General features: G+C 41.0%; 1 long non-coding RNA gene across 1 annotated transcript; it reads left to right on the forward strand.

Annotated features, from left to right (window-relative positions):
* The first annotated feature begins 5525 nt into the window (after positions 1-5525).
* Positions 5526-41663, forward strand: LOC134344934 (uncharacterized). Its single transcript, XR_010017568.1, has 3 exons — positions 5526-5629; positions 8152-8236; positions 41454-41663. It is a non-coding gene; the product is annotated as an uncharacterized LOC134344934 (long non-coding RNA).
* Positions 41664-72089: the final 30426 nt, after the last annotated feature.

Below are 72089 nucleotides of genomic sequence, written 5' to 3' on the forward strand. Positions count from 1 at the left end.
TATTGAAAGACTTTTATCATAGATAAGAGGGGTAAACTTGAATGAGTTTTGGTAGGTTGCCTTAAACAGGCCAACCAAGATTTGGAGGATTCCATTACCATGTCCCTGCCATCATGACGTGACCATGAGTGTGTCAACATATCTCTGGATGAGCCAGAGGCACCTATGTTAGTTCATCTGAACTCTGAACAGGCTCACAATGCTGGTTTTAGTGAATTCTGGGGGGAGGGGGAGACTGTGTAGGGTAATGTAATTGGTGGAAACGTACATAAAGTAATTCACAACCACCGACATTGAGTTTGGGTTCACTTTAAGAGCATTGTCTGATGATGTATTACGTGAAGTTCTGTTATCGTGATTTTTGTGTTCAGTGCTTACAGTACAATAAATGAGTTGTTACGGTTTTTCTAAACATTAAATGCTTCACGTCATTTTATTTGTGAAAAGTACAATCCCTCTTTCAAAACTTAGGTTTTAGAGATTTATCGGATTTAAGTATCATTCACTTCTCAATTTTTTCAAGCTGTTTGTAATTTCTTACTTTGATCTGTCACAATGTCAACCTCACTAAAGATACATACAAACTTTCCATTAAAAACATACTTTTTTCATTAATATTATTGCAATGTAATTAAAAAAACCTAATTATTTTCTCTCTTTTTAAGTCAGAAGCAGGAGCCTGTGTCCCCATATCTTGGTTGTAATAGCCAGCACTATAATATATAAGGGATCTATAATTTTCTGTAATTTATGCATAATTAAATCAACACTTGTTTATTGTTTCTGGTTCCTATGAATACATCTGTTCAACTATAGAATATTTTCTCTTCATCTTGAGTATAAGCATCTGCTTTCAATAAGTCTGCTCTAAATTCCTTGTACTCTGAGTAGACACTGTTTATTCCAAAGTTCCTTTCCACAAAGAGGTTGGATTAATTTGAATTAATGTGAAATGTACTTACTTGCTCTGTTCCAGATGTTCTCCCCCATACAGTGGAAAAGCAGCATCTGTGCAAGAGGATTTGAATATACAGAAGGATTGCACATCATGGCCATATGCATGTCCATAAACAACTGTTGCTCCCGTGGTCCCCATCACTTTCTTTATATTACTATTAATAATATATTGCGCACAGAATTAAATAGTTGAGCTTGCAGAGCGATAGATGAATTTTTTTTTAATAACTTCCAAATAATGAAAAATGTTCTCTCCAAATTAAGGTGCATACAAGTATACAATGTGTGGCATTTCTAACATAAACAAGGAAGTGTTCTGCTGGAGAGAGGAGGGGGAGGAATCAATTTCCCCTTGTGCTGTTTAGATAGTATAAATAAAATCAGGCAGCATATTGGTACAATATTATTTTCTAGGGTGTCCTTTTGGAAAGAAGCTGTGCCTGACTGCTGTGTGAGGACAGAAATGCACTTTCCTTTGCTAGCATAGTTTAATGATATTTACTTTTTTTGTAATTTATTTTTTATTGAATTTCATCATCAAACAAACATTTCCATAAGCTGTATTTCAGATACTGTACATATATATCATATAATCATATTTGCCAGAAATCTCCACATAATATTTATCTGAGGTATACACTTATAGAAAGCAGAGGAAAGAAAGAACAATTGAAAGAAGAAAACTATGTACAGAGTAGGGAGTGATTTTTTTTTACAACATATTCATTGACTTGTGAGAATAAAATCAGGCTTATAAGGTGTTATGTAGTTCAACCATTTTTTCCACTATGAATGAAATTGTTCCAACTTATGATTAACAGATGCTGTTATCTTCTCCATTTTGTAAATGTCCATTGTAATTTCCAACCATTCATTTAAATTTGGGATCTCCTGAGATAACCATTTCCTGGTAAGGGTCTTTTTACCAGCCACCAGCAGTATATTCATTAAATATTTATCTCTTTTCAACCATTCTTGAGGTATATACCCAAAATATATGATCTTACTCTCTAAGGGTATTTCACATTTAAAGATGTCTTGTAGGGCATTATGTATCCCTTTCCAATAGTCTTTGATAATGGGGCATTCCCAGAAAATATGACAATGGTTTGCGTTTTGATTTCCACAATTTCTCCAGCAAGCAGGGTGGTTACTATTATAATGGGATTTCTGAGAGGGTGTAATAAAATATCTTATCAAGTTTTTCCACCCGATCTCCCTCCATTTCTGTGAACTGGTACACTTCCATTGATACCTCCATATTATTGTCCAGTCTTCCTCAGATATTATTATCCCTCCTTCCTTCTCCCATTTTGTTTTAGTGTATGAAGTCGAAAGTGTTTTAAGATTTGACAAACCTTTATAAACACTTGAAATTATTCTACTACCGTTGTCTGAATTATGTGCTTTTCTAAATAGCTCTATCAGACATGTACTTGCCTTGGTTACATTTTTAACCGTGCTATTAATATACTGTCGCATCTGTAAATAATGATAAAAGTCTTGTTTTTCTAATGTGTTTTTCTTTGAGCATTTCAAAACTGAATAGTGTTCCTTCTTTCATTATATTGCAAATAGCTGTTATTCCTTTAGCTGTCCAGTCCTTAAATCTAGCATCTAGTTTATTGGGCGCAAATTCCGAGTCATATGCACACCATTTAAGAATTGCAATGTCTCTCTCTAGTTTATATTCTTTTATAATAGTTTTCCATATTTTAAGAGTCCATTTCACCCATGGGTTGTCAATAATATTTATGCAACTTTGTAGGATATCTACTTTTTTAAAAAAATGATCATAAGTAAGTGTAATGTGGACAAGGAACCAAATTCTTCTTTCCCCTGCTGAGCCATAATCTGATCTTCAGAGAAAGTAGAAAAGAGAGTCAAGAGCAAAGAATTATTCAGTGAAAGATGAGTTTGGCCTAGAGGGAGAGAGTCAGTGAGAAACCAGGAAAATGTTTCCGAGGCTAGATATCTTTCAATGGAACATGTTTGTTAAACGATGTAAGAATACTAAATTAATTCAAATTTTATAATGATAAATAATTTATTTTGCTGTTTTCCAGTTTGTTGGAATTGCTGCTAGGCTACTGAAATACCTTACATTTAATGGCACCAGATCAGCTCTGTGCTAATGCTAGGGAGATACAAGGTGAATTCTAAAATTTTATCATTTCTCCTTTGGCTAACCAGGCTATAAGATGGAGACAATAATAGGGAGTACAAAGAAGGTTCACCAGATCGATTCCTGGGATGGCAGGACTTTCATATGATGAAAGACTGGATCGACTAGGCTTATATTCATTGGAATTTAGAAGATTGAGGGAGGATCTTATTGAAATGTATAAAATCCTAAAGGGATTGAACAGGCTAGATGCAGGAAGATTGTTCCCGATGTTGGGGAATTCCAGAACGAGGAGTTGCAGTCTGAGGATAACAGGGAAGCCTTTTAGGACCGAGATTAGGAAAAACTTCTTCATACAGAGAGTGGTGAATCTGTGGAATTCTCTGCCACAGCAAACCGTTGAGGCCAGTTCATTGGCTATATTTAAGTGGGAGTTAGATATGGCCCTTGTGGCTAAAGGGATCAGGGGGTATGGAGGGAAGGCTGGTACAGGGTTCTGAGTTGGACGATCAGCCATGATCATACTGAATGGTGGTGCAGGCTCGAAGGGCCGAATGGCCTACTCCTGCACCTATTTTCTATGTTTCTATGTTTCTATGGGTTGAGGGCATTACCTTTAATGACAGGAGTAGCAGAAGAGAGTTAAACAAAACAGACCAATTTGTATTCATCTATAGAACATGTAAGGACTAAAAGCCCTTGAAGCAGAAGAAAACCTCAAGAAATACAGGGATGAATCATGCTGGACCTGGCACATTGCCCAGAGTTGCCACCTGCAGTCCTCTGGACCACACTTATCAGAGCTGGGGGCAGAGAGCTGATCTCACAGTTCTGAGTTGGGTGGAATGGACCAGGCACTGATTGAAGATACACCCCCTCAAAATGTGTCCCTCATTGGCTTTGACAGATGCCACAGTGGTTGGGAGGAGGGTTGATGTGGGAGAGAGGAGATGATTGAGAACAATGGTGGAAGGGACACCTACTCTCCCTGTCAAGGCTATAGTGCAGTTTAAAAGCTTTTAAACTAAAACTGACAAAGTAATTAAGAATGATTTACATTCCTTTTTTTCTTCTAATCTGTAAGTTTAGAATCCCAAATTAAATCAAATGGATTTCGAGTCCTGCTTCAGGACTGACCTGGTGTCATCTGTTATGAGTGGTATTTCCCCAACTGACCAGGGAATTGAAGCAGCATTTGTTACCGGATGTTGACAGGTCAAATCAGATCAGACACCCAATGGAACAGTAGTGTATACAGAGCAGTGTAACTCGTGAGAAGTGTGCCAACAACAGTGGAAGTAGGTAGTTCGAAAATGGTCCTGATATCAGAGGTAAAGTGATGAGCCAGATGCAACCAGACCTGGCCCACGGAAGTTTTTCTGCATCACTTATTTTTGTAGATCTTTTATTTTCATTCCCATCAATGACCATGGCCATGATTAACATACTGAGAAAAATATATAAATTTGCATTTGTAATGATCACACTTAATAGATGCTAATTAAATGCCATAATAATATGGATTGGAGAACCCTGGAATTAATTTCATTGTTTTAAGTTTTGATTTAAATAATCAAAAATTATACAGCTAATTCATTAGTAATTTATTGCCTTGCATTATACTTCTACTACTCATGTTTCTTAGCAAATAATGCACAAAAGACACCTGCTCAATATGTGCTTTGCCAATTTGACACATTTAAATGCTGTTAGACAAAACATTGATCTAATAATATTCAGAAACAGCAATGCCTACTAAAATTCAAATACCACCAACAACTTTACTTTGCAAATGCGGACATCAGTATTTGCGGCTTTATCTGAAAGTTTTAAATAACATCATTGTCATGACACTTCCATTTACAAAGATACCAAGGTAAAAATTTGTTTTCTCTGCCCTTCTTTGTATATCAATTTATGCAGGTGTGAGATAAGATCAAAGAGCAAGCAGAAGTCATTGTTGTGAGGAATTGGCAGAGCTCTAGGATGGATTATTTGTTTAAAAATTTGTTTCAACTAATAGGATTCAGAACTCATACAGCAGCTCTTGCCCTCAATCACCTTGATGCTGTCTACAGTGTAAGTGTCTTTACCTTGCATCACAAAGACTTTTGCTTTTCAAGTCTTTAACTTTAATTTTTTATCAGATGAAATTATCATGACTGATCATTGGCAATTATAGATGAAATATAAGACCTGCACCAATTCAGTCTAATTTACTTTATTGAGAGGAATTAAGAGAAATGATATGCTAATTGCAGGCAGAACTGAAAAGCGTGCAGTAAACCTACGATACCATCTAGCTGCTGTATGTTCAAACAATCTTGAATCAACAATCTGTTGTTTTGGCATGTGTGCTCTGCACTCATTGGTCACGCTTCATATTTTGCAATAGAACTCCTAAAATAAGTAGTTTACTTCAGTCTTTGGCCTGAGAAGAGCTGAACAGGTGAACAAAAGAAAAGGTTTAAGGATATACTCAAAGCCTTCTTGAAGAAATGCAATATTCAAAGGGATTCCAGTGAATTTCTCCCCATGGCTGCTCAAGTGAGTATAGTATGGAGAATTGAGCCCATTCGTAAGATGCACATCAAACCCCTGGTAAGCTGTCTCGTATATTACGCATCCACACTCCTTCACCATCTATGGAACAGCACACTCTCAGGTCCTGCTGAATACATCCCGCAACCTCCTGCAGCAATAATGCCATCTCAGATCTGTTTTTAGCATTCCAAGTTATTGTATTGTATTCAAAATGCAGATAGATGCCTGTTTTGAAAAACATCTCTATTCAATCTTCAGGGGTGACCCCAAGTTTCCAATTGCTTTTCATTTTAATTCTCTGCCCTGTCCCCTCTCTGACTTCTGTCTTTGGCCTCCTGCGCTTTTCTAACACAGATCAATGTAAGCTCCCCAATTTCAAAGAAAGGTAAAACATAGAAATGGACCCTTTCAGCCCATCTCTCCTATGCCGATCACAATGCCTAGTAAAGTTAAGCCCACTTGTCTGCATTAGGCATGTATCCTTCCAGGCTTTTTCTATCTAAATACCCATCCAATTCCTCTGCTACCAGTTCCTCTGGTGTTCATTCCAGATATACATAACCTTCTGCATCAAAAACTTACCCCGTAGATGTCCTTTAAATTTCTCCCCCTCACAGTAAATCTGTATCCTCTAGTTCGGGACACCCCTGAACTGGGAAAGATATTCCACCTGTTCTACCTTTGCACTCGATAAACCTCAATAAGGCCCTCTCTCATCTTCTTATGTTCCAGTGAGAATAAGCCCAACTATGCCACCTGTCCTTATAATTACTGCCCTCTATTCTATACAACATCCTGGTGAACATGTTCTGCACTCTCTCTACCGCTATCATACTCTTCATTTAGTGTGATGATCAGAACACAGTACATCAAGTGTAGTCTAACCAATGTTTTGTACAGCTGTAGCAAGACATCCTAAGTTTTATCCAGATCACCTTAGCCAATGAAGAGAAGCATACTATAAGTGCCTTTTTCATTACCCTATCCACCTCTGTTGTCTCTTTCGGGGAGCCATAGCTTGTACCCTAAAGAATCTTTATACGTCAATACTCTTGAGGTGCCTGCCATTTTCTCTACATGTCCTGCCATAATTTGACTTCCCTCTAACCAAGTTGAAACCCTCAGGACTCAGTACTGAATTCAATGTGTTTAGAAAAAGCAGCCCTTCCAGTTTGTACCAGAACTGGCCAGCTCTAATATGATGCCACCCATCTATTGTATTAATTCAGTTTTCTTCTCTCCACCGTTACTTTCTGATCTGCTGGCTATTTCCAGCATTCCATATTATTTCATAATTCCAGCAACAGCCCTGTCTGTATGTTATGGTTCCAGCACATTGTCGTTACTTTTTATCCTCTATTGATCTTGTTCATCTCCCTCTAATTAAGCTCCTCCAGATGGATCAGCAATGATTAATCAGGTGCCACTGAAAGCCATTGTATCATCTGGACAAATTTCATCTCCACCCTGTAACAGATATTCCCTCTGTTCTCTCCACCCTTCCCCTCTCTACAATGACAAACATGTTTGTTTTCTTGCTTTCTCAGTCTAGTGACAGATCATTCATTGTATCTGTATTGCTGTGGTTCTCTTCACATGTTTCCTAACCTGCTGAGTACTCCCTGAAAGTTCTGTTTTTACCTCTGATTGTATCCTCCTTCTTCCACCCCTCCCTCCAAACCTGGTCCCTGAAATTCTCCATTTTCTCTTATGCAATTCACAGAAGGCCAACTTGTAATAGCAGGTTAGTGGGACCTGGGGTTCATGTGGTTTGTAGCAGAAGCCTCCATGACAAACAAGATCATTGAACTCACAATGCAATAACCATGTAGCATACCTTAACCCAAGCTCTAATGTTTCTGGCCTAATACCAGTTCAACAGATCTTTCACAATGTAATTATTTCATTCCTGCCACAAATACAACAAATGTGCTCCAATATTGAGTTAGAAAGTTTGATTTATTGATCATAAAATGGGATCAATAAATTAGTCATCAGGACAGGCAGATCCTTAATCAGAACAGGGTTTTATGTTTAGTCTGGCCAGAAGAGAGCTAGAGTAGACAATAGTCCCATTGTCCCAACGCAATCTAGAAGTTTATACAAAAGTTCTTTATTTCACTGATTGCACAACCTTTGCCAGAAATAAATGCCTAACCAAATTTAAGTGGTTTAAAAATCACAGCCAACATGCTCCATTGTCACTTGGCAAAAGGCACCTAGAGAATCTTTGGCACCAGGTTATGAATCTGTGAAATGCAAAGTGCCACAGGGATGAGGGACCTTGGCATTGCTGGACCAGGGAATAAGGTTACCTTAGTTTGCAATTCAAAACTGTGATTTGCCACAGTTCTTTGTTCCATAGTGAAAATGTTCATGAAAGCAATTCTATCTGACCTCAGCCTGTCACTCTGTCTAGCTTAAGTAATTCAGATGGAATTGAAATTAGCTCCACTTGATTGATCCCAAACATTCCATGCTGTGGTTTTACCGATAAACCTTGTACAAACTCATTCTGCTTTCAGAAGTCCTCCTGAACATGTAAGATAATGTGGAACAAAAGGCCAATGCTGCTGGCAGAAAGCTATCATAGGAAAGAGGCATGACTGGGTATGTATGTGCCTTGTACCGTTCACAATGCATTTGAATTTAGAGGCAGAGCAATAGCTGATGAGGCATGTGCTGTTTAAAAACATAAAAACAAAGCCGATAAATAACTTGAGCAGCCTTGCAGTAAGTGCATTGCAGACCTGTTCTTCACATTTGGTTTAGCAATAGGACTTTCTACAATATGAACCATTCATACTAATTCATTAATTCATTGTATTGGATATTTGAAAGTTAAAGCAGATTTCTTCATCTGGATTGTGAATTCTCCACTGGAAAGGGAAGCTGTATGAACTATTAACATTTTTATATATAACAGCTCACTTTTCCTTTTCAAATAAGAATGACCATTGCAAAGTTAACTTTTAATCATTAGTATAATCATATTTGATAAAGATATAATGATGGCCACTAAAGCTTGTAGGTTCCTCAGTGTTCTTGTTTCCAAATGAAAACAACAGAGATAAAACCATCATCAGAACATCCTTATTTTTAACTCACAACAAACATGTCAATTGGTCTACCTGGCGTTTGAACACACCCTGACATTTATGCACATCACATTACTTCCTCTTGAAACAAGTAATAAATCTATACAAACCATCAACTATTTTTATGCTTAAGATTATACAATGAGTTAACCACATACAACATTGAAAGAATATAATTAAGCAATTATTTACATGAACATATGTACAGATATAAATCTGACCAATTGTAAGTTCATTCAGTCTCTTGCCTTTTTCATCTACAAGATTCTTCACTGTAAGCCGTATCAAAAGTTATTGAAAAATCTATTCCAACGTTTTATAATTTTGATAGATCACATCTCCAGATGGGTATCTTACACATCTGGTTTTATATCCCGCTCTGGAACTGTTTCCACAGAATTGTCTCATATTATGAATAAATTATGGTACATATTCTTAAAACATCACATTTTAAATGTCCGGTAACCACCTAAATGTTCACATAAAGATAAAAGCAGAGACAATAACTCTTAAGAATACAACAGTGCTTACAATTAGTTATTCTATTTGACAGAGTATTAGGACAGACATAATTGTATTGCATGAATAGTCGGATTTCTGTACTCCTGATGAGTTTGAATTCCCCAGTGGCCAATGCAGAATTAAAATTCAAATGATTAAGTAATGGTCACTATGTGCTACCAGATTGTTGTAAAAACCCATTTAGTTCACTAATATTCTTCAAGGGAGAAAATCTGCCATCCTTAGCTGCTCTGGCCTACATGGAATTCTAGACCTACCAATTAATTAGCTTAGTTCAAGGTCATTAGGGATAGATATATCGTATTGCCAGTGACATCCACATTCTGAGCAAATAAAATAAGTCACGGTAAATTTTTATTTGGTTACCTCTTAAGATTCTTCATCCTTTCGCACTGTCCTGTATTCTGGTCCTCTATTGATTCTGTAGCTTATTTTAGTTTTACTTAGTTTAGTTTTAAGTCATAAATTCAAGCCATCACCCTCTGACTTTCTTCCTTTCTCAATAATATTCAAACTTTTTAATTTCTTGACAGTTTTCAGTCTCCCTAGCCTCCCCTTTTCAATGCAGTCGTCTGATAGTACATCCAATTCAGCCTGTGCTCCACTTAGTGAGAGTGCATGTAATAGAGCCACAAAGGTGACACATGAGGAAATATATCTGAATACGAGGCAGAGCTGACATAAAGTTCCGTCAGAGTGATAGACAAGAACCAAAAGCTTTAAATCCTCGCTCTTTTTGTTTTGTTGGGGTAAGAGGCTGATTAGTTGTACTTTCCTGAACATAATCTTTAACCAGTGGTATTTCATTCTGGTGACTAGTCAAAGCTTGAATGGGTGCAACCACTGGGTGGTTACTTATCATTCTTTGTCTATATTAATCATGCTGCTCATCATCATCACCATCATTAAATTCAGGCTTATTGTCATTGGCCATAAATGCCATGAAAATTAGAATTTTGCAGCAGCAAAACCATACATTATACATGTGCAAAATACATTGTTTAATAAAACAGGTGGCAATGTATATTTGAGTATGTGTTATTCAGTCCTGTTAGTGATGCAAATAAGCATATTTGTGTTAAATTAAATGCTTCTTTAATTTGTAAGGTTACTGCTAACTATAAGTAACTGTTCACAGAAAATATATACACATGTCAACAAGAACCTGATTGGTATTTTCTTTTCTTTTTTACATCTGAGATGGAACACACTTGTGTTATTATACAGTGGTACATGATGACGTTTCTCATGGTGAATTTTTAAAAAATATTTTATTGAGACAAAGCGTGGAATTGGCCCTTCTGGCCTTTGAGCCATGCCCCGGGGCAATTCCCTGAATTAATCCTAGCCTAATCACGGGACAATTTACAATGAATGCCAACCAATATATCTTTGGCCTGTAGGAGGAGACCACAGCACCCGGATAAAACAATGCAGTCATGGGAAGAAGGTACAAACTCTTTTCAGCCAGTGATGGGAATTGAACCCAGACCATTTGTAATGTAAAGCCTTGTGCTAACCACTGTGCTACATAGTTTACAATACCTTGGGCTGTTAACTGCCAGAGTGCAATAGAAACATTGTGATGGAGAATGGGGACTGAGATGAAAGTGCATTATACCTACAGCATGACTTTGATATGTGACAGAAAGAAATAAGGAACAAGCAAAAAGTTGTACGCAGAGCTTTTCACAACGTCAGGAGGCACTCCATACCTAATGGATTACAAAGAATTGCTTAGTATTTTATGGGAGAACAACAAGGCATTGTGTCCAGACTTTACACTCCACACAGGTCTTTCTTACAGTCATCAAAATAACAGAGAGATAAAGTAAAGAAACAGAGTCAGCACTAATCCATTATCCAACCCATTAAAAAAATTCTCCATGTTCTTGTCAACACCTCTACAATCTAGCATTCACCAACACACTAGGGATGATACACAATGGCCAAATAACCTACCAGCTTAAAATTCTTAGAGATATAGGAGGAAACTGGAGCACCTGGAGGCAATTCCATGCAGACAGCTCTCAAGGTCGGGATTAAAATTGCCTTTTTGATATAAAGAGATTGCAGCTTTATGAGCTGCATGACTTTGTAGTAATCAAACAACAGAAATCTATGCCAACTTTGTTTCCTACATATTTTTCTTTTCTTGATGTTATTCTAATACATCTTTAAAGTTGATAGAATTGAATATGCTTTAGTGAGTGAATTTACTTGACAACCAAAGCATTTCTTTCCCTAAAGATCCAAATTTATTGATAGGGCCTTATCAACTCAAGGCAATTTACGTACATTGCATTCTCATACATGTAGTAAAGTGCAGTCACAGTTAACCATCTAAAATGATCCTAACAGCAGTGATTAGAAGAATGACCGGTTATTTAGAGGGGAAGTTAAGTGCATAATTTCTGTCAGGATAACAGATTTACCAAAGCCACCAAGTCTTAGTTATATTATCTCATTAAAACTGTGACATTCTAAGAGTGCACCACTTCCTCTGTCAAGGTTATAAATCGGCAAGATTGCTAACAGATGATTCCGTGAAGAAAGAGACAGGAAATCGTAGATGGAGGATTCAAACATTTCCTTTGAGAGTGGTTTCATTTGGTGCCTTTTGTAGTCTGCTGCTGGGTTTAGCCATTATTTGACTTCGAAGTTCTGAGCCAGGCTTTGTTGATATGTCTCCTTTCTGGATCAGGATACTTTGATGAGGTTTCCAGAGAGTGAAGGTTGTCACCTTGGATGTACAGCTAAGAGGTGTGCTAATCAGGTATGAGCCCCGGTCCTGAGCGTAATAAACACAAGAAATTCAACAGATGCAGGAAATTTTGGGCAACACACTCAAAGGGCAGAAGGAACTAAATAAGTCAGGCAGCATCAATGGAGGAGAATAAATAGTCAATATTTCAGGTCAAGACCTTTCATTAGGACTGGAACCAAAAGTGGGAAGAGGCCAGAATAAGAAGGTGGGGGGTAGAAGGGGAAGGGGTACAAGCTGGCATGTGCTAGGTGAAACCAGGTGTATGAGGGAGGGGGGAAATGAATTAAGAAGCTGAAAGGTGAATGGTTGAAGAAGAAAGAATTGGATAGGAGAAGAGAGCGGACCATGGAATACAGGGCAGGAGAAGGAACACAACAGAGAAGTGATAGGAAGCTGAGAAGAGAAGGTGTGAGAGGGAAACCAAAATGGGGAATGGACAAAGAGCAAAGTGGGAGGGGAAGAGAAATTACCAGAAGCTTAAGAAAATGACGTTCAGGTTGGAGGCTACCCAGATGGAATATGAGATGTTGCTCCTCACTGAGTGTGGCCATATTGTGGCAGTACAGGAGGCTATGGAGCAACGTGTTGGAATGGGAATGTATAAGAATAAAGATTGTGTAATATGTAAGCATCTACTGAGGTAAAAGAATAGTTTTAACTTTAGAATATAAACAGAAAATTTAAAAAAAAACAGAATGTAAAGCCAGATCCATGCTAAGTGCCTATGCACTCTTTTCATTGTTTGTCAACCTGGATATTTAGCAAGAATATATCACTACATGGCAAACGGGTATTTCTAATAGTCAGTATGTGGAATATACCTTCTGAAATGGAGTCATGGGGTTAGGTTATAGATTTTATCTGTCACGTTTAATTTGTGATATATATACATATGAGCAGAATTAGGCCATTTGGCTCATCAAGTCTTCTCCACCCTTTTACTCATGGCTGATCCATTTTCCCTCTCAGCCCCAATCTCCTGCCTTCTCCCCATATTCTTTCACATACTGACAAATCAAGTATCTATCAACCTCTGCCTTAAATATACTCAATGACTTGGCATCCACGGCCACCTGTGGCAAAAAATTCCACAGATTCACTACCCTTTGGCTGAAGAAATTCTTCCTCATCTCCATTCCAAAAGGAAGCCTTTCTTTTCTGGGGCTGTGTCCTCTGGTTTTAGACTCCCCCACCATAGGAAACATCCTCTCCACATTCACTCTATCGAGGCCTTTTACCATTTCATAGGTTTCAATGAGGTCACCCCTCATTCTTCTGAATTCCAGCGAATAGAGCCCCAGAGCCATCAAACACTCATCAAATGACAAGCCTTTCAATCTTGGAATCATTTTTGTACACTTCATTTGAGCCTTCTCCAATGTCAGCAATTCTTTACGTAGATAAGGGGCTCAAAGCTGCTCACAATACTCTGAGTGAGGCTCCACCAGTGCTTTATATAGCCTCACTATTACATCCTTCTTTTTATATTCTAATCCTCTTGAAATTAATGCTAAGCTTGCATTTGTCTTCCTCATCATCAACTCAACCTGCAAATTAACCTTTATTGCATCCTGCATGAGGACTCACAAGTCCATTTGCACCTCAGATTTTTGAATTTTCTGTCCACAGAAAACATTCTGTCCTTTTATTCTTTTCTGTCAAAGAGTATGACGATACACTTCTGAACATCCTATCCCATTTGCTAAAATCTCCTAATCTATTGAAGTCTTTCTGTAGCCTCTCTATGTCCTCAAAACTACCTGCCCCTCCACCTATCTTTGTATTGTCTGCGAATTTTGCCACAGAGCTATCAATTCTGTCATCCAAGTCATTGATACATAACGTAAAAAGAACTCCCAACACAGACCCCTGTGGAACCCCAATGATCCCTGGCAGCCAACCAGAAAATGCTCCCTTTATTCCCACTCTTTGCTTCCTGCCAATCAGCAAATGCTTTATCCATGCTAATATCTTTCCTGTAATACCATGGGATCTTAATTAGACTCATGTGTGGCACTTGTCAAAGACCTTCTGAAAATCCAAGTACACAACATCCCCTAATTCTCCTTTGTCTATCCTACTTGTTATTTCTTCAAAGAATTCCAACATATTAGTCAGGCAAGATTTTCCCTTAAGGAACCATGCTGACTATGGTCTATTTTATTACGAGCCTCCAAGGCCCCCAGGACCCCATCCTTAACAATTGACTCCAACATTTTCCCAAACACTGAGGTCAGACTAACTAGCCTATAATTTTCTTTCCTCTGCCTCTCTCCTTTCTTGAAGAGTACAGGGATATTTGAAGTTTTCCATTCCTCCAGAGCCATGCCAGAATCAATTGATTCTTGAATGATCACTACTATTGTCTCCATAATCTCTTCAGCCACCTCTTTCAAAACCCTCGGGTGTATACCATCTGGTCCAGGTGACTTATTTACCTTCAGACCTTTCAGTTTCCTAACATCCTTCTCCCTAATAATGGCAACTTTACATTCTTCTGTCCCCTAACACACTGGAAATTTCAACATACTGCTAATATCTTCCACAGTGAAGACTGATGCAAAATACTTATTCGATTCATCTGGCATTTCCTTGTTCCCCATTACTATCTCTCAAGCATAATTTTCCAGTGGTCTGATATCACTCTCTCCTCTTTTTTGGTATAGTCATTAATATTATTGGCTAGCTTACCTTCATGTTCTAGCGCTTCCTTCTTTATGACATTTTTAGTTGCCTTCTGTTGTTTTTTAAAAGCTTCCCAGTCCTCTAACTTCCCACTAATTTTTGCTCTATTATATGCTCTCTCTTTGGCTTTGACTTTTCTTGTCAGCTGCATCATCCTAGCTTTAGAATACTTCTTCCTCACTACCTCACTTTTTTTAATATACAGAATTTCCATTTTTGCACATTTTAAAAAATCTATTCAATATATGTAATTGATTTACTTGTTTAATTATTATTATGTTTATTTTATATATTATTATTGTTTTCCTCTCTCTGCTAGATTATGTATTGCATTGAACTGCTGCTGCTAAGTTAACAAATTTCACGTCACATGCTGGTGATAATGAACCTGACTCTGGTTCTGATTCTTTGGGATGTATATATCCTGTGCCTTCCAAATTGCTCCCAGAAATTCTAGTCATCATTGCTTTGCTATCATCCCTGCCAGTGTTCTTTTCTAATCAATTTAGGCCAGCTTCTCTCTCATGCCTCTGTAATCCCTTTACTGCATTGTAATACTGATACATATGACTTCAGCTTCTCTTTCTCAAATTGCAGGGTGAATTCTATCATGTTATGATCACTTACCCCTTAGGGTTCTTTTACCTTAAGCTCTTTAATCAATTCTGGTTTATTGCACAACTCCCAATCCAGAATAGCTGATGCCCTAATTAACTGCGATCATATTTTATTTTTTAAACAATTTCTCTGTTTGCATTTTGTTTCTTCTTAAAAGCAGGGAGATAAATTAACTCACATAATCACTCAAGTATGTTTTCTGATTACCTGTCACTTTAATTCTTGTTCCATTTCTGCTTCAACCTCTCTGTCCTCCTTTATTATTCTAGAAAACCATAACTGATGCTTAAGGGTTTGGCTCAGCTCTCTGATTATAACGTATGAAATTCAACAATTAAATTAACAACGTCAGGTCATGTTAACCCTTTTAGGCAGTGACAGTAGCTGTCTAAGCCATTTACAACTCATCCAGAGCCATTTCATTTTTATTTTTCCTTCGACTTAGCATTAACACTGTTTGCCTTGTACTATTATCTCTGATTAGTTAATCTCTTCCTTCTGCTGCAGGGTCATAGATATTGTTTTTTTTTGACTTTGTCATTTGAGAATTAGTTTTTTATTATCATATGCGCTGAGATACACTGAAACACTTTTGTTTGCAGGTCGTCCAAGCAGATCATTCCATACATAAGTACATCAAGGTAGAACAATAGTAAAACAAAACAGAATGCAGGAAATAGTATAGTAGTTACAGAGAAAATGCAGTTCAGATAGACAGCTAAAGTGCAAAGGACCAAAACAAAGTAGATTGATGGATCCAGAGTTCATCTTTATTTTATGAGGGCTATTGAAGAGTCTTATATTAGTCAAGGTGAAGCTGTGCTGTAGACTAGGCCTTTTTAATTTCTGACCAGTGAAAAGGGGAAAGAGTATAAACGGGATAAGTGAGGTCCTTGACCGTGTTACTGTTTTCAGTGAAGGCAATGAGAAGTGTAGAACGAATCAATGGACAGGGAAGGCTAGATTTTGTGATGGAAGGACTGTATTCGCAATTCTGTAGCTTTGTGTTTGTCTTTGGAATAGCAGTTCTCTTTCTAAGATGTGCTGCATCTGGGCGGGATGCTTTGTATGGTGCACCTATGAAAACTAGTGAAAGTCACTGGGGACAATCTGAACTTATTTCTCAGTCCATAGTTTAGAATCCTGGAGTCAGCCCACAGTGAGACCAAGCTTTTAGCCCATCATGTCCATGCTGATCATCAAGTACCCATCTATTGTATGTTATTTCCATTCACCCCCATTTGGCCCATAGCCTTCTTTGGTTTGGCAATTCAAGTGATTATTTAGATGCCTCTTAAAGGCTTGAGGGTCACTTAGGCAGTGCATTCCATGTTAAATAATATTCTTTCTCAGATCCTATCTAAATCTCTTTCCATTCACCCTAAACACATGCCCTCTAATTTCTGACATCTCTGTTATGGGTAAAAGTTTTTCATTATTATGTGCCTCATGATTTTGTTCACCTCAGTCAAACCCCTTCAGTCTCCCTCACTCCGGTGAAAACAAATTCAGCTTACCCTGTCTCTCCTCATAACCCCATCCTGTGGAACATTTTGGTGATGTCCTTTATACAGTCTCCAGTTCATTCACATCCTTATAACTGTGTGGTGTCCAGATTTGTAAAAAGTACTCCAAATGTGGTCTGCTCAACGTTTTATAAAGCTGTAGCATAACCTTCCTGCTGGTGCCCGTACCATCTTCTTCATCACCTTATCTATCTACGTTACCTCCTTCAGGGACCCGTGGATGTTCTCCAAGGTCCTTCAGTTACATAGTTTCAGTTTTGGGAGAGATTATTGAAATTTACTGCCACATGGTGGCAATGACAATTTCCATCATTTTCTATTTTTATTTCAGATTTGCAATGTCTGCAGTATTTTTGTAAAGTATATAATTAATTAATTAAGTTGAATTAATTAATCATCACAGACCCATGTTTCCCACACTGAGTGACAGTTCAAAGGAATGCAAACAATGCAGCTCCATTTCTTTCTCGCTACTCTTGCAATAGTTACACCTTAATAGTACACAGAATGCGATTATATCCATTTAAATAAGTATTTTCATTCCTAAATTCCTGTAGAACTTCCTGAGAAGAATGTAAAATTTAATCGAGGGAAGTTTGGAATAGGTTTGATCTTCCATTGGCTGTATTTTTTAGTTGTTGATTTCTATTCATTATATTTTATATTTCTCAATTTCCCTGACTTCTAAACACAATCAATCTTCTTGGGCTTCAAGCATATATGAAGCAAAATATATTTTATCATTCTTCCACATCTGGATGTTTTTTTGTATCCTTCCCACAAGAGGTAAAAAAAAAGTGGCCCTTCCATTATTGCATTTCTGCTTGAAAGTGATATTTTGCTCCAGGTCCAGATGTTATTACATGACTTCCTAGGTTCAGCAGGGGCCAAGTCTCTTCATCTCAGGATGTCTGCTTAATGTCAGAACTGTGCGCTGAAGACACTGCAGGCATTTATCTCTGCGTTTCACTTGGTCTTTTTTTTCAGATGTGTGATCCTCGAAGGCATTTTGAGAGGCATAATTTAGAACAGACATTCATTTTGTCAGTATGGTTGATGATTATATGCATATTGGAGAGTGTGAAATATGAGTACTCAATTCCATGTAATATCTACTTTTGTAAGAATACTGACAGATTAAAAAGATATCCCAACTTCCCATCACTGATAAAAGCAATGGAATGTCATTTTTCAAGTTCATTTTGGGGGAGGCTTTGACTATTTCAGCCAACTGTGACTTTGTTATCTGCTTAACCCTCTTCTAAGCTTTTTGCTTTACTTATCCAGGATTAGAGCAAAGAGCAGTACTCCACAGCAGATCTTCTACTCCACCGGTAAACCTTAACTGCAAGGATCAGCATCAGTGCTAATGTTGCACTTTCTTATGCTTACAATAAAGCTCATATTTGTGCTAACACAGTGAGTTCCATCAAATTGTCCCAGATACAATGAGAATTTGCAAATGATGTTTCACTTAACTGCTAATCAAAGGAGGCGATCAGTGAAGCAGGCTTGTCTACACCTTGAGGCCACTTTTTTAGTTACCTCCTGTACATAATAAAGTGTATCTGCATGGGCTTCAGCTGCTTTAGCCCATCCACTTCAAGGTTCGATGTGCTGTGCATTCAGAGATGCTCTTCTGCACACATCCGTTGTATTACATAATTATTTCAGTTACTGTCACCTTCCTGTTGGCTTGAACCAGTCTGGCCATTCTCCTCTGAGCTCTCTCGTTAACAAGGCAGTTTCACCCACGGAACTAACACTCACTGGATGTTTTTTTGTTATCACACCATTTTCTGTGAACTCTAGGACTGTTGTGCATGAAAATCCAGGGAGATCAGCAGTTTCTGAGATAATCATACCACCCTGTCTGGCACCAACAATCATTCCTTGGCCAAAGTCATTTCGATCACATTTCTGCCCAATGTTGATGCTTGGTCTGAAAAACAACTGGACCCCTTGACCCTGTCTGAATGTTTTTATGCATTGAGTTGCTGCCATATGATTGGCTGATTAGACATTTTCCATTGACAAGCAGGTCTGCAGGTGTACCAAATAATGTGGTAGGTTTAGGCACAGAACTAGAATAGTGAATAGAAAACTAGTAACATGGTGGGTAATTTGCAAAGATTCCTGAAGAACTATGCTCTCTAAATTTCACAGAAATTCATGACTTTTGGCACATGTTACATTTTCAGTTTTCTCTGATTAACAGCTGAAATCAAAAAATCTCAAAAGCCAAATTGTAAAGCATTTTCTTCCCCTGCCAAGTTCTGGTGCTGACAGAATGCTCTGTGTAGTTTTCAAAGCACATCTATGAATTGCTGACCAATCCAAGTTGAAAAACTGCTTTTGGAAATAGTGAAAAAACAAAAGGTGCGTATAGTCGCATGAATGAAAATGATTGTGCTAAAAAAGTAACCAAGGAATTAGTCTGCAAGTACTGAAGAGTTATTTCTGAGATTGGTTACAAAATTGCAGGTCAAATTTTACAGGACTTACATAGCACATTGCACATATACTTACAATAATTCAGTCTCAATTTCCAGAGCAGTGCAAACTGCACAAATCAAAATCATAAGTGAAATGAGGGTTAAGCAGATAAGAAATTCACAGATGGCTGAAACTGTCAAAGCCTCCCCCAACCAATCCTTGAAAAATAACATAGCATTGCTTTAATCAGTAATGGGAAGTCGAGGAATCTTTTTAATCTGTCAGTGTTCTTACAACAGAAGGCATTGCACAGAGTTAATTACTCATAGTTAACACTCTCCAATATGTATAGCATAATGCTTTACAGTGCTAGTGATCAGAGTTCAATTCCCACTGCGATGTGTAAGGAGTTTGTACATTCACCATGTGACTGCATGGGTATCCTTGGAGTGCTCTGGTTTTCTTCCACATTCCAAAGATATACAGGTTAGTAAATGGTGGACATGCCGTGTTGGTGTGGAACCATAGTAATACTGGCGGCTGCCTCTAGAACATCATTAGTCTGTGTTGGTTATTGACACAAATGATACATTGCACGGGGTGTTTCAATATTTTGATGTAGAAGTGGCAAATAAAACCAAGTTTAAGTTGCTCCAGTTAAAGTACAATTAAGGACTACTTTAAATTATACATCCTGAAATGCTTTTTCTTTGCAACCATCCACGAAAACCGAGGAGTGCCCCAAAGAATGAACGACAGTGAAATGTTAGAACCCCAAAGTTCCCCCCCACGGCTACCCCCGACCCACACGAAGGTGGCAGCGAGCAACAATCCCCCCTCCCCCCACCGGCAACAAAAAGCATCAGCACTGCTACCGAGCACTCGTGAGCAAAGCAACAGCAAAGATACAGACTTGAGTTACCCCGAAGACTTCCCGTTTCACCCAGTATTCGACATACCACGGCCCCTCTCTGTCCCTAATAAGGAAGAAAGGGATGTCTCCATTTTCCCAGCGAGCGGGGAGACATAACAAACAGCTTGCTGGTTTACAATGCTAAAAGTCCATTATGTTGCTTTTTTCGAGCTCTGTGCCCGAAGATCGCAAAGATTCCGGATCTCCAGGCACACAGCAGATAACCCGACTCCCCCGATGACACACAGGTCTCTCGTTGTGACACCGACCCTCAATCCGCCCATCTCCAGATCCCTGAGATCCTAGGCTTCTGAACTTGAGCCGGACTCTTAAACTGAGCCTTTGGCGTGCCAAAAGGTGGCCAGTTAAGGAACCCCAAGAGCAGGTTTTATTCCTCCAGGTCAGGGTCTTCAAAAGAACCGTGAGAGGGAAAAATAGAGAAATTAAAGATGGAAATAGAGCTGTTTCCAGAGATGCAAGCAAAGGAGTTGCCATTAGGGACCATTAAGTTTCCTAAGTTATTTTGAAGGGAATTTTTATATTACCACCACTCCCCAGGAGCCACAATAAATATACCCGAACTCCCAGTTGCCATTGTAGATGTAAGATCAGACTACAGGGGTCAGAAGTGCATCCAGCTTCTAACAAACTGTGCTAAGGCTTTGGAGCTGGTACTGGATGAACTCTGGATCATTTGGGAGGCTGAAGAGGCAATAGACAGGACATATAGAGAGATAGTTACACCCAACATTCAGGACACTGGAAACTGGCTGACAGTCAAGAAGGGGAAAGGGTTTAAGGAGCCAGTGCAGTCTACCCCCGTGGACATCTCCTTCAACAACAGGTGTATCATGTTGGATAACGTTGGGCGGAGTTAACCTATCAGAGGGAAGCCACAGTTGTTAGGTCTCCAGCACTGAGTCGCGCTCTGCGACTCAGGAGGAAGGGAGCGGTGAGAAGAGCATTAGGGGATTCATTAGTTAGGCAAATGGAAGGGAAGATCTGTGGGCGAGAATAAGATTCCCAGATGGTCTGTTGCTTCCCGGGTGCCAGCATATCTCGGATCAAGAACTCAGCATTCTTAAGTGGAAGGGTGAACAGCCAGAAGTCATGGTCCATGTAGGTACTAATGATGTGGACAAGATGAGTGATGAGGTTCTGCATAGGGAGTTCAGGGAGTTGAGTGCTTAGTTGAAGGACAGGACCTCCAGGGTTTTGATCTTAGGTTAATACCCATTTCATGTGCTAGTAAGGCCAGAACTAGGAAGATTATACAGTTAAATACATGGCTAAGTGGTTGGTGTAGGAGGGAGAGCATTGAGCTCTACTCCAGGGAAGGTGGGACCTGTGCAAATGGGACAATTTGCACCTGGGCTGGAGGGAGACTAACATCATAGTGGGAAGGTTTGTTAATGCTGCACAGTGGGGTTTAAGCTAGAGTTGCAGGGAGATGGGAACCAGCACGCCAGAACAGTTGGTGGAGAAGTTGTGGAGGAAGATGGTGGTAAGACCTCAGACAAAGTTAGGAATCAAAAAGTTGAGCATTATGCGACTACTGTTCTGAGCTGCATTACTTCAATGCAAGAAGTATCATAGGAAAGGCAGATGACAGTGAGGTCGCTGGTTTACAAACAGAGGCAATGTGTAGTAGGAGAGGCTGTTGATAGGGCAAAATTGCAGTCAACAGGGTCAGTTGCAATACAAAAGGTGGACAAAGTCAAAAATGGTGAATACAGGACTGAAGGAATTGTATTTGAATATGCGCAGTATCTGGAATAAGGTAAATGAACAACCTTCACAGCTGTAGATTGACAAGTGTGATGTTGCAGACATCACAGAATCATGACTGAAAGAAGATTATAGCTTGGAGCTTAATGTCCAAGTTTACAAATTGTATTGAAAGGAGAGGCAGGGGCTGCTCTGCTGGTAAAAAATGAAATCAATCAAATCATTAGCGAGAAGTGACATAGGGTCGGAAGATGTTGAATCATTGTTGATAGTGCTAAGGAACTGGAAGGGTAAAAAGGCCCTGATGGGAGACCCCCAAACAGTAGTAAGGATGTGGTGTACATATTACAATGGGAGGCATTGTACAAGATAATGAGAGGCATTGATCGTGTGGATAGTCAGAGGCTTTTTCCCAGGGCTGAAATGGCTAGCATAAGAGGGCATATTTTTAAGGTGCTTCGAAGCAGGTACAGAGGAGATGTCAGGGGTAAGTCTTTTACGCAGAGAGTGGTGAGTGTGCGGAATGGGCTGCCGGTGGTGGTGGTGCAGGCGGAAGTGATAGGGTCTTTTAAGAGACTCCTGGATGGATACATGGAGCTTAGAAAAATAGAGGGCTATGGGTAAAGGCTAGGTAGTTCTAAGGTAAGGGCATGTTCGGCACAGCTTTGTGGACTGAAGGGTCTGTATTGTGTTGTAGGTTTTCTATGTTTCTATGTTTCTAGATAGAAAATCCCTGCCAAAAGGGCAGTGTTAAAATAGTCACAGGGGGCTTCAGTATGCATATGGATTGGGAAAATCAGGTTAGTGCTGGATCCCAGGAAAGGGAATTTCTAAAGTGCCTTCAGGATGGCTTTTTAGAGCAGCTCATGGTTGAGCCCACTAGGCTTTCAGCTATTCTGGATTGGGTGCTGACACAACCATGGCTAACAAGAGAAATCAAAGCAAACGTTAAAGCCAAAGAGCGGACATAGAATAGACCAAAGCTTAGTAGGAAGGTAGAGGATTGGGAAACTTTTATAAGCCAACAGAAGTTGATTAATAAAGTCTTTTAGAAGGCAAAGATGGAATATAAAAGAAAGCTAGCCAGTAATATTAAAGAGGATACCAAAAGTTTCTCCAGATACATGAAGTATAAAAGAGAGGTGACAGTGGATATCGGACGACTGGAAACACAATTCTGCAGAGGTAATAATGGGGGACAAAGAGATAGGAGACAAACTGTATAAATATTTTGCATCCATATTCACTGTGGAAGACACTAGCAGAGTGGTGGAAATTCCAGGTGTCAAGGGTCATGAAGTGTGTGAAGTTACCATTACTAGAGATAATACTCTTGGGAAACTGAAAGGTTAGAAGATAGGGAAGTCACTTACACCAGTGGTGGCTGAAGAGATTGTAAAGCCATTAGTAATGATCTTTCAAGAATCTGTAATAGTTCCAGATGACTGAAAAATTGCAAATGTCAAACCACTATTCAAGAAGGGAAAGATGCAGAAGAAAGGAAACTATAGATCAATTAGTCTGACCTCAGTGGTTGGGAAAATGTTGGAGTCGATTATTAAGAATGAGGTCTAAGGTTATTTAGAGGCACATGATAAAATAGGCCATAGTCAGCATGGTTTCCTCAAGGAAAAATCTTGCCTGACAAATCTATTGGAATTTTTTAAGAAATAACAAGCAGGATAGACAAAAAATTGGTTTATGTTATGTATTTGGATTTTCGGAAGGACTTTGACAAGACACCACATGTGAGTTTAACAAGCTATGATCCCATGGTATTACAAGAAGGATGATACCATGGATAAAGCAACAGCTGACAGGCAGGAGGCAAAGAGTTGGAATAAAGGGAACCTTTTCTGGTTAGCTGGCAGTGACAAGTAGAGTTCCACAGTGGTCTGTGTTGAGACAGGTTCTTTTTACATCAGATGTCAATGATTTCGATAATGAAATTAATGGCTTTGTTGCAAAGTTTTCAGACGACATGAAGATAGGTGGAGGGACAGATAGCTTCGAGGAAGTAGAAAGGCTACAGAAGAATTAGATAGATTAGGAGAAAGAAATGGCAGATGGAATACGGTGTCGGAAAGTGTGTGGTCATACATCTTGGTAGGAAAAAATGAAAAGGTTGACTATTTTCTAAATGGAGAGAAAATACAAATAACTGAGACACAAAGGGACTTGGGAGTCATTGTGCAGGATTCACTAAAGGTTAATTTGCAGATTGAGTCTGCAGTGAAGAAGGGAAATGTGATATTAGCATTCATTTCAAGAGGACTAGAATATGTAAGCAAGGATGTAATGTTGAGATGTTACAGAGCACTGGTGAGGCCTCATTTGGAGTAGTGTTTGCAGTTTTGGGTCTCTTATCTTAGAAACGATGTGCTGAAACTGGAGAGAGTTCAAAGGAGGTTCACAAAACTGATTCCAGGATTAAATGACTTGTTAAATAAAGAGTATTTGATGGATCTGGGCCGAAGTATGAGGTGTGACTTCATTTAAACCTATCGAATGGTGAAAGGCCTTGATAGAGTAGATGTTGAGAGGATTGTTCCTATGGTCTTATATTCTTACTGTCTTCGAGAGTGAACCCTCAACAAGTACCTGGCATGGATAGTGTCCTTGACTATGTCCTTAGATTCATTTAAGGGCAGTTCATTTGGTGGGGGTATTTCCAGACATTTTATCCTCTCCCTGCTTCGATCTGAGGTTCCCATCTGCTTCAAGAAGGCCACTTTCATCCTGGTACCTGAGGAAAACAATATGCCTTACTGACTACTGCCTGGTGATTCTGATATTTACCACCATGAAGTGTTTAAAGTGGTTGATCATGGCACACGTTAATTCCAGCCTCCCAGACAACCTCAACCCATTGCACTTCGCCATCCACCGAAATAGATCTATGCCGAGTTGACAGACATATCTGGGGCTTGTGGCCAGTAATGACACCATCGTTAAAGTATTGCTTATTAGATACAGCTCCACCTTCTGTATTATAATTCCAAGCTAACTAATCACCAAACTCTGGACTCTGAGAGTCAAAACTTTCTTCTGCAACTGGATCCTGGTCTTCCTGAACAACAGACACAATCGGTAAGAATAGGCAGGAACACCTCCTGCACGATTATTCTAAACATTGGCGCTCCACAAAGTTGTGTCTTTAGACTCCTGTTCTACTTCCTGTGCACTCATGAGTGTGTGGCTAGATCCCGTTTTAACTCCAGATTATGCCACTGCAATGGGCTGAATCTCAAATAATGATGAGATGCAGTACACAAAGGAGTTAGACAGCTTAAGTGGGATCATGACAATAATGTCAGCAAAACAAAAGAGCTGGTCATTGACTTCAGGAAGGAAGGCGGTATACATACTCTCGTCTACAGTAATGATGTTAAGGTTGTGAGGGTTGAGAGCTTCAAGTTTCTCAGAATGAATATCACTAATGGGCTGTCCTGGTCCAGCCATGTTGACGTTACGGCTAAGAAAGCTCACCAAATTGTCAGGAGGCTAAATAAATTCCTATGGCATGTCCTTGTTGACCCTCATCAATTTTTGTTGAAGCACCACAGAAAACATCCTATCTGGATGAATAATGTTTCTTTCACAGTTATTCAGAGATTGGAGGATTATTTTAAATAATGTGTGGAAACAGCAGAGAAAAACAAGATCCTGATGAAGGATCTCAGCTCGAAACATCGACTATTTATTCCTCACTACAGATGCTGCCTGACCTGCTGAGTTCCTCCAGCATTTTGTGTGTGTTACTGGAGAACTACAGTACAAGTCTGAGGCAAGGAATCAAAAAACAGGGGATATTGTGTAACTTTAAAAAAAATTCTTAAACTGCAAGCCACAGTATAGAGTTTCGTGTGATTTAAATAGCAAACAGTTCCAGTCCAAATTGCTTAAAAATACAATTTTATTTTCGACCTGCCTTGAAAGATTGCAATCTCAACTACAACAACAGTTAGAAATGCCAAGGAATTTATTTCATCACCAGGTACAATTATAGCAATAACTTGTGGTCAGTAGGCAGCGTTGGAAGCTCCATTGCTAAAGCAAAATCGGTACAACCTGAATGCAAAAGATATGATATCTTTCTGATGGTGCAATAGCCACACATTGGTTCGTTAAAGGTAAGGAAGAGTTGCCTGTGTCACATGACAGTTTGATGGTCCAGACCTAGAAAAACTAACCAGGGCAATGGTCCCTTGTAGAGGGAGGAAATTTGTCCAAAACAACAACACAGAAAGATTTTGCAAATGTCATAGAGTGATAGAACACTAAAACACAGAAACAAGCCTTTCAGTCCATCGAGTTCATGCCAAACTAATTATACTGCCAAGTCACATCAATCTGCACACGGACTATAGCCCGCCATAACCTCCCATTTATGTACCTCTCCAAGTTTCTCTTAAATGTCAAAATCAAACCAGCATCCACTGGCAGCTCATTCCACATTCTCACCACCCTCTGAGTGAAGAAGATCTCCTTATGCTCCTCTTAAACCTCCCCTTTATCTCATGCTCACCTTTCTCCGTTAACCCATGTCCAATAATTCTTGTCTTATCCAATTTTAGTGGAAAAAGCTGCTTTTGTTAATGCTTATCTATACACCTCATAATTTTCTATACCTTTATCAAATATCCCCTCATTCTCTAACACTCCAGGGAATAAAGTCCCAGCCTATTCAATCTTTCCCTATAACACAGGTCCTGTCCTCAAGTCCTGGCAACATTCATGAAACTTTCCTCTGTACTTTCCAATCATATTTTTACAGTATCTTTTCTGTTGCTAGGAGACCGGGGCTATGCACAATATATCAAATTTGGCCTCAACAAAGTCTTATACAACTTCAACATAGCATCAAATCTCCTGTACTCAGTATTTCGATTTATGAAGGCCAGTGTGGCAGAAGCTCTCCTTACAGCCCTACCTATCTGTGATGCTATTTTCTGTATTCCCAGATCCCTCTGTTCTATCATACTCCAAAGTGCTCTATCACTCACTGTGTTCGTTCTACCCTGGCTTGTCCTCACAAACTAGTCTTCAATAAATTCCATCTGCCTTTTCTCAGTCCATTTTCCCAGCAGGTCCAGATTCCCCTGCAAGTTTTGATAGCCTTCCTCATTGTCCACTACACCCTGAATCTTGCTGTCATCCACAAATCTGCTGATCCAATATACCACATTATCATCCAGATTGTTGACCCCCCGGTGCATGTGGCATGGCATACAGGTCATTACAGACTCAAACCACCTAGTACTGTGCCCCCTTCCAGCTCTGCTTCCCTCCCTGATGAGCTCAATTACTTCTATGCTCACTTTGACCGAAAGAACAAGGATGTCGCCTTCAAAGCGGATCTCCCACCTGGTGAACTGCCTCTCTCACTTTCCACCTCTGATGTTTGCCCCACCCTGAGCAGGGTGAATGTTTGGAAGGCAGCTGGTCCGGATGGAATACCTGGCCATGTGCTCAGAGTCTGTGCAGGGCAGTTGGCCGGGGCCTTCACGGACATTTTTAATCTGTCCCTGGCCCAGGCAGTTGTCCCCACAAGCTTCAAGGTCGCCACCATCATGCCAGTGCTGAAGCATTCCACTGCCACGGGCCTGAATGACTTCCGTCCAGTTGCACTCACCCCCATCACTGCAAAGTGCTTTGAGAGACTGGTTCTATCACATCTGAAATTCTGTCTGCCCTCTACCCTGGACCCCCATCAATTTGCCTATCGCACCAACAGGTCAACAGAGGACGCCATCTCCACGGCACTTCACTCTGCCCTGACCCACCTGGACAGGTCCAACTCTTACGTCAGAACGCTGTTCATTGACTTTAGTTCGGCATTCAATACTGTGACCCCCTCCAAGCTGATCACCAAACTTCACCAGCTTGGTATCAGCGTATCCCTCTGCAATTGGACCTTGGACTTCCTGACTAACAGATCCTATCAGATAAGTTAGACCACCTCTCCTCCTCCACTCTCATCCTGAACACTGGCGTGCCTCAAGGCTGTGTGCTGAGCCCTCTTCTGTACTCCCTTTTCACCTATGACTGCATTCCTGTACATGGTTCTAACTCAATCATCAAGTTCGCAGATGACACCACGGTGGTTGGTCTGATCAGAGGGAATGACGAGACGGCCTACCGGGACGAGGTCCAGCACCTGGCTGCATGGTGTGCGTCAACAATCTGGCCCTTAACACCCAGAAGACCAAGGAGATCATTGTGGACTTCAGGCATGCCAGGAGTCACACTCACATCCCCATCTACATCAACGGAGCTGTAGTGGAGCATGTATCAAGCTTCAAATTCCTTGGTGTCCACATTTTCAAGGATCTCACCTGGTCCCTGAACTCCTCCATCCTGATCAAAAAGGCGCAACAGTGCCTTTATTTCCTGCGGAGCATCAAGAAAGCTCACCTCTGTCCCAGGATACTGACGGACTTTTACCGGTGTACCATTGAGAGCATACTCACCAACTGCATCTCAGTGTGGTATGGCAATTGTCCTGTATCGGACCACAAAGCACTCCAGTGTGTGGTGAAAACTGCCCAGCGGATTATCGGCACCCAATTGCCCACCGTTGAGAACATCTACCATAAACGCTGCCTGAGGAAGGCAAAAAACATTATCAAGGATGTATCTCACCCTAACCATGGACTTTTTACTCTCCTCCCATCCGGTAGGTGCTACAGGAGCCTCCGCTCCTGCATCAGCAGGCACAGGAAGAGCTTCTTCTCTGAGGCTGTGACACTGCTGAACCTCTCATCACAGCGCTATGCAGTATTGCGTCCATATTGTACTGTCTCAGTACTTCTATATTTGTGTACTGTAGCACTTCTTTTATTTGCAGTTATTTTGTAAATAATACTATTCTTTGCATTTCTGGTCAGATGCTAAATGCATTTCATTGGCTTTGTATCTGCACTCGGCACAATGACAATAAAGTTGAATCTACTCTAATCTAATATAAATGACAAACGACAATGGACCCAGCACTGACCACTGCAGCACACCACTAGTCACAGGCCACCAGTCAGAGAGGTAATCATATACTACCACTCTCTGGCTTGGCCACAAAGCCAATATCTGATCCAATTTTCTACCTCTTCTCGAATGCTGAGTGACCTTTTGACCATCCTCCCATGTGGGACTTTGTTAAATGCTTTGCTTCAGTCCATGTAGACAACATCCGCTGCCTTTCCTGGTACCTTCCTTGAAAAACTCTATAACATCGTTAGACATGACTTATTGCACACAAAACCATCTTGACTCTCCATTGTCTATCCAAATGCTTGTGTATCCGGTCCCTTAGAATACCTTCCAATAACTTACCCACTCCTAATGTCAGGCTCAACAGCCTATAATTTCCTGACTTAGTCTTAAATAACATAATAACATTGCTCTCTCCAATCCTTCAGCACCTCACCTGTCACTAAAGATATTTAAAGTCTTCTGTTAGGGCTCCCGTAATTTCTGCATTAGCTTCCCACAAGCTCTGAGGGAACACCTTGTCAGCCTGAGGAATTATCCAACCCAATTTAAGTCAAGGCAGCAAACAGCTCTTCCTTTGTAATCTGTATACAGTCCATCATCTTACTGCTGTGTTGCCTCATTTCTATAGACTCTGTCTGTCTCCCGAGTAAATACAGATACAAAAAAAATCCATTTACAAACACCCCCATATCTTTCGGCTCCATGCATTGATGACCTTCATGATCTTTATGATTGAAACATGAAGATTGAAGTGATCCGAGCTGATTCTGATGGTACAGAACTAGACTTTTATAACATCACGATATGAGTGAAAATGGTGGGAAGTACTAAGAGTTCGATATTAGATTAGAAAAAAATGAGCAGTTTATGGAAATAAGTATCAATGGACCATTAATTTCTAATATCATAGGTAGAGGCAGATGCAACAGGACTTTTAACCATATGACCCCAACACAAAACTCAACATGCATGTATGTCTCAATACTATTGTAAACTAATGTGTGTTGTAACTACCAGTAAATAGAATTGCCAGTTGTGATAGTGATGTAACAGATTCACTAACATACTGGGCAAGGATTGTCTAAGAAAATTAAAGATCCAAATGTTATGAGTACTCTTGTATAAGAAGACAACACTATCTTCGTCTTTCTCTTTCCCCCTGCTGTTTACTGCTCTTTCCTGTGTCTGCCTCTCATTGTTCTCTCTTATCTTGCTCCTTCTCTTCTGTCCTTTGCTCTTATAACAATAAAACAATTTCAAATAAGTTTTATGCCTCCTTCTTAATTTCTGAAGAAACTTTGCATTGCAAAAGTAGTAAGATCAAAAGGCAGATAAAAGGTTAGATTATATGTGATTATTACAATGATTCTCAAATAAAGTCGCCAATGATGAACCATTCCAATTACTGGCATGTCATCCAGTTTATGTGGAATTAGCAGATGTCAGCAGTGACTGATTTTAGATATTGCACACTCCCCAAATCAAGAATCTTTGTGACAAAATACAATTACAAAGAGAAAGCCAGTGAAAAGACTGAACTTGTAATTGCGGTGCGTACATGGAACATTTTTTAAGAAAAGAGTGACATGCATCTGTGCACAAAGATATAAATAAATTGTACATATGTTTTTGTGTGTGATGCATTGTAGTGTACATGTGGCTTATCCACACTTATCAGTTGTTCATCTGCATGAATGTGCTCGGCCATTTTCTGCAACTTCTGGTATGACCTAGAAATTAAGTATAGCTCACGGTCCCACCATAACAGTGGCTCACAAAGCATTTTTGTGAAAACCTTATCTCAAGCAGCTTTGCAGTAAGTATTTTGCAAGGGTTTTTGAAAACAACTTGTGATGTTTTTTCAAGCATGACAAGTAATAAGAAGATAGTCATTATTTTGACGATAGCCTTAAAAGTCATAGCATATTCAGCTGCAAGTGTCATGCTTATGCTCTATACGATGAGAATGAAATGGTTGACACAAAGATGATGCAAGTTTTAGGTGGCATGGTAGTATAGTGGTTAGCATTGCACTCTTACAGTGCCATTGGCCCAGCTGCTGTTTGTAAGGAGTTTATACATTCTCCCCATGACCACATGCGTTTCTTTGGAGTGTTCCAGATTCCTCCCAAATCCCAAAGAGGTATGGCATAGTTGGTCACCTAAGTGTAATTGAGTGATATGGGCTCGTGGGGCTGGAGAGGCCTGTTACTGTGCTTTGTCTCGGAATAAAATGATTATATGGTCAGCACCAAGAGCCCCTGTTCAACTATGTCCTGTGTGGAGTTTTCACATTCTCCCTGTGATTGTGTATGCTTTCTCTGGGAAATCCTGTTTCATCCTACATACCAAAAATATTTGAGGAGATTGGTTAGTTAACCTCGATAAATTGTCCCGAGTGCGTAGTTGGGCAGTAGAATCTGGGTGGAGCTGATGAGAATGTAGGGAGATTTATGAATACTTAGTGTAAATGGGTGGTGGATGTTCATGCAGACTTGATAGGCCTGTGTACATGCTCTTTGTCTCTATGATTTTCAATGCAATTTATTCACTCAGAGTCATTGCTTAGTAGTGCTCAACTCATTTTAAAAGTCATAGGCTGTTGTGTAATAAACACAAGTAAATCTGCAGATGCTGGAAACCCAGAACAACACACAGAATGCTGGAGGAACTAAGCAGGCCAAGCAGCATCTATGGAAATCTATGGAAATGGTCGACACTTTGGGCCCAGACCCTTCTTCAGGACTGAGAAGGAAGCGGGGAGATACCAAAATAAAAACGAGGGGCAGGAGGCAAGTTGGAAGATGATAGGTGAAGCCTGGTGGTTGGGAAAGGTCAAGGTTGGAGAAGGAAGAATCTGATAGGAGAGGAGAATGAACCATCGGAGAAAGGGAAGGAGGAGGGGACTCAGTGGGAAGTGATAGATAGGTGAGAAGAAATGAAAGGCCAGAGTGGGGAAAAGATAAAAGGTGGGATGGTGAAATTATTTACTGGAAAGAGAATTCAATATTTATTCCATCAAGTTGGAGGATACCCAGATGGAATATAAAGTGTGGCTCCTCCACCCTGAGGGTAGACTCATCTTGGCAAAAGACGAGGCCATGCATCAACATATCGAAAGGGGAATGGGAATGGGAATGGGAATTTAAATATTTGACTACCAGGAAATCCTGCTTGCAGCAGATGGTGTGGAGGTGCTTGACGAAGCGGTCCCCCAATTTATAGCATGTCTCACCAATGTAAAGGAGGCCACATCGGGAGCACCAGACATGATAGATGGCCTCAGGAGATTCACAGGTGAAGTGTTGTCTTGCCTGGAAGGACTGCCTGGGGCCCTGAATGGAGATGAGGGAGGACGTGTACGGGCAGCTGTAGCACTTAGGCCACTTACCAGGATAAGTGCCAGAAGGGAGATTAGAGGGGAGGGATGAATGAACAAGGGAATCATGGAGGGAGACGACTTTATTAGGTAAACCTGTACATCTGCTCATTAGTGCAAATATCTAATCAGCCAATCATGTGGCCACAACTCAATACCTAAAAGCATGCTGACATGGTCAAGAGGTGACCTAAGTGCCTTTGACTATGGAGTGATTGCTGGCACCAGGCGAGGTGGTTTGAGTATCCCACAAACTGTTGATCTTGAGGGATTTTCACACACAAATCTCTAGAGTTTACAGAAAAAGGCATGAAAACCAAAATATTCAGTAAGTGGCCGTGCCATGGGTTAGAGGAGAATGGACAGATTGGTTCAAGCTGACAGGAAGGTAACAGTAACTTAAATAACCACTTGTTCCAACAATGGTATGCAAAAGAGCATCTCTGAGTGCACATCCTGTCGACGTGGATGGGCGACAGCAACAGAAGAGCACACTGGGTTCCACCCCTCTACCTAATAAAGTGGCCTTTTGGTGTATTTTGAGTATTAATCCACTAGAAGGAAAGTTGTAAGAAAATTATGACAGAAGCAATAAATTTAACACACTTTTATATTAATATGATGTTGAATGTGTACTTAGTGCTATTTCAGTTTAATCTCACTTACAGAGTTAGAGAAAAACTGAAGCAAGAATTAATTGTGGGAATAAATAAATTGGTTCAACATCATTTGTGGAGACAAAGGCACGGTCAATATTTTGAGATGAGATCCTGCTTCAGGACTCAAAGTGTAGAGGGAAGAGAGCAGCATAGAGAAGTGAGAGGGAGGAGAGACGCAGAGACTGGTAAGTGATTGGTGGAACCAGATGGGTTGGGGTAGTGGTGGGAGATGGAGGATGATGGTTCCAGATGTGGAGCGGGGAAGAAGACTGGGAATAGGGAAATGCTGAGACAGAGGCTGGTGAACAAAAAGAAAGAGACCTTGGTTGGATTGATGGGAGTGGGAACCTAGGGGAGTGGGTTCCCTAAAATTAGAAACATTAATACTCATGCCATTGGGCTGTAGGTTATCCAAGTGGAATATGAAGCATTGTTATTTTAGTTTGTATTTGGCAGCACTGTGGCAGTAGAGAAGACTGGGGACAAATGGGTTAATGTGAGAATGGGAAGGGAAATTGAAATGGCATATAACTGGAAACATCTCCCACCCTCCATCCTCACCACATTCTGCAGAGGTTGTATTGAGAGCATCCTGAGCAGCTGCATCACTGCCTGGTTCGGTAATTGCAGCATCTCAGATCGCAAGACCCTGCAGCGGATAGTGAGGTCAGCTGAGAAGATCATCAGGGTCTCTCTTCCCACCATCACAGACATTTACACCACATGTTGCATCCGTAAAGCAAACAGCATTATGAAGGACCCCACACACCCCTCATACAAACTCTTCTCCCTCCTGCCATTTGGAAAAAGGCACCAAAGTATTCGGGCTCTCACGAGCAGTCTATGTAACAGTTTCTTCCCCCAAGTTATCAGAATCCTCAATACCCAGAGCCTGGACTGACACCAACCTATTGCCCTCTACTGTGCCTATTGTCTTGTTTATTATTTATTGTAATGACTGCACTGTTTTGTGTACTTTATGCATTCCTGGGTAGGGCTGTAGTCTAGTGTAGTTTTGTGTTGTTTTACGTAGTTCAGTGTAGTTTTCGTATTGTTCATGTAGCACCATGGTCCTGAGAAATGTTGTCTCGTTTTTACTGTGTACTGTACCAGCAGTTATGGTCAAAATGACAAAAAGTGACTTGACTTGACTTGACATAGGTTGACCACTGCAGACCGAATGCAGGTACTCTGCAAAAATGGTCACCTAGTCTATGCTTGGTATCATCAAGGCAGAGGAGGCCATATCACAAGTGGCAAATGCATAACCAGGCTGAGAGGTGAATGTGAGTCTCTACCTTACCTGAAAGGGTTGTTTTTAAGTCCTTCGATGGTGGTGAGAGAGGAGGTGTAAAGATAAGTGTTGCACCTTTGGCAGTTGCAGGGCAAAGTTGGAGGGTTGATGAGACCAGGGAGTTACTGAGAAGTGGTTCCTGCAGCAAGGGAGAAGAGAACATTTGGCAGGTGGTGTGATCCTGTTGTTACAGGTGGAAATAGTGAGCAATGGTTCTATCCTGGATGCAAAGGCTAGTGGGATGAAAGATGAGAACCAGGGGACATCTATCTCTCTGCTGTCTGGTGGATGGGGCAGGCTGAGAATGGATGTATGGGAAATGGATGAAAAGCCAGTGAGAAGAAAATTGGTAGAGGGTACACCTTTTGACTGAAAACTTTCAATAATCAATATCAACTCATTTTGCAAACATTAATAAAAAGCCATGGATGGAACAGAGAATACAAATAAATACAAACAAAAAAATTAAGGCCAATCAATGGTTAGGAAGCGTACTACAAGTCTAGACCATTAACCTAGAGATATAAGATTGAATCTCACTAATGCAAGAAATTTTAATTAAATAATTAGATCAATAAAGAAACTGCAACCATTATACTGAAGATTAAAGACACCTAGTTCACAAATGTTCTTCACAGAGAAAGAAACCAGCCAATGATACCCCTATCTGACCTAAGTACGACTCCAGACCTACCAGTGTCATTGATCCTAATCTGTGCTCTAAAATGGCTTGCTACAGTTCAGATGGAAGTTGTGGTGGCCACTGCTAATGATATCCACATTGATGAACAAATAAAAACATTAATTAGCTGCACAGGGGTGGGATAGGTGTGTCTGAATTTGGCAGCGTGTAAACACTTGAAACACCCAGACCATGGACAGCACATTCTCAATATTGAAATTTGAAGCGTCCCACAACTGAAGCCAGACATATTTTCCTCTTCATTCAACAGTTTCTGTTGGATTTCTCATGTTTTGAAAACACTTTCCAAAAGGATCTTGACTGTAGTTCTACAAAGTTGAAGTATGTGCCACACTTCACCTGTGAGTCTGTTGGTGTCCTCTACTATATCCAGTACTCCCAGTATGGCCTCCTGAATATCGGTGAGACCTAATGTAGATTTTGATACCACTTCACCAAGCACCTATGTTCATTCTGCCATCCACTTTAATTCCATTTTCCATTCCCATTTCGACACGTCAGTCCATGGCCTCCTCTACTGTCACAGTGAGGCCACACTCAGGTTGGAGGAGCAACACCTTATATTCCGTCCGGGTATCCTCCAACCTGATGTCATGAATTTCCAGTAATGACCCCACGTCCTCACCGTTCCCCATTCCTATTTCCCTGTCTCACCTTATCTCCTTACCTGCCCATCACCTCCCTCTGTGCTCCTCCCTTTCCCATGGCCTTCCGCCCTCTCCTATCAGATTACCCCTTCTCCAGCCCTTAATCTCTTTCACCAATCATATTCCCAGCTCTTTACTTCACCCCTCCCACCCTCCCAGTTTCATCTATCATCTACTACCTTGTATTTCTTCCTCCCCTCCACCCGCCTCTTACTTTGACTTCTCATCTTCTTTCTCCAGTCCTGATGAATGGTCTCGGCCCAAAATGTCGACTGTTTACTCTTTTCCATAGATGATGCCTGGCTTGCTGAGCCTCTCTAGCATTTTGTGTGTGTTGCTTGGATTTCCAGCATCTTCAGATTTTCTCTTGTTTGATGTTCGTGCAGTATGTTAGTAACATGCAATTTATATGGTAATATTTCATTCTGCTATGTAGATAATAAAGAGTTTGGCAACATTTTTTGAGAATCCCATTGCCACTTATGGCCACATAAAATCCATCATTACCTATTGTTGTATTAATTTATTTATTTTGATAAAGATATATATATCATGGAACTACAGATTGAGCTGCATTTTCAACAGAGTGCACCTAATGGACTTTATACATTAATGAGGGAATCTATGAACATTCCATTATCAATAATGAGCAAAAGGATTTGTGCCTTTGCAGTGTAAACAAAATTCTGTCCAAGTTGATGACTCAGTTATTCTCATGGGGCTGAGAAATGCATAAATGCAGAAATGAGAATTTCAAAACATCGCCCAAATATTTGGTATTCTTTAAGATGTTTCAGTATCTGCAGCACAGAAAATCTCCTGCATGTAAAAACTTGCATGTGTGAATTCAAGCATCTTGTTATAATACAGCTACTAGTCTCACACCTGCACATGGTATGGGAAGCCAGCATCAGCAAATCCACATTGTAATGCTGACCTCTATTTAAGGCAAACTGGGCTCTGTGGAGGCATACTCCATAACAATTCATTTTTAATGAAAAAATTTGCTGAGGTAGCTCTTCTTCAATAGACAAGATTCAAAATGGAGTTTGAGAAGTTGCCAAGTTGCTGTGAAAAATCAGCAGCTTTTCATATCTCCTTGTGATGTTGAATATTCTTTAGGTGGCTGCAAGCCCAAATTAAACAATACACATTACTTTGATTAAATGCATCAGCATAACTCATGTAATGGTCCAAGATAAACTGATCATTTACTGGCAGTTTTCTGAGGAAACACGGGCAAGTTCCTGTTTGCTGATCTATTTGCCTGTATCTTCTCTGCCAGTTCTGAGTCCAGGGGTGGAGCATAAATATTTTGAGCTGGGGGAGCTGATGCGCTTTCCATTCAATGCACAGTTCTAAAACAGACCTGGACTGTGACCAGGACTTCTGCGCAGCCGAGCAACGAGGCCAATGGGTGTTGAGGGAGGGAGTAGAGGGTGATGGATGAGGCACTGAGGCGAGCACTCATCATGATTTCAGCCACGTACAGGTGGGGGAACATAATGAGCAAGCTTGATCAAGAATGGTTTGATCCAACATAAGGCAGATAAATAAAATGTGTATGCTCCATTGTTGACATGATAGGAAATCTGCTGTTGATTAATTTGCAACTGGTTTCAATCATTTATTCATTTCCCAATAACATACTTACCAAGACCAATAGCATTATGGAAATGTAGTTAAGAATGTTAGACAATCATTTGGTGTATTAGGTCTTTCAGCAGCATCCTCTCATTTACGTTCACATTTTGGCCACTATACATAATCCTTAATCATGTGGCAATATTTATTTTGGTCTGGGGTTGGTGGTACATTTTCTGGGTCATTGACCACAAACTATCAAGAGATTCCAGTTGGTTGCAGCTTACTGGTCCTTGGGTCCCTATGGTTGGTAGTACCAGTCCTGAGCCAGAAAGTTCATACTACTCAATGTTAAATTGATCAGCTTTGATACACCTCTTTTTAGTGAATGGCCACCTTCTGGGGAAAACCAGTTCACACTTGCAACTTCCATTCACACAGCAATTTCCTCATAGCAAAAACAATCCGTTTTTTTTCATACACAAAAATATGATGATGAGCCATAAAAGGAAAAAAATCTCAAAATGTTGGTTATATGTGTAGCTTCTGATGATTGTCTAAAAGGAGAGGAGGAAAGGCAGTGGGAAATAGGGAAGGAACATGGGTACAAGGGTCCCTGGCAACTGCAGCCACAGTTGTCAATGTTGGATCCTTTAAATTCAGGGACAATAAAGATAACATGTAAAAAGTTAGAGCATAGGAGATATATCCACATCACATAATGTGGCTGAAGGAACTTAGAGAGAATAGTATGTAGAATAATAGAATAGAAGCAGATATTTCCCCTTACTGTGATAGATGTAATAATGGAGTGGCCACTCTAATGTATATGTTTTGGACATGCTGGAGCCTTGAAACATTTTGGAAAGATGTATTTCAAACTTTTTCTGTACTTTTCAATGTCAGTTTTAAGCACAATCCTTTGACTGCCATGTTGAGGATAGTGCTACAAAATTGAAGCCATCTAATTTGCGGGTATTGGACTTTATGTCTCTTATGGCCAGGAGGGCGATCTTGCTCAAGTGGAAGGAGGCTGCCCCACCCACTCATGTTCAATGGCTATCTGACGTTATGTTGTGCCTTGATCTAGAGAAGATTCGTTGTTCGATTTCTGATTCTAAACATGATTTTCTAATGTTATGGGGAACCTTTCTGAGTTATTTTCATAATCTTTGAACCATTATTAAAGTATGAATCTGAGCCATTATTATTATAATATCATATGGTAAGGTACTTTTCTTTTTTCTTCTCTTTTTTTTTACCAACCAGCTCATTTCAGTAGTGGGGGTAGATTTTTTAAAAATAAAATACAATTATTTTATTTTATTTCATTTCATAATTCAATCTTGTTTTTCTACATGATTGATTTGGAATATGGGATACTGTGATCATATTACTGTGATTTGAATGTAATGTAATTCATATTATTTACTTGTATCCTTATGAATTTTGTATTTGTGTTATATAATATCAATAAAAATATTGAAAAAGAAAGAGAGATTAGTAGGGACTTGATAGGAAAGAAGAGAATTTTAATGCTAAGCTGAGGTTTATATATGACCCATTGAGGATTGGTAAGAACAAGGCCGATGGGTGAATCCCAATCACTGCTGGTTAGGACAAGAGGCAGCAGTATTTTGAAAAACCACAGACCACATAAGAGAGGTCAGTCAGGTGTACATTGTCATTCTCATATCTAATGGTTATAGATTCATGGCTGAGGTTCTGGAAGCATATAAGAAAAGATGCTGGTGGATATGAATGATGTCAAACAACTGGAAGTAGATTTTCTTTGAAGATAAGGTCATTGTATTGGATGGCGTCATGTATTGAAGTGGTAAGGTCAGTTAATGTAGTTTGACACATGTCAGGTATGGTGATGATGTCATCAGTCTGGGACAGAACAACATCTGATGTGAGGAAGCATGGAAGCGAGAATGAGAAATAAAGACACGTTCAGAGCATGAATCGTCGAGTCATGATATATGCATTATCTAATTAAGTACTAAGATAGGTTGCAAATACAGAACCGTGGCACTGAGGATATGGACTTTAAAAGTAAGTAAAATGTTGGTTGATTAGAATGGAGAAACCTGGGATTCAAAACTTCCGATGTTTTACAGAGCCGCTACGCTAGGTCTGAGATGGCTCAACTCATTTGAACCTTATGCTGGCGGTAAAGGACTGATGGTGGCAACAACACAACAGATAATACAAAACAAAGAAGGGGAGTACTACTTTTGCACCTTGCAGGAACAGATGTGCAGGATATATTCTCAACACTACCAAACACAGGACAAGTCACAGACTACGTGGCAGCAGTGGATGCACTGAATGCTTACTTCATTCCCCACATCAACACTACATTTGCCCTGCTACATTTTCATCGGCTTGCCCAAGAACAAGGTGAGACAGTTCAGGAGTTCTCTACTCACCTTCGGCAGGCAGCAAAAGACTGTAATTTTCGAATTGACACAGACATCCAAATCAGGGGTGCCATAGTGGGAAAATGTAACTTAGTCCATGTGCGGAGAATACTACAAGGAGAATATACAGGGCTTAATGCTTGCCCGCACACTGGAAAATGTGAAAAAGTAGAGGGACAGTTGTCAGCCATATCACTCCAAAGGAGCCAGACAGAGACTATGAGCCATGTTTCACACCGTGAGGACTCAACACATGTCAAAAAAAAACAGAGGAGATAAGAAAGACTTCTAATACAAATGCTACAGATGTGAAAACACAGGTCACCTGGGTAGAGATCCAAAGTCCCCAGCTCATGGACAGGCAGGCAGAAAATGCACTGGAAAGGACAACTTTGCAAAAATGTGCTGGACAAAAGGATAAAGGACACAAAAAAATGAACAATGTTGAGGATGAACAGAAGGAATTTGCATTTGTTGTTAATGAGGCTGAGTCATCTGAAAAAAATTACTTTTTGTGTACATGGTGTAAGTTTGCGTATGATAGTAGATTCAGGAGTCAGAAGTAATATACTGGTTGAAAACGTATGGGACAAAAACTTAAGTCAAAGAAGATAAAGTGCCATTCATATATACCTAAGAAAAGAAAGCTGTACCCATATTCATCCAGCACATCACTGGAGGTTACAGGGGTGTTTGAATGTGAAATAAGTTCTTCGTGATAAAAGAAAATGGTGAACCACTCCTAGGTAGAGAAACAGCTACAAAATTGGGTGTGTTAAAGATAGGAGAAAATGTGTTAGTAGTGACAAATGTCAAAGAGTCACTTAAGCTGCAGCACCCAAAAGTGTTTGAAGGGGTAGAAAAGCTGAACACTAAGCAGATCAGTCTGTACATTGTTTCAAAGGAATATTATGAGAGTAATGGAATCAAACACCTGAGAACAATGTCAAAATGGGCTCAGGCAAATAGTGAACTGGAGTGCCACAATGCATCACTGATTAGGATTGCTCAAGCAGAAGGACTTGAATGGAAATGTGAACTGAGAAAGTATGTGACTGTGTACAGATATGTGGAACATGCCACTACAGGGAAAGGTCTTGCTGAACTTCTCTACAACTGCAAAATGAGGGGGAAGTTACCAGACATCAAGGAGGTACACACAGCAGAACTGGAAATACGAGATCGGGACACAGAACAAAAAGGAAAGTACAAGTTGTATGCAAATGATCACAAAGGAGCACAAGAGTCCATAGTAAAATTGGGACTGTGCTTATTCAATTTATTCAACAGGAAAAGGTGGACAAATTCACCACACCTTTCAACACAACACCACACGGTGGTGAGGAAAACAGGAAATTAAGTGGTAGTTGAATTTCCAACTGGGGTGTGGTATGCAAGGAACACAACACACGTAAAAAAGTTCAACACAAGAGAGACTTGATAAACAGGAGGAAATTCAAGGATTTGGCAATGAGGTACAGGATAATGTTTGGGTTATGATTAGAGATAAAGGGGTTCAGAATGCTGTTGTTCTTTCTTGTGAGTCTGGAAGAGAGATTTTCGCGGTCTTTTGCTGGGGAGAGATGAGGAGAGGAAATGTGAATGAAGAGAGTTGGTAGGCCGCCGGATGGGGTGGACTTGGAACGAGGGTTCGAAGGGCAGCGACAGTCAGAGGAGGTCGATGGTGGACGATTGACTTATCAGTGAGCTCCAACATTGCGCAACAGACTGTTTCATAAGATTGGGCCTTTTTTCTTTTTTTTTTGTTTCTTTACTAACCATATAGTCAAAGCAAGAATTATAAAGCTTAATTGTTTAATCGCATATTGTGCATTGTTTGTTATTTCAGGGTACTGATTTGCAACAGGGGACACATCGCGCAGCATCCACCCAAATGAGATTTCCAGCATTATCAGACTCTCTTGTGTTTATGCTCAGCTCTGTTCTCCATAAGCATGAAAGCTCTCTCACTCAAAATTCTGTTGGTCTTGAATATTATTGATGAATCAGCCGCCTCATTTCTCTGTGCTAGAGGATCCAGAGATTCATGTCCCACTGCCCTGAGAGAAGAAATTCCTTGTCTCCTACCTTAAGTGGCTGACCATATTATGTTTTTTATCTCCAAAACTAATTGAAAGAAAAATAAAGGAGCCAGGAGATGTCTGTTTACTTTGTTTTTACTTTAGTGAGGCATGCACATATGATGTGGTGGTATAATGACACATGCCATTCCCGTACTTCTTACATATAACCCGTAATGAATTACGTAAACAAAGAATGATTGATCAAACAGAATTTTACTTAAATATTACTGAAATATTAAATGCATTACATACCTTTTACCCTTGAATTTCCAATTTATGGATGCTTCATAAAAGGATTCCTCCCCATTGTTATTACTATCATGATTTGTGTGACACACAAACAAATATCAAGGAACTGGTCTAAAATGCTCAATCAGTAAAGTATTTCCAATCATAATTGTGGTAATTTTTTTCCAAATTGAAATTAAAAGAAATATCTCTATATTTGGAAAATATATAACATTCATAGAAGAACACAAGAAAGTACAAATATTGAATATTTTGCTGCAAATGCTCAGAATGTTAGTTTTCAGCTAAATCACATTCTCTTTGCTCTTGTAGTACATGTGAGGGCTTGTTTGTTTTCATGGGTGAAACCATTAACTTTCTAATGGACAGACTATTAAATTTCATCAAACCTTTTACCTAACAGGGGAAAATATTTGACGACTAATTGATTCCTGAATATCTAAGTATGGCTTGATATTACAGTCTTGTTCAGTGATTTGTACAAACAACAATGAGCTGCTTAGAAGGCTGTGACCTTGCAAATTCATTTAAATCCAAGGACATGAACACCGAAACAACTTAAATATTCAAACAACTTGGAAAGATCTTCATTAAAAAACCTAAAACCATGAAGCCTATTTTGGGAAATCCATCTGCAAATGAATGTGCAGGGTAGTTATTTTCATATAAATTGCATCAAATTATTGCCTTGTGACCTTTTACACACTGATAGCACTCTTGAGAAGCAGCTGAAAGATCCACAGGGAAAAAGAACATCAATTGTTTGTCATATTGAATTGCTGATATTTTGCACTATTGACTTTTTCTTCACAGATTTATGCCAAGAGCTGGCTAGAGCAAAAAAAAGCATCATGATGCTCATTCTGAAATAAACTAAATTTATTGGGAAAAAAGTCCTGTTCTAGTAACTAAACAGGGAAACCCATGATTAAAATGATGCTATTGTTACCTGAACATTTCAGAAGGATTAATTGTTTGATGTGATGATTAGTGAATTATTAAATTTAGTTAATACTATATATGTCAAATTATTGGATGTTTTGAAAAATTAGGAGACTTTAAGTATCAATATAATCAACTTTGATCTGTCAGATTTTGTTGAGATATTAAAGGCAGTAAAATGATAGGAATACATTTCTTACTGAATTGATTACTGTGATCCTATTATTTTATACAACATTAAATAATTCATTTATTCCTACTGTGCATGCAATTTATAGACAATATAAATGGCTCATGTGTGACCATAAACAAATAACTCTTTTTGTCAGTGTTTGCAAGGTCCCGCTGTAACCCAGCTGTCCACAGATAGCCCCCACCCCCCCCCCACTTCAACTGACTCAATGGGAGAAGAGATGGAAGTCTCTCCCTCAATCAATGGGGAGTTAGCAAAAGGCAACATCTACTACACATCCAGGTCCTCATCCTGTGAATCAGTATCCCCCTCAGTGGTGGGGGCCAGCCTAGCCTCTCCTGCTGTTGGCTGTGCAGTCGCCCCGCATTTCCACAGAGATCTCTGATGAAGCGTAGGCTCCAAGTTGGGCTCTGGGTCTACCTGCGCCTCTTGTCCCGGGGCAGCAGGTGGTTCCGATGGAGAATCTTGACAGGTCTATTACCATCCTCTGATTTCACCCAGAAAACTGGTAGGCTTGGCTTCTGACTCTCCACCACATAAGGCGTAGCTGCCGTCGGTTCGCCAACTTATGTTTCCCAGGCAGCCCGATATTCCTCATGAGGACCCGGTCTCCCAGGAAGAGTTGGGAGAACCTCTCCTTTTGATTGTACCTCCTCTTACTTCCTTGATTTTGATTGGCAGCCGCGACCCCAACTAATTCATAAGCCCTTTTCACTCTTTTTCTCATGTCAGACAGATACGTCAGATAAGTCCTCGGCAGTAAGTCACCCTCATCCGTCCCAAAACCAAGGTCAATGGGCAACCTCGCCTTGCTCCCAAACATCAGATAATATGGTGAGTACCCAGTAGCTTCATTTCATGTACAGTTGTAACTGTGAACCAGATGCCCAATATGTTGACTCCACCTGCTCTTCTTGCTGATCTCCAGGGTCCCGAGCATGTCTGGCAGGGTCTGATTAAACCTCTCTGGCTGTGGATCACCCTGCAGGTGATAGGGAGTGGTCCTTGACTTCTCAACTCCAAGAATGCCTAATAACTCATGGATGAATCTGCTCTCGAAATCCAGTCCCTGATCATTATGTATTCACCTGGGAAGGCCATAATAAATGAAATACTTCTCCCATAACACTTTGGCCACTGTAGACACCCTCTGGTCCTGGTGTAGTGGTCTGTGATGACTAAGACATTCACCGTGTTGCTGGCATTGGGTTCTATTTACAGGAAAACCACACACACCCGGTCCAGAGGCCCTGCACTCTGAAAGTGGGACAAGGGAGCTGCCTGTGTAGGCAGTGTCTTCCGCCATATGCAGCAAATGCACAACTTGCAGAATTCTTCAACCTCCGATTTTATTCGAGGCCAGTAAAACCGGTCTCTAAGCAATCAATAGGTCTTTTCGACCCCCAAATGTCCAGAATCATCATGAAGTGACTTCAACGCAATCTTCCGACTCTTCTCCAGCAGAACCAGCTGGCAACGCCGAGGTTGGTCCAGGGGTGACGTGACCTGATATATGATCTGGTTTGGCAACTCCAACTGAGGTCATTCTCTCGGTAATGACCGACGTGTGTTTTGTCTTCTCCGCCTGAGCCACGTCTCCCTTTTCAACCGCTGATCAAATGGTACCAATGCCCAGATCATCTCGCTGAGCAGCTGCCACTTCCCCGGAACTCAATTCCGGCAGCTGATTTGTCTTCAGAGCAGTCAGGTCACAGTAAACTTGGAGGATGGCGCCATCAGAAGCCCCAAATTGATCCACCATTCAATCCTGCCTCTCCTTTTCTTCTGCCTTCACAGTGATGGAAAACTGATACATGGCCTTCACCCTCAGGGCAGGAACACTCTCCTACTCCTCATCCCTGTCTAATCCTTAATGCACGCATCAGGACAAAGCATCAGCATCAATGTTCCGGCTTCCCGGACGGTATTTCAGGCTGAAATCATAGGCAGACACCGCAGCTAACCACTGATGGCATGTGGCATCCAATTTTGCCGAGTTCAGGATATAAGTTAGGGGGTTATTGTCCTTCCTCACCTCCAATTCGCCCAGATAATTGGCAAGGGTAATTAAAGGTTGGCAAGTTTTCACAGCTCTCACCATGTCAGTGGTCCGCACACTCAAACTCTCAAGCAATCTCTGTTGTTTTACATCATCAGAGCACTGCCACTCATCTAACAACTGAGAGGGCTGCTCCGCCCAATTCTCATACTCCTCCTCCCCTTTAGGGGTGGGCGTTATTCCAGAGAATACACAGAGCCTACCGTAGCAGGGACTTTGAACCTGGGCATTTTTCCATTTATTCGCCAGAAAAGTAAGGGCGGTTACTACCTCAGAATTCCCACTTTTCACTGGGGAGATGGGGACTAATTAGACATTCCAAATCCAACCACTCCTTCTCCTCACTCCTCAGAAACGATAGAACCCTGTCTTTGAAGTCCCCGCCCCCAGCTATGGGAAGGTCGATTAGGCCTCGCCCCGCTCCACTACATTCCCCTCCTCCATGACAGTATATCAGGCCATGACCCCACCTCACCTGGGGCACCGATAGATGCTGGCAGTTCCACAACCGTTACATCAGCTGGTCTGAGCTGAAACAAAGTCTGAGCCCACCATTTTATCAAAACACCGCGCTACGATCTCTACTTTGCCAACATCTTTAACCATACTCAAAAATCAAATTAACAATTCAGCTGGGGTACAAATATCCACCCCACTCAACACGCACGCATTAGTTAATAATAACCCCGTGGAGGCACACCAGCACTCTACCCGACCAGCATCCATACCAGCACAGATTTAAACACACAACCCATTGGTTCAATGCTCAGGGCAATTACACAGCATCGAACAAAATCAATTTCGGAACGATACCCCCACAATTGTAACCCTGAGGTTCGACGAGCACGTGTTTGTCTAGGGGAAGACATCTTCTGGCCCAGCCAAACTGAGAAATCTCGTTTGTGTGGATGTTGCGTGATGTGTTGCCCGGTTACAAATCGGAACCGTAAAATAACTGACAGTACACCATATGCAATTGAATGATCGAACATTATAAATCTTACTCTGACTATATATAGGGTTAGTAAAGAAAATAAAAAGAAAAAGGGCCATTTTGATGAAACAGTCTAATGAGCACGTTGGAGCTCATGGATATATCCCGTCGTCCCCCATCGACTCCTTCGAGCGTCGCTGACCTTTGGACCCTCGCTCCAAGTCCACTCAGTCCGGTGGCCTACCAACTCTCGCCGTTTGCATCTTCTCTCTTCATCTCTTGCTGACAAAAGACCATGAAATCCCTGCTCCCAGACCCACAAGAAAGATGAACATGCCTCCCATTGGCTAGCATACATTCCAAAGCCCCCGTTATCTCTAGTCATAACCCAAACATTGCTGCTACAGAGAAACCATTACCTTAATAGTGAAACATTACAGAGAGACTATTATGTTAGCAGTGAAACCTTACAGCGCGTTACACATCTTTTCCCCCTTTATGACTTCTTTAGTTTCCTTCTATTGGTTGTTAAAAGCTCCTCAATCCTCTAACTTCCCATTTTTTTGATCAATTTGCCCTCTCTTTGGCTTTTATGTTGGTTTTGACTTCTCTTGTCAGCCACAGTTGCATCACCTTGCCTCGAGAATGCTATTTCTTTTTCTTCAGAATGTATCAGTCCCGTGCTTTCCGAATTGCTCCCAGATATTCCACCCATTGCTGCTTTGCCATCACCCCTACTAGTGTAACCTTCCAATCAATTTTAGCCAGCTCCTCTCTCATACCTCTGTAATTTCCTTTACTCCACAGTAATACTGATACTTCTGACTTTAAGTTCTCTCTCTCAAATTTCAGGGTGAATTTGATCATATTATGAGCACCTGCTCCTAAGAGTTCCTTTACCTTAAGCTCTCTAATCAATTCCAGTTCATTGCACAACACCCAATCTAGAATAGCTGATGCCCTTGTGGGCTCAACCACCACCTGCTCTGAGAAGCCATCTTGTCGGCATTCTATTAACTCCCCGTCCTGGGATCCAGCACCAACCTGATTTTCCCAATCTATCTGCACATTGAATTCCCCCATGATAATCGTAACATTGTTCTTTTGACATGTATTTTCTATCTCCTGTTGTAATTTGTAGACCATATCTTTACTACTGTTCAAAGAACTGTTTATAACACCCATCAGGGTCTTTTTACCCTTACAGTTCCTTAGCTCTACTCACAAGGATTCTACACCTGCCCATCCAATGTAATTTCTTTCTAAGGATTTAAATTCATTTATACCAATAGTCACCCCACCCCCTCTGCCTATCTGCCTGTCCTTTTTGATACAATGTATATCCTTGGATGCTAAGCTCACAGCTATAATCTTCTTAAAGTCACAATTCAGTGATGCTCACAACATCATACCTGCCAGTCCCTAACTGCGTTATGTTCATCTACCTTATTCCCTGTAATTCATGGATTCAAATATGACACCTAGCAGTCTCAGTATTCACTGCCTCTATTTGTCAACCAACTACCCCATCCTGCTCGCAAGGATATTGGTCCCCTTTGGGTTCAGGTGCAACCCCTCCCTTCTGTACAAGTTGTACCTTCCCCAGAAGAGATCCCGATGGTCCAGAAATATGAATCCCTGCCCCCCAGCACTAGTTCCTCAGCTATACATTTATCTGCCAAATGATCACTGAAACATACAACATGGAACATAGAATGGGATAGTACAGGAACAGGCCCCTTGGCCCATGTTGTCTGGACCAACCGTGAAGCAAGTTTAAATATCCCATCTGCCTGCACCTAATCCATATCCCTCTATTCCTGTCAGTTCATACTGTATTACTGTCTAAATGCTTCTTAAATGTTGCTCTCATATCTGCTTTCATCACTGGTAATGCATTATAGGCACCTACCAATCTCCATGTAAAAACTTGCTTTGAATTCTTCTTTCAACTTTTATCCTCCCAGCTTAAAGTAATGCCCTCTAATATTTGACATGTCTGCCCTGGAAAATGATTCTGATAGTCTGTCCTATCTGCAGTATGCTTCTTATAATTCCTGGTTAATCTGTTCTCACCTTTTCCACGTCTTTCCTGTAATACATCAATCACAACTGCACATAATGCTCCACACTCATGCTGTACATGACTTCCCAGCTTTATACTGTGACGCCAAGCAAAGCTATCGGACGATCGATGCTAATGAGATAGATAAGAAAGACAATGGAGAAACATTCAAAATGCTAATAAGAGAGAAGAGAGGGATTAACGGAAAAGAAATACAATTCAGAATATTGACAGACCGGTTGCTTTGAACCTGAACTGTTTGAAGTTTGATGGACAGGTGATACCCCAGCAGGGGGATAAAAAGAGCAGGTTTGCTAAGGCACGCAACACATCATGAGACCATGAGACCCTGGAAAGAGCAGTGTACCCCCACAAGTGGTTGGAGCTTGGAGGTCCGGTTCGCGGGAACCGACCAGAGGCTCACAGGGTGTAAAGGTACGATCGGTGGGAACCTGGGGTGTGGGTCCGCCCTTGCCTGGGTGCCGGGTTCATCGCGGAAGAACGATCATATCCGGAACGGAGGGGTCACAGTCGGTGACCACAGCGGGATTGGAAGACATCAAAGGTCTGCCTGAACCAAATTGCATCTCTCTCTCTCTCTCTCTCTCCAATGGTACAACAACAGCGATTACTGCGAACTGCACTAAACTGAACTGCTTCACTTAAGGCTGATCATTTTACCCCTAAACTGCGATAGAGTTTGGTTGATTCCTATTACCCTATTTCTGTGTATATGTGTGTATTATCATTGCTAACCTGTTATATTGATATCCTTACGATTAGAGTACTGTATTACTTATGTCCTTAATAAAACTTTATTAGTTCCTAGTAATCCAGACTCCAACGAGTGTTCCATTTCTGCTGGTTTGGCAACCCTGTTACGGGGTACGTAACAATACTCAATGTCTCAACTACTGCAGGTTGCTTTCTTTATCTTCTTATATACTTCTGTTGCCACTTCCATGTCTAATAGTCTTGTGCATCAAGCTCCCTCTGTACATCACTGCTCCTCAGGATCCTGCCATTTACTTTATACGTTCCTCTTACATTTGATCTCCCAAAATGCAACAGCTCACATCTGCATGGATGAAGCTCCATCTGCCATTTCTCTGCCCACATTTCCAGGTGGTGTACATTCTGCTGAATACTTTAATAACCTTCCTCAATCTCCACAACAAAGTCAATTTATGTGTTGTCTGCAAACCTATGATTCAGCAAACGTCCTGTACCTAATAAAGTGGCCACCGAGTACGTGTTTATAGTCTTCAACTGCTGTAGTCATCAACTTCAAGGTTTAACATGTTATGTGTTCAGAGCTTCTCTTCTGCACATCACTGTTGAAGCACTTAGTTACTCTCTCATTCATGTCAGCTTGAACCAGTCTGGCTGTTCTCCTCTGACTTCTTTCATTAACAAGGTATTTTAACCCACAGAACTGCTGTTCACCGAACGTGTTTGTTTTTGGCACCATTCTCTGTAAACTCCAGAGACTGTTGAAAATGCCAAGAGATCAGCAGTTTATGAGATAGTACACAAACTACCTTGTCTGGCACCAACAACCATTCCATAATCAAAGTAATTTAGATCACATTTTTCCCCCATTCTGTCACTTGATCTGAACAACAGCTGAACCCCTTGGCCATGTCTGCATACTTTTATGCAGTGAGTTGCTGCTACATGATTGGCTGATTAGATATTTGCATTAATAACCAGGTGTACAGGTGTACCTAACAAAGTGGCCACTGAGTTTATATCAGGAACAGCCAAGTTGTGGAACACAATTGATCACAGATCTCCAATTAGAATGGTGACCCCCACCACCCACTGTCTTCCATGGTAATGACAATTTTGAATCCATTCTACCAAGGCTCCTTAAATATCCTGTGCCTTAATACAGCACAGGAAGAGGCCTTTGAACCCATATGAATAGACTGAATCAGCCTACCTAGAGTATCAATTACCTCTCACAATGTCAACATTTGAACTGATTAACTTCTGACATATGTATGAGCACTAAATTCTAGAAAATTAATTCTTAGTACCATGAAGTGGCAAAATTCAGTTCTCAGCCCTAAACCTACCTTTTTTACCTAAGCCCTAGAGATTGCACTGCACCCAAAAAGAAGGATGGAAATGACATTGCCAAGATCTTTTTTTCCAGTAATCAATTACAGGAGGTCTAACTGTAGTGAGGATAGGGAATTCCACTAAAATAAGGCATTATATTCAGATGGAACAAAGAATAGTTATTGACCTTGAAAACTGGACCCTACAGAAGGTAGTTTTCATGCAGGATTATGTTTTGAGTTAATAGTAGCCTACAGCCAGAGCAGAAGTCCAGGATCTCCAGTTGCTGGCATGCCAAAAGACAGAGTATCATGAAATACTCCTTCAAAGGATTCAGGTGAAAACTGCAAGGTGAAGATTGATATGCATGTACAGTCAGGTTTTTCGGATACATTGGCCTGAAAACGTGCCCAAAATATCAAGGTACTTCAGGATGTCCATTTCCTAGTTTGCCATATTTTTCATGGAGATCACCATAAAAATGGTGCTAGTAGCATTGTCTGAGGGCTCAGTTCTAAGTCAGTACAAATAGAAGCCACCCAACATGTGGGTGTTGTACTGGAGCCAACTTCTTGATGGACTCCAGTGCTTGTGTTGAAAGCACTCCCACAGTGCTGTTAAGTAAACCTGCAAGAATTTGGCATGACACCAAGTGTGATGAACAGATTCATTTTCATCGTAGAAACATCTTTCCCAAAAAGGTGAACTTATGCTGTTATAATCACATGACAGCCTTCTTTGTCCTTCTAAATGGTGGAGGCAGTGAATCTCCTGGGTGCTGCCGAAGTACTGAGTTTCTGCAATATATTTTGTGCACAATGCATTTTCTATCTATGGTGCACTAATGGTGGAGAGTGTCAATTTTTAGGGTGTCTGTGCAGTTAGCAAAGAAGCTTGTTACTTTCTCCTCTATAGTCCCAAACTTCACTAGTGTCATTAGAGTTTAACAAGTGATGAATAATCATCTTACACTTTGTCAATGATGGAATATCTTTGCTCACGATATTATGGAATTCGCAAACTCTATTGCATTTTTATACCAACACCTATAATGAGAAGACAAGAGTGGAATGGTAACATAGCAATTAACAGTTAGCATAACATTACAGCATCAGCCACCTGAGCTCAATTCACCTGCTGTCTTTAAGGAATTTGTATCTTCTTCCCGTGAAAACATGGGTTTCCTCCGGGTGCTCTGGTTTCCTCCCACATTCCAAAGATGTATAGGTTAGGGTTAGTAAGTTGTGGGCATGCTATGTTGGCACTGGAAGCATGGTGACACTTGCAGGCTGCCCCCAGCACATCCTCGGACTGTGTTAACTGTTGACCCAAGCAACACATTTCACTGAATGTTTTGATGTTGCAATGTACACATGACAAATAAAGCTAATCTTATTAGGTAAATTTATGATCAAAGTTGTAACCTGGTGTGGATAAGAATTCACTGATGGCAAATGAATGCCATAGGGATGTGATAAGATATCCTCCTGTTGGAGATAAAATGCCTGCCATTTGTGTGGTATAAGTATTGCTGATTTGCTATCCACCCATGACTATAAGTTCTGACCATGTTTTTCAGTCTGCAGTCATGAGCAGAGTTCAAGTTATGTTGTTCAGGGTTTTTAGGGAAAGGCACACAAAACAAAGAAGGAACTCAGCAGGTCAGGCAGCATCTATGGAAATAAATAGTCAATATTTCAGGCCAAGCCCCTTCCTCAGGACTGGAAAGGAAGTGGGGAGCGAAGACTAGTTAGAAGGTGATAGGTGAAGCTAGGTGGTTGGAAAGGTTAAGGGCTGGAGAAGGAAGAACCTGATAGGAAAGGAGAGTGGACCATGGGAGAAAGGGAAGAAGGAGGGGCAGCAGGGGGAGGTGATAAGCAGATGAGGAGAAGAGGTAAGATGCCAGGGTGGGGAATAGAAAATGGATGAGTGAGGAAAAAAGATTAACGGAACGAGAAATCAATGTTCATGCCATCATGTTGGAGGCTACCTAGCTGGAATATGAGGTGTTGTTCCTCCACCCTGAGAGTCGCCTCATCATGCGAAAGAAAGAGACCATGGACCGACATGTCGCAACAAAACTGGGGATAGGAATTAAAACAGTTGGCCAACGGGAAAGTCTGCTTTTGGTGGATGGAGCTGAAGTGTGTGACAAAGTGCTTCCCCAATTTATGTCATAGCTCACCAATGCAGAAGATGCCGCATTGGGAGCACCAGATACGATAGACAACCCCAACAGATTTGCAGGTGAAGTGTTGCCTCAACTGACAAGACTGTTTGGGGCTCTGATTGGAGGTGAATGGCCAGGTGTAGCACTTTGATAGCTTGCAGGGATATGTTCCAGGAGGGAGATTAGTGGGGAGGCACGAAAGGACAAGGGAATCATTGAACCGATACCTGCGGATGGCAGAGAATGGGGGGAGGGTGGTAAAGATGTGTTTGGTGGTAGAATCCCATTGAAGCTGATGAACTTTGCAGGGGATGATGTGTTGAATGCAAAGGCTCATGGAGCAGCAGGTGAGGACAAGATTAACTCTATCCCTGTTAAGACGATGGGAAGATGGAGTGAGTGCTGATGTCCGGAAAATGGAGGAGATGCGGGTGAAGGCAGCATCAATAGTGGAGGAAGGGAAATCCCATTTCTTTGAAGGAAAACATCTCTGATGTTCTGGCAAGGAAAGCCTCATGATGAAATCACTATCTTTTTGGTGAAGATTGATATAAAGTGATCACCCATGCCCACTGCTACCCTAATCACCCCACCTCTCCTCTTATGACTTGATTCCTATTCAAGTGCTTTACAAATAATTTTATTTCCCTTTTATGTTAGCTGCTAATCTTTTCTCATGGTCTCTCTTTGCCTTACAGAATTCCTTTTACATCTCCCTTATTTCTCCCACTTTCAGACATCAGCCTGCTCCATCTTCTTGGACATCTATGGAATTCTGGCTTTAACTTTGTTATCCCTCAAGGAAATATTCCTAGACACCTCCCTGTTAAAAATTCCCATTGTTTAACTGCAGATTTGCTCTCAAATCTTTGATTTAAACTTATCTAGGGTAGAACCATTCACATCCCATTGTATGTGGTAGTGTCCCTTCCCAGAGCTACAGTTTATAACCCGGGTATTCCTCTATTTGCCACATGTCAGGAATAATTTTGGAACAACTCTCCCACAACCTCATATGGCCTACATGATCCATTCGGTGTATATCAGGAGTGCTGCTTGTAGCATTGTCAACAATCCCTCCCATCTGTCCAACAATCTCTTTGACCTCCCAGCGTCAGACAGGAGATAACGTATTATTCGGCCAAGAACTGTTAGGATGGGAAACAGCTTCTTTCCCCAAGGCCATACTGAACCCTCTGCCACCACCGAGGTCTCATCACGCAAGAAGCACCAGTAGCATTATACTGATTACTTTTTGACTTGTGTCATAAATACGCCTTATTATTTGTTAATTTACTAGTGGTAATATTACTTTATGTGAATTAAATGTACTGTGTTGTGTACCTTGGTCTAGAGGAACATCATTTCATTTGGCGGTGTACGCTTGGATGGTTGAATGACAATAAACTGAACTTGAACTTAAACATTAATTTGGGTGATTTAACATATCATGGAAATTTAACACATACTACTAAAAATATGCGCTCATTATTTGCAATTGATTTTGACACCCGTAGCACTAATAAAGTGGGAACCTTATTATACAAAGATAGTAGGAAATGCACTGAATAGATCCTTCAAAACTACTGGCTGGATGTGGTCCAGAAATATGACAGACCGTTGTTGACAGCTGGATACGAACTTTTCATCATAAACATCAGGTTGAAATGTTGCATTAAAATCATTGCCCCAAACTTTTGACAACTGAAGTTTAAAGTTTTTGCACAGGAATCACATGCATGTGTAATATAGTCTATTGATTAGATATGCTTGATGGGAAGCCCTTATAAATAAAGGAGAAATACTTGTGTAAATTCAATAGCCAATTATTTTTTAAATTCTCTTTCAACCTTCAAAAGATCAAGGATACATCTGAGTAATTACTGCCAGGTTATTTGCAGCCCATCAAAGAAAGAGGAAAGGCAAAGCCTGACTCCTGCTCAATAATTTTAGTCAGCAGCTGCTTTCAGCTTAAACGGCATTGAAAATTTATGCAGCAACTCTTAAAGTTGTTTTTGATATTCTGGAGAGGAATTATAAGATTTCCATTAACTATAGATCAGTTTGTTTCAAAGTTCTGATTGAAGTCTTAGTGAAATTGAAGAGGACTGCTGCAGGAATAGGGCAGAGTTCTGTTACACAAGATCCTGCTTGTTCTTTGCTCTGCTGTTTTCTACAGAGGAACAAATGAAGATCTTTTTCCTGCTCTTGTTTCTTCTTTACCTCAAGGTCATGGCAGCATTCCAAGTATCAATATACATAGATGGAAAAGAAAAACTATAAAGGACTAAATTATTGAGCATTCTTCCGCTAAAGATGCTACTTGTAAATCACAGAAATAAAATGCAATGAAACTGTGTCATCAGACACCATGCTGCCACAAGTGAAAATCTAATGAAAACTGTAGATATTGGAAATCTGAGATAATACCGAAAAGTGTTGGTAACAGAAATTTGCTGGACACACAGAAACACAGGATTAATGCTTCAGGTCAAAGATCCTTCATCAGAACTAGGAATGAGATGAAAGGAATGGTTTATGTTGCATAGCAGGTGACAGGGGAATGGATAGGCCATAGGGATTACCTACTTTAACATGAGGTTGATGCAGCATTAGGATGACTCCATTGGGCAGTTAGATAGTGATTGTACTTCCTTGTCTATTTATAATAGCAGGGCTGTGGGACATACCCAGCAAGTTAGGAAAATGAAACTTAGCCAATGACACAAATGGATGACTTCAGAAATTACCAACTCTAATGCAGAAGGAGAAAACAAGTTACCTGAGGTATAAAAATTTGATATTGAGTCTGGCAGGCTACCATGTGCCCACATGGAAGATGTAGTGATGTTCCTTAGCTTGTGTTGGTCTTTGTTAAAACAGTACAAGAAGCCACAGACAGATAAGACGGAGAGGAATGAAATGGGAAATTCATTTTGCTATCATGCCTTGTTCACAGGCTCCATTCCGTAGCTAAAAAGTATTCACAAACACATCCATGTACTGGATAGAAAGTGGGAAAGGCAAACAGATTTGAACAACAGTTGAAACTTTCTTTGTGGCTTCAGAACTCTCAAGTCAGACAATTATTCAAATTGAGTTCTTGTGGGGTAAAAAAAGGACATGTCCACTGTACATATTAATGTTCTATTCCAACTGTATGCATTTATACTACATGGTTTCATTACATATGAGGCTACAAAAAAAAAGAAAATACTTTTCAGATCTAAAGTGTATCTTCAGTTTTAAAATTTCTAACAATTTGGATAAAAGGTTGCCACAAAAGGTGAGAGGGGTTTGCTAGGACTTTAATGAAAGAGTTTAACCTACATTTGCAATTTATGAAGTTAGGTACAGAAGCAACTGTCAGTCAGTTTGGTTTTCTTATCATGAAAGCTTGCTGATGGGGAAGGTCCCTTGAGCTTTTCAGAACAATCAGTTGCTTCATGATGTACATCTTTAAAATTGACATTAACAAGCCTGCCTGGCAATCTGCATATCTTTTGCAATGCATCTTAGAAATAAGGAATTAGCTTCTGGTGCAAACCCAAATATAAAATGCATGTGGAAAATACAAGATAACAAACTTGAAGCTTCAGTACACCATGCAAATCAATACTAACTTCACAATTGCAGTCTGTGAAATTAACTCGGGAGGCGGAGTGAAGTTAAGATGGCGCTAAACGGCAACACCTTTGCTTGCATCTTCGGAAGTAGCTCTATTTCCATCGTTAATATCTTTATTATTCCCTTTCAGGGTTCTTTTGAAGACCCTGACCTACAGTTACATGCTGACTTCGGTTCTTTGTGGGAATGGGACCCGCTCTCGGGGTTTCAGGACTGGCGTTTGTTCGGCACACGAAAGGTTCGGCTTCAGAGCCCAGCTCCAATTTGGAAGCCTATGATATCGGAGCTCCTGAGATGGGCAAATCAAGGGTCAGTGTCACGGCAGGAGACTCATGCGTCAACGGGGGAGTCGGGATATCAGCTATGGGCCTGAAGACCCGGGATCTTTGTGACTTTCAGGCACAGAGCTCGAAAAATGCAACATAACGGACTTTTAACATTGCAAACCAGCGAGTTGTTCGTTACGTCTCCCTGCTCGCTGGGGGAAAAATGGTGACACTTCCTTCTCCCTTATTAGGGAGAGAGAGCATGTGCAGTGCGATCACGTTTGCTGTTGTGTGCTGGGGCAGCAGGCTGAGGGTAGCAGACACCAACAGAATCAACAAACTCATTCGTAAGGCCAGTGATGTTGTGGGGATGGAACTGGACTCTCTGACGGTGGTGACTGAAAAGAGGATGTTGTCCAAGTTGCATGCCATCTTGGACAATGTCTCCCATCCACTACATAATGTACTGGTTGGGGACAGGAGTACATTCAGCCAGAGACTCATTCCACCGAGATGCAACACAGAGCATCATAGGAAGTCATTCCTGCCTGTGGCCATCAAACTTTACAACTCCTCCCTTGGAGGGTCAGACACCCTGAGCCAATAGGCTGGTCCTGGACTTAGTTCCTGGCATAATTTACATATTACTGTATAATTATTTATGGTTTTATTACTATTTAATTATTTATGGTGCAACTGTAACGAAAACCAGTTTCCCTTGGGATCAATAAAGTATGACTATGCCTATGACAATGAATGTCAAATGCCGGAAAAAGCACCAAGTCTTTGGGGTAACTGCAAGTCTGTGTCTTTGCTATTGCTTTGCTCATGCTGAGTGTTTGTTGGTGGTACCAATGCTTGCTTGCTTTTTTGCTGGTGGGGGAAACGGGTATTGTTGCTCGCTGCCAGTTACGCGCAGGAGGGAGGGGAGCTGGGCAGGACTCTGGGATTCTTATGTTTCTCTGTCGTTCATTCTTTGGGGCATTTCTCTGTTTTTGTGGACGTTTGCGAAGAAAAAGCATTTCAGGATGTATGTTGTAAACATTTCTCTGACATTGAATTGGACCTATGAACTTAATTTTGCAGATTTCTAAACTTGGGTGTTTCTCGTTGTCATAAGCAATGCTAATAGTTATTGCATTGTATTTTACAAGTTTCACAATTACTGCAGGAACATTCAGGGACAAAAATTGTAGCAGGATTCCCTAATCAACTGCCAGAATATCAATAAGAACATGCAGTCTCAGAGACTGATTGTGATGATTAATTTGGAAGGCTCCTTTGAGCTTTTGCCGAGATTACAGGTGGATAAAGAAAGCTACAGAACTTCCTGCAGCAAAGTTTAATGACTATGCATAAAGAACCAAGGAAAGGACATGTTCAGTTTGTCCCTAGGTTATTAACATGCAATTGCTCTTGTTGATGTGCACAAGTAAAAGCTTATCAACACCTGCTCCATACTAAATTAGGAATCTAACCCTTTTAAATTATGCAGTTCACTGTAAGATGAATCTACCAGGAATTGATGAAGATTTGACCCTGCCTTGAGCTCTTTGGGGCTGCTTATTCTATTAGCAGATGAGTGACACCTTATCCTCAAAACGTTTCCTGGAACTTTGTGGAAGCTTGTTTCTTATTCCAAACACTACAAAGGATTATTTTTGATAACATAGTAACTAATTTCACTAACTTTATATATAGTTACTCCAAGAATTATTTATTTTGTCACCTGTAAAGCTATTTTCCCTTTGGTTATGTTTCCTCCATTACAGTGCTCAGAACTAAAGATATGTTGATATTCCTGCCGCAGTCTATAAGGAGTTTGTACACTCTCCTCGAGTCTGCGCGGGTTTCCTCTGGGTGCTCCGGTTTCCTCCCACAGTCCATTGATGTACCGGTTGGTAGGTTAATTGGCAATTATAAACTGACCTGTGATTAAGCTGGAGTTAAATTGGGGTTAGTGAGTGTTACAGCTCAAAGGGCTTATTACACACAGTATTTCAATCAACCAATCAATCAAAAATAGACTTTACCCTTGCTCAATGAACTGATATTAGCAAGAAAACACTGACATTCCTTTAGACTTTGCCTCGGAAGTTTTTACCATGAAAAACTAGGATGCACCTTCATATCACAAAAACCAGCCCCTTCACTATGGACTTCTTACTGCCTTGGCAAAGCAGTCAACATAACCAAAGACCACTCACACTCCAGACATTCTCTCTTCTCCCTCTCCCATCAGGCACAAGATACAGAAGTCTGAATGCACATAGTGCTAGTTTAAGGAAAGCTTCTATCTCTCTGTTAGTGGAGCATGTATCAAGCTTCAAATTCCTTGGTATCCGCATTTCCGATGATTTCACCTGGTCCCTGATCTCCTCCATCCTGATCAAAAAGACGCAACAGTGCCTTTATTTCTTGCGAAGCCTCAAGAAAGCTCACCTCTGTCCCAGGATGTTGATGGACTTTTACTGCTGTACCATTGTACCATTGAGAGCATACTCACCAACTGCATCTCAGTGTAGTATGGCAATTGTCCCATATCGGTCCACAAAGCACTCCAACAGGTGGTCAAAACTGCTGAACGGATTGTCGACACCCAATTGCCCACCATTGAGAACATCTACCATAAATGCTGCCTGGGCAGAAGGAAAAACATTATCAAGGATGCATCTCACCCTAACCATGGACTTTTTACTCTCCTTCCATCTGGTAGGCGCTATAGGAGCCTCCGCTCCCACACCAACAGGCTCAAGAAGAGCTTCTTCTCTGAGGCTGTGACCCTACTGAACCTCACATCACAGCGCTAAGTGGTATTGCACCCATATTGTACCGTCTCAGTACTTTTATATTTATATGCTGTAGCACTTATCTTTTATTCACAGTTATTTTGTAAATAATACTATTCTTTTGCACTTATGGTCAGATGTTAATTGCATTTCATTGGCTTTGTATCTGTACTCAGCACAATGACAATAAAGTTGTAATTAATCTAATCTAATCTGTAAGACTATTGAACCGCCCTCTTGTATGATAAGAATGACCTCAAGGTTTACCTTGCCGTGGCCTTGCACCCTTATTGTCTGCCTGCATTGCCCTTTCTCTGTAATTGTAACACAATGTTTGGCATTTTGTTATTACTTTACCCTTAGACTACCTCAACGTACTGATATGATGAAATGATCTACATGTATAGCATGCAAAACAAAGGTTTCAGTTTCACTGTAGTTTGGTACATGTGACAATACTAAACCAATTTATCACTCTGACATTTTTCCACAGAGTCGTGAATATTCCAAGTTATCCTGAGATTCAGCCCATGGACTAAGTATAATTGATATCACACTTTGATTACTGGAATTGGAATTGGTTGAATATTGTCATGGGTACCAAGATAGAGTGAAAATCTTGTGTTGCGTAATGTTCATATAGATCATTTGATTATACCATTTATTGAGGTAAAAACACAACAGAATACAGAAAAAAGTGTAGCAGCTACAGAGAGAGCGTACAGACAAAAGGCGCAAGATCATTGCAAAGCAGATTGTGAGGTCATGAGTCTATCTGATTGTGCCAGGGAATTATTTAATAGCTGTATAACAGAAGCTGTCCTTGAGCCTGGTGGGATGAGCTTTCAGGCTTTTGTATCTTCTGTCAGATGGGAAAGGGGATAAAAGGGAATGTCTGGGTGTATGGGGTCTTTGATTATTCTGGCTGATTTACTGAGACAATGTGAAATATAAACAGAGTCTACAGAAGGGAAACACGAGGAATTCTGCAGATGCTGGAAATTCAAGCAACACACATCAAAGTTGCTGGTGAACGCAGCAGGTCAGGCAGCATCTCTAGGAAGAGGTACAGTCGAAGTTTCGGGCCGAGACTCTTCGTCAGGACTAACTGAAAGAAGAGATAGCAAGAGATTCGAAACTGGGAGGGGAAGGGGGAGATCCGAAATGATAGGAGAAGACAGGAGGGGGAGGGATGGAGCCAAGAGCTGGACAGTTGATTGGCAAAAGGGATATGAGAGGATCATGGGACAGGAGGCCCAGGGAGAAAGAAAAGGGGGAGGGAGGGGGAAAAACCCAGAGCATGGGCCAGAGATATAGTGAGAGGGACAGATGGAGAAAAAGGAGAGAGAGAAAAAGGATGTGTTTATATAAATAAATAACAGATGGGGTACGAGGGGCAGGTGGGGCATTAGCGGAAGTTTGAGAAGTCAATGTTCATGCCATCAGATTGGAGGCTACCCAGGCGGAATATAAGGTGTTGTTCCTCCAACCTGAGTGTGGCTTCATCTTTACAGTAGAGGAGGCCGTGGATAGACATATCAGAATCGTACCCCATCCGTTATTTATTTATATACACACATCCTTTCTCTCTCTCTCTCCTTTTTCTCCCTCTGTCCCTCTCACTATACCCCTTGCCCATCCTCTGAGTTTTTCCCCCTCCCTCCCCATTTTCTTTATCCCTGGGTCTCCTGTCCCATGATCCTCTCATATCCCTTTCGCCAATCACTTGTCCAGCTCTTGGCTCCATCCCTCCCCCTCCTGTCTTCTCCTATCATTTCGGATCTCCCCTTCCCCCTCCCAATTTCAAATCTCTTGCTGTCTCTTCTTTCAGTTAGTCCTGACGAAGGGTCTCGGCCCGTAACGTTGACTGTACCTCTTCCTAGAGATGCAAAGCCAAGGAACTGATTACAGACTTCAGGGGAAGGAAACCAGAGGTCCATGAACCAGTCACCATCGGAGGATCAGAGGTGCAATTACGACGAAAGCGTGGCAGCACCTCTGCTCCCTTAGGAGTTTGTGGAGATTCAGTATGACATCTAAAACATTGAAAAAACTTCTATAGATGTGTAGTGGAGAGTATATTGACTTGTTGAATCACAGCCTGGTATGGAAACACCATTGCCTTTGAACATAAAGTCCCACAAAACGTAATGGATTCATCCCAGTCTATCATGGGTAGATCCACCCCCCCCCCCACATCCCAACTATTGAGCATTATATGAAACGCTTTCGGAGGCAGAAGCATCCATCGCTAGGGATCCCCATCTCCTAGGCCATGCTCTCTTCTTGCTGCTGCCATCAGGAAGAAGGTACAAGAGCCTCAGGACTCACACAACCAAGTACAGGAACAGATACTACTCCTCAACCATCAGGTTCTTGAATCAAAGGCGATATCTTTACTCAATTTCACTTGCCCCGTCATTGAAATATTCCCACAATCAATGGAGTCACTTTCAAGGATTCTTCACCTCAGGTTCTTGTTATTTATTGCTATTTATTTTTATCTGCGTTTGCACAGTTTGTTGTCTTTTGCACTTTGGTTAAACACCCGAGATGGGCAGTCTTTCATTGATTCTGTTATTCTTACTATTCAGAGTAAGAATCTCAGGGTTATATACGGCGACATATCTGTACTTTGATAATAAAATTTACTTTGAACTTTGGTTCAATCTGTTAGCATTCATTTGAACAAAGAGCGTGACAGTCTCTGTGTTGATGAGTTTGTATGTGGTGGCACAACACTACACAGCAAACAGAAAAGATGACTCAGCAGATGTCTCATGAATATGGGATTATAGTAAACTAATTTAACTCAGCAAGTTGAGGGTTCTGCTTTTAATTTAATGGTGTTGTGACATCCTGGTTCCACAAGCTTTTTTTTTGCCCGCCTATTCATTTCAATAAAAGTGGTGCATGCTGTAACAAAAAGTCAAGAGATAATGCTCTCAACACAGACAAAGTGTACCTCCAGGCAATATCTCAATGATTTTAAGATCACCCATTTACCCATTAGGATGGATAAAGTTGAAATTTAGTTAAATAGAGATTACTTTTTATGGAAGGATATGGATAGATATTTACAATAATGTAGTAAATCACTGAATGTGAATCCAAACAGACTGTTATGTCTAAGCAATGAAGCAAGATTATTTTCATTGTAATCACTCATGGCAATGTTATGCTATAGTGATGGCATTTATGTTTAAATGTGTTGGCGCATGGCCAAGTGGTTAAGGCGTTGGTCTAGTGACCTGAAGGTCGCTATTTCGAGCCTCAGCTGAGGCAGCGTGTGCGTCCTTGAGCAAAGCACTTAACCACACATTGCTCTGCGACGACACCAGTGCCAAGCTGTATCGGCCCTAGTGCCCTTCCCTTGGACAACATCGGTGGCGTGGAGAGGGGAGACTTGCAACATGGGCAACTGCCGGTCTTCCATACAACCTTGCCCAGGCCTGTGCCCTGGAAACCTTCCAAGGTGCAAATCCATGGTCTCATGAGACTAACGGATGCCTATTATGTCTAAATAAATTAAGATTAAATTATATATTGTTTCTGATATGAGACTCTACAAACGTGCTTGGTGAAGTTTTCCTAATCACATTTCTGGCACCCTTTTGGAGATATTTTAAATAATAACCACAATCTTCTTTATTCTTTATACATGACACAATAAATTAAAAACAATAGATAAAGTGAGTTACAGGTTTCAGATGGTGAGAAGAATGACAAAATAAGGGTACACAGATGGAAGATTCATTGTAGCTGTCTGTGCTACAAGTTAGATAATGAGTAAAAACAAAGTAGGAAATGTCCATAGCTATAGCTATGGATTTATCAGTGTGTTTTGTATAGTAACAGGGATTTTATGAAGATACTAAGTATTAGGCAAAACAATGAATTATCTATATTCATGAAATAAATTATTAATAGAATAACACCAGTATTCAGGGATTAAGTTTGTAACTTACCATTGTATGATTATGAAGGTCCATTCATCTGCAGACTGGTGGGAGAGAATTGCCCTACAACTTATAATCATAAAGCAAAATAGTGCAGGAAACATTATATCAATGCCATTTTGTCTCCTTGAATGTGACATCCAGTAGGTCTCATTCCCCACTTCACTCTCAGTTTCTACCTTGTCATACTTTTAATGTTTCATAAAACACTCCTAATTTGACAATGAACAATGCACTCATACTATACCATAAAGAGGGAGACCTGATCAGGACTGAGATTATAGAGGGAGGAGAACCAATAGAAAGAAATCAAAACTTAGTATTCAAGTAAGATGCCATTAAAGAGGTATCCTTATGTAGGTATCTGGTACTCAGTCTGCTTCACTCTAGGTAACAGCATGTCAAATCTCCAGAGCGACACAAAACATTCTCGAATCTTTTAAAATTTATTCATTTATGGGACGTGGGCGTTGTCAGCTAAGCCAGCATTTATTGCCCATCCCTAGTTGCCCTTGAGAAGGTGGTGATGAGCTGCCTTCTTGAACCGCTGCAGTCCCTGAGGTGTAGATACACCCACAGTGCTGTTAGGGAGGGAATTCCATGATTTTGACCCAGCGACAATGAAGGAACGGTGATATGTTTCCAAGTCAGGATAGTGAGTGATTTGAAGGGGGAATTCCAAGTGATGGCGTTTCCAGGTACCTGCTGTTCTCCTCCTTCTCGATGGTAGTGGTCGTGGGTCTGGAAGGTGCTGCTTTAGGAAATTTGGTGTGTTGTTGCAGTGCATCTTGTAGGTAGTACACACAGTTGCAACTGCTAGTTGATGGTGAAAGGATTGGATGGTTGTGGAAGGGGTACCAATCAAGTGGTCTGCCTTGTACTGGATATTGACTGCTGGGTAAAGTTAAGCTGTACTGAACTTTATCCTTCCGCTGTTTCCTGTTCCTATGAAGATATTCCAGGGCAGGTGGATCCTGTTATTTATTTCCTGTCTCCTTCCCTTGTTTTTCCTGGATTAGAGTCTGACAAATCATCACTCACATGACATTATTTTGATAGCTTCTGAGTCTGTCTCTGATGATCTAGCAGTTCTTATTACTTATACTTCAAAGTTTAAAGTACATTTATTATCAAAGTATGTATAAAGTATGTAAAAGAGAGCTTTGAGAGTGTTTGTCCATTGTACGTGGTCTATCAGCAGTGTCAACAGAGCTTTATCAAGAGGGATTTCTCGCAGGTCAGCAGCGGTTATTTGTAAAGGGAGCTTCAAGTGTGTTTGTCCACTGTATGTGGCCTACCAGCAGCTATAACCGGAGAACTAATTGTGGGTTAGATAGCAGGGAAGGTTCAGGCACTGCCTAGCAGAGCGGTCATCAACGGAGCGATCTGAGGCAGAGTGGTAGGCCTTTGGCTCATTCAGGCATTGGCGATAACGGATCGAGGCAAGATAAGTTACTGTGAGGAATAGAAACAGGAAGTATGTCTGTGAGGCCGGTGTTCTGTGCTAGGTGTCAGATGAGGGAAGTTCAGGAGACTCCCAGCCTCCCAGGTGCGTCGAGCTGCAGCTCCTTAGGGACCGCGTTAGGGAACTGGAGCTGTAGCTCGATGACCATTGTCCGGTCAGGGAAAGTGAGGAGGTGATATGGAGGAACTACAGGCAGGTAGTCACACGAGACAGCTAAGTGGATAGCAGTCAGGAGAGGGAAGGGCAAGAGTCAGATACTAGAGAGCACCCCTGTGGCTGTTCCCCTTAACAATAAGTACTCCTGTTTGAGTACTGTTGGGGGAGTCGGCCTACCTGGGGGAAGCAGCAGTGGCTGCACCTCTGGCACAGAGTCTGGTCCTGTGGCTCAGAGGAGTAGGAAAAGGGAGAGGATGACAGCAGTGACAGGGGGCTCTGTAGCTAGGGGGTCAGACAGACGATTCTGTGGACGCAGGAAAGAAACGTGAGATGTTTCTGATTGCATCCATGATATCCTGAAGTGGGAAGGTGAACAACCAGAGGTACATATTGGTATCAATGACGAGGACAGGAAAAGTGAGGAGGTCCTGAAAACAGACTACAGGGAGTTAGGAAGGAAGTTGAAAAGCAGGACCTCAAAAGTAGTAATCTCGGGATTATTGCCTGTGCCACGTAACAGTGAGTATAGGAATAGAATGAGGTGGAGGATAAATGCGTGGCTGAGGGATTGGAGCAGGGGCCAGGAATTCAGATTTCTGTATCATTGGGACCTCTTCTGGGGTTGGTGTGACCCGTACAAAATGGACGAGTTGCACTTCAATCCGCGGGGGACCAATACCCTGGCAGGGAGGTTTGCTAAGGCGTCTGGGGAGAGTTTAAATGAGAATTGCTGGGGGCAGGGGGGTTGGAACCAAACTGAAGTGACGGAGGAAAGGGAGTTTGGCTCACAAATAGAGATAGCTTGGAGACAGTGCAGGAAGGAGGATAGGCAAGTGATAGAGAAGGGATACGCTCAGACCGATGGTTTGAGATGTGTCTATGTTAATACAAGAAGCATCATGAACAAAGCAGATGAGCTTAGAGCATGGGTCAGTACTTAAAGATATGATGTTGTGGCCATTACAGAGATTTGGATGGCTCAGGGGCAGAAATGGTTACTCAGAGTGCCAGGACAGGGAGGGAGGCAAAGGAGGTGGGGCCATGGCACTGTTGATCAGAGATAATGTCATGGCTGCAGAAAAGGAGGAAGTCATGGAGGGATTGCCTATTGAGTCTATGTGGGTGGAAGTTAGAAACAGGAAGGGATCAATAACTCTACTGGGTGTTTTTTATGGACCACCCAATAGTAACAGGGACATCGAAGAGAGAATAGGGAAACAGACACTAGTAAGGTGTAATAATAACAGGGTTGTCGTGGTGGGAGATTTTAATTTCCCCAATATTCATTGGCATCTCCCTAGAACAAGGGGTTTAAGTGGGTTGGAGTTTGTAAGGTGTGTTCAGGAAGGTTTCCTGACACAATATGTATATAAGCTTACAAGAGGAGAGGCTGTCCTTGATTTGGTATTGGGTAATGAACCTGGTTAAGGTGTCAGGTCTATCAGTGAGAGAGCATTTTGGAGATAGTGATCACAATTCTATCTCCTTTACCATAGCATTGGAGAGAGATAGGAACAGACAAGTTAGGAAAATGTTTAATTAGAGTAAGGGGAAATATGAAGCTATCAGGCAGGAACTTGGAAGCATAAATTGGGAACAAATGTTCTCAGGGAAATGTACGGCAGAAACGCGGCAAATGTTCAGGGGATATTTGAATGGCGTGCTGCATAGGTACAATGACCCAGGGAAAGGATAGTAGGGTACAGGAACCGTGATGTACAAAGGCTGTTGAAAATCTAGTCAAGAAGAAAAGAAAATCTTACGAAAGGTTCAAAAAACTAGGTAATGATAGAGATCTAGAAGGTTATAAGGAAGGAGCTTAAGGATGAAATTAGGAGAGCCAGAAGGGGCCATGAGAAGGCCTTGGCAAGCAGGATTAAGGAAAACGCCAAGGCATTCTACAAGTATGTGAACAGCAAGAGGATAAGACATCAGAGAATAGGACCAATCAAGTGTGACAGTGGAAAAGTGTGTATGGAACCAGAGGAGATAGCAGAGGTACTTAATGAATATTCTGCTTCAGTATTCACTACGGAAAGGATCTTGGCAATTGTAGGGATGACTTACAGCAGATTGAAAAGCTTGAGCATGTAGATATTAAGAAAGGGGATGTGCTGGAGCTTTTGGAAAGCATCAAGTTGGATAAGTCTCCAGAACCGGATGAAATGTACCCCAGGCTATTGTAGGAGGTGATGGAGGAGATTGCTGAATCTCTGGCAATCATCTTTGCATCATCAATGGGAATGGGAGGGGTTTCGGTGGATTGGAGGGTTGCAGATGTTGTTCCCTGATTTAAGAAAGTGAGTAGAGATATCCCAGGAAATTATAAACCAGATCGTCTTACTTCAGTGGTTGTTACGTTGATGGAGAAGATCCTGAGAGGCAGGATTTATGAACATTTGGAAAGGTATAATATGATTAGGAATAGTCAGCATGGCTTTGTCAAAGGCAGGTCGTGCCTTACGAGCGTGATTGAATTTTTTTGAGGATATGACTAAACACATTGATGAAGGTAGAGCAGTAGTGCAGTGTATATGGATTTTAACAAGGCATTTGATAAGGTACCCCATGCAAGGCTTTTTGAGAAAGTAAGGAGGCATGGGATCCAAGAGGACATTGCTTCATGGATCCAGAATTGGCTTGCCCACAGAAGGCAAAGAGTGGTTGTAGACAGGCCATATTCTGCGTGGAGGTCAGTGACCAGTGGTGTGCCTCAGGGATCTGTTCTGGGACTCTTTGTGATTTTTATAAATGACCTGAATGAGGAAGTGCAGGGATGGGTTAGTAAATTTGCTGATGACACAAAGCTGGGGGTGTCGTGGATAGTGTGGAGGGCTGTCAGAGTTTACAACAGGACATTGATAAGATGCAAAACTGGGCTGAGAAGTGGCAGATGGAGTTCAACCAGGTAAGTGTGAGGTGGTTCATTTTGGTAGGTCAAATATGATGGCAGAATATAGCATTAATGGCAAGACTCTTGACAGTGTGGAGGATCAGAGGGATCTTGGGGTCTGAGTCCATAGGACACCCAAAGCTGCTATGAAGGATGACTCTGTGGTTAAAAAGGCATATGGTGCATTGGCTTCTATCAATCATGAGATTGAGTTAAGAGCCGAGAGTTAATGTTGGAGCTATATAGGACCCTGGTCATACCCCACTTACAGTATTGTGCTCATTTCTGGTCACCTCACTACAGGACGGACGTGGAAACCATAGAAAGAGTGCAGAGGAGATTTACAAGGATGTTGCCTAGATTGGGGAGCTGCCTTATGAGAATAGGTTGAGTGAACTCGGCCTTTTCTCCTTGGAGCGACGGAGGATGAGAGGTGACCTGATATAGGTGAATAAGATGAGAGGCATTGATCGTATGGATCGTCAAAGGCTTTTTCTCAAGGCTGAATGGCTAGCATGGGAGGGCACATTTTTAAGGTGCTTGGAAGTAAGTACACAGGAGATGTCAGGGTTAAGTTTTCTACACAGAGAGTGATAAGTGAGTGGAATGGGGTGCCGGCGATGGTGGTGGAGGCGGATACGATAGGGTCTTTTAAGAGACTCCTGCACAGGTACATGGAACTTAGAAAAATAGAGGGCTATGGGTAACCCTAGGTAATTTCTAAGTAAGTACATGTTTGGTACAGCCTTGTGGGCAAAAGGACCTGTATTGTGCTGTAGGTTTTCTTTGTTTCTATGTTTCTATTTCTCTCCTTACAGGCAGCCACAAAACAAAGAAACCAAAAAGAACACATTAAAAAAGATTTTCAAATGCCCAATGTGCAAAGAAAACAAACGAGCAGAAAAAATCCTTAAGTTGCATCTTAAGAGAATTTTCCTCTTCTTCTATCTTCCAACATGGTCATGGTTAGATCGATATTTATTATGGTCCTGGCTCCAAACCAGATTTTAATTACTTGTTCACTCCAAATCTCAAACTATAAGCATGAAGATTATTTTGCCTGTAAATTACTTTTGAATAATCATCAGTGTAACACTCGCTTTGCCTAGCAGCATGATCTCAGGGGTGATAACCTCCGTGCCCGGCCAAACTTAATAAATCTCGTTTGGGTGGATGCTGCGTGATGTGTCCCCTGTTTAAAATCAGTACCCAGAAAAAACAAACAGTACACAATATGCAGTTAAACAATTAAGATTTACAACTCTTACTTTGACTATGTGGTTAGTAGAGAAACAAGCTATAAAAGAAAAAGGCGCCAATAATCTTATTAAACAGTCTGTGCACAAATCGTTGGAGCTCACTCAGCAAGATCTTCTGTCTACCATTCAATGTCCTCCGTGCATCGCCGACCCCGGACTCCCACCCAGAGTCCACCCAGTCGGGCAGCCCGCCGAATCGCTCAAGCCGCATCTACTCCCTTCATTCCCCTTGCGCCTTCTGGCAAAAGCCCACAAAACTAACAGCTTTTAGACACACAAGCAAGAATAACATCTCTCCCATTGGCTAGCCACTCACTATCTGTAGTTATAACCCAAACATTGCTGCTACAGATAAACCATTACCTCATCAGCTAACATTACAGAGAAGCCATTACATTAGTATGTAAATGGATGGATTCTAGAATTTACCAAGGTCATGATGTGCTCTTCTCTGAGCTTTGTGATGCAATTCTTTCATGGGCATCACTCGGTTTATAATGCTTGTTATTGTTGTGCAAATTGGGTTGGTCACAGTGCCTATATGCATTTTAGTTCATGAAACTTTGATGTATTGATTTCAATTAATTGAAAGGAAATAAAGAAACATGTTCATAATATTTAGGAGTTGTGAAAGAAAATAAGAGCCTGTGGTATGTCAAATTATCGGGTGAACTGTAGCCTTTGGGGTACTGTAAGTCTGTGTCTTTATTGGTACCTTGCTGCATGCTTGAGTGCTCGGTGGGGGGGTGGGGGGGCGCCGGGCACCGGAACTTTTTTGCTGGTGGAGTTGGGGTGGGGGGTCTGTGCCTTACTGCTGCTTGTGCGTGGGAGGGGGAGTTGGGGGAGCTTTGTGGTTCTAACCTTTAACTGTCAGTCATTCTCCTCTGTTTTCGTGGATGTTTGCGAAGAAAAAGAATTTCGGGATGTATATTGTACACAATTCTCTGACACTACATGTACCTATTGAAAAGGAAATCGCAAATCTCGTTGAATAGGCTCTTCACTCTATCTTGAGTAAAACCCTCCCCAGCACTGAGCACATTTACATGGAGTGCCGTCACAGGAAGGCAGCAACCATCATTGGGGATGATCACCACCCAGGAAATGCTCCCTTCTTGTTCCTGCCATCTGGAAGAAGGACTCACTTTTAAGGACTCTTTATCTCATGTTTTCAATATTTATTTCTTATTTATTATTATTTTATTTCTTTTTTATTTGCATAGTTGGTTGTCTTTTGCACATTGGTTGTTTGTCCACCCTGTTGAGTATGGTCTTCCATTGATTCTGTTATGGGGTTCTTGGATTTATTGCGTATATTCGCAAGAAAACAAATCTCAGGAATAATAAATTTACTTTGAACTTCAGAACTTCGAACTTTAAAAATTCTGTTTTATCAAAATGTTAAACCACGGACCGGAAAAGTGCAAGACATTGTACGGAATGAAAAATCTTTGGCCTAAAGACATTATGGTGACTTTCTGTAAGAATATCATAAATTTATCTCAACAGAGTTCTGCCAAGCTTAACCAGAGTAATAAATCTAATTTAATTTAATGCATCCAGAGTTGAGGATTCGATGAGGTGGAGTTCATTAGGGGTTTTTTCCCTGCTTTCATAATTTGTAACAATTTAGTAGAAGAACCATTTTAAAGCCTCAGATAGGTTTCTTTTAAAGATATGGTGATATAGAACATAGAATAGTACAGCACATTACAGGCCCTTCGGCCCACAATGTTGTGCCGACCCTCAAACCCTGCCTCCCATATAACCCCCCACTTTAAATTCCTCCATATCCCTGTCTAGTAGTCTCTTAAACTTCACGAGTGTATCTGCCTCCACCACTGACTCAGGCAGTGTATTCCACGCACCAACCACTCTCTGAGTGTAAAACCTTCCTCTAATATCCCCCTTGAACTTCCCACCCCTTACCTTAAAGCCATGTCCTCTTGTATTGAGCAGTGTTGCCCTGGGGAAGAGGCGCTGGCTATCCACTCTATCTATTCCTCTTAATATCTTGTACACCTTTATCATGTCTCCTCTCATCCTCCTTCTCTCCAAAGAATAAATATAAGCCCAAACATTTCCCTTTTCCAGTTTGGCCTCACACCTGTAATTGAAGAAGTGTAATGCATATAGTCATAGTAGTCATATCAGAGGTAATTTCTTAATATGCTGCTGGCAGTGAGCCTTGACAACTGCAAACACATATTAGAAATATGACAGATCTAAAACATAATATTAAGTCCCCTTAAATACATAGTTGGAAAACCATGCAGAACACATGCACAAATTTTTGCTTCTGCTCAGTGAGTTACTCAGCAGCAATGTGAGATCAGAAAATGACTCCATAATCTAAATTAATAGTGATTTTCATAACTCAAAGTAGTCAAAGGCCATGTGCTGTCATTAACCTTACCCATAGGTTGCATAATAATTATCTGAAACTAATCTGCCGCATCCTAGACCAAAAAAATTTCATATACACAAAAAAATCTGCGAATGCTGGAAATCCAAAGCAACACACACAAAAAGCAAGTTGCACTTTTCACCAACCTACAGTATATCCTTTCCCCTTGCAATGGACAAGTGCATCTGCACTGGCTCAGTATCCTGGAGAAGAGAGTCTTTTCAGTCATTGGAATTGCTTTGCAAAAACTATGACCAAAGAAACCAAAACCTTCTCATGACGAAGCCTACTTTCCATGTTCCATTTCCTCCTCATCTCACTGTCTTTTTTAATTGCAGAGGGGAAATGGTTGCAGGCAATTCTCCAATCATTATCTATGCTTTTTCACCCTTACACCACTTTTGAGCTTTTCTGCTTCCAAGATATTCCACCTTTCCAAGGGAAGCTAAGGGGAATAACATATACGCAGGGTGAAGAATCCACATTCTCCCCGGACCTAAAACTCACAGTCACCTCTGTCACACTGACAATGGACATCACTGTTAGCTTAGACAGAGAATATGAATTTGATCTGTTGCTGTATCCAAACAAGCCTGGTAAGAGCTTCTCAGAGATAAAAGAAGCTTTGCTAAGCTCAGTACTTTTGACATAGATGGCTCAAAAGAGGACAACATTGGAGATACACAAGACATTCTGCAAATGCTGAAAATCTTGAGCAATGAAGTCCAAGCGAAGGGTCTTAGCCCAAAATATTGTCAGTTCATTTCCCCCCCTAGATGCTGTCTGACCAGCTGAGTTCCAACAGCATTTCTGGTGTGTTGCTCAGCATTGGGAATGCTGTCAGAGGACAACTATGCATACATCACTGAGGTGTTCGAGCCATCGGCAATACCACTGAAAA

Source organism: Mobula hypostoma, chromosome 4 (genome assembly GCF_963921235.1).
Source record: "Mobula hypostoma chromosome 4, sMobHyp1.1, whole genome shotgun sequence".
Classification (NCBI taxonomy): domain Eukaryota; kingdom Metazoa; phylum Chordata; class Chondrichthyes; order Myliobatiformes; family Myliobatidae; genus Mobula; species Mobula hypostoma.